Source organism: Anabrus simplex, chromosome 2 (genome assembly GCF_040414725.1).
Source record: "Anabrus simplex isolate iqAnaSimp1 chromosome 2, ASM4041472v1, whole genome shotgun sequence".
NCBI lineage: Eukaryota > Metazoa > Arthropoda > Insecta > Orthoptera > Tettigoniidae > Anabrus > Anabrus simplex.
The window spans coordinates 941,237,557-941,309,645 of record NC_090266.1 but is presented as its reverse complement, the minus strand read 5'-3'; positions in this window follow the sequence as shown (position 1 = coordinate 941,309,645).

Genomic DNA, 72,089 nt, shown 5'->3' with positions numbered 1-72,089 from the left:
TTCCCCTTCTTCTTCTTCTTCTTCCTCCTCTTCTTCTTCTTCTTCTTCTTCTTCTTCTTCTCCTCCTCCTCCTTCTCCTTCTTCTTCTTCTTCTTCTTCTTCCATTCAAATGTCAAGGGAAGCCCTGCCACTAACGAAATCGCCCGTACTCTCGTCCATTTCTGACGGACTGGACCGCGTGACTGGCGGCTGGAGTCGTGTCTAAGAAAACACCCCACGTGCCCGTCGCTTGCGGCTGCTGTCGCCATATACGTTGTTAATGTGGTATCTCGGCCCGAAAAGAAGGAAAGTCAATAGTATATTTGTATCTCACTATGAGGAAGGACGCTATAACAATTTAATTAACAGGCATCTTTTAAGTGATGAGACAAAGTTCAGGAAGTATTTCAGACTGAATATTAGTTTAGTTATACTGTATTCTCAAACTTTTAAAAAGTGAAATTTTGAAAACCCCGTGCAATCGGTACAAGAAGGCTATCAGCCCAGCTGAGAAACTTGCACTCACTCTCAGGTACGGATATTTTAATCTTATTTTAACAGTGTTTAGCTCAGCTGAATAAGTGTTTGTACAGTAAGACATAACGATCAGTAAATCTGTGGTCGTAATAGACTTCAAGATTTTTTTGCTAGTGGCTTTATGTCGCATCGACACAGATAGGTCTTATGGCGACAATGGCATAGGAAAGCCCTAGGAGGAAGTGTTCGTGGCTTTATTAAGGTACAGCCCCAGCATTTGCCTGCTGTAAAAATGGAAAATCACGGAAAACCGTCTTCAGGGATTCGATCCCACTATCTCCGAGATGCAAGCTCACAGCTGCGCGCCCCTAATAGCACAGTCAACTGGGTCAGTAAACTTCAAGTTTAACAAACCCGCAACTTAATTGAGTGACACAACATTAATAGCCATTCCATCGGTGAGTAGTCTAGGGAATGAAGGAATCAATGAAAACGCCTAAAAATGATAATGCAGAGTGGGATTTGCATTTTATTTAAAAGTACATATTGCACTGTATATTCATTCCTATAAATTATGACCCAGTAATCTTTACAAGATATCAAGACTGTTTACATCTGAGCACGGCTCGGCTTTTATCGGCCCTTGATTGACAGAAGAGAATGCTTGCGGAGGAGGTGTTGAGCAATGGTCACTTCCGTCGCAGCGACTGCGGCCGCCAGCACTGCTCACTGCACCAGTGTGGCGGCTCAAGCCGCAATCGCAGCGAGTCGCAGACCAAATTCAAACTGCGCATGCGCGGAGATGGAGACTGTTGCCGCCGTGCGGCTACAATCGCCGTCGCGGCTACAATCGCACCTTGGAAAACGCACCTTTAGCGGGCGACATACGGGTATACCATTGAAGAGTTGGACATACATCGTGTTTATTCTTTTACTTACAAAGTGAGATATCACGGTCGTAAGTGAATCATGCCCGAAAATTAGTGAATGTATAACACGGTTCTCTTTGGCTTGTTTCCCTCATTTCATTCAATATGCATTGCAGTTCGAGTAATGTAACAGTAAAGATTGAGTAGGTATCACACAGTATTTACATAAATAGCCATTTCTTGATTTTCGGCGACACAACTATGGGAAAGGGCTTGGTTTAGGAATTATACGGCCGTGGCCTTTAATTGAGGTATAACCCAAGTATTTGCCTGGTGGATTGTGTGAAACCACGAAAAACCATCTTCAGGGTTGTGAATAATGAGTTTCGAACAAAGCTTATCCCGAATGCATTCTCACTGCTACATTACACAAACCATGCAGCCAACTCGCGCGGTAGGTACTACGTATGTAACACTGCACTAACTCATATAGGTCTCCGGGACGGGAAAGTTCCAGGACAGGGAAAGTAGTGATTGTGGCCACGAAATTCGCCCTGGCACAAAAATGAGAAACCACTGAAATGGGTACGAGCCCATCATCATCGTAATGCAAGCTTACAGCTACACAACCAGTACCGCACAGATACATCGTTCGATAATAGCGATTTCCAGCGGGGAATATGTCCAGTGCATCCTCCGTGCACTTGGCATGTGCTAGCTGGCGCAGTGTGACCCCCATGGTAAGCATAGCCAACTGCTACCCATTACTGTTACTCTGGGCAAGCCCAGTTCTGCAGGCCTGTGATGGATATTATTTCAGATTGTGCAGCTTCCATATAAGCCGTTATGTTGTTGTCTGATTCATCTGTCCATAGACTGGTTTGATGCAGCCTACCATGCCACCCTATCCTGTGCTAACTTTTAAATTTCTACTTAACTATTGACATCCTACATCTGGTCTAATCTTCTTTGCATATTCATACAATGGTCTAAACCTACAGTTCTTACCGCCTACAATTCCTTCAGAAACCAACTGAACAAGTCCTGGGTGTCTTAAGATGTGTCCTATCATTCTACCACTTATTCCCGTCAAATTTAGCCAAATCGATCTCCTCTCACCATTTCGATTCAGTATCTCTTCATTCGCGATTCGATTTCTCCATCTCACCTTCAGCATTCTTCTGTAATACCACATTTCAAAAGCTTCTTTTCTCTTTCTTTCTGGGATACTTATCACCCATGCTTCACTTCCATACAATGCCACGCTCCAAATGAAAGTCTTCAGAAACACCTTTCTAATTCCTATATCAATGTCTGAAGTGAGAAAATTTAATTTCTTACGAAAGCTCGGCCTTGCTTGTGGTAATCTCCATTTTATATCCTCCTTACTTCTCCCATCGTTAGTTATATTAGTACCCAAATAACAATATTCATCTACTTCCTTTAAGACTTCATTTCCTAATCTGATATTACCTGCATCACTTGCCTTCGTTCGACTGCACTCCATTACTTTTGTTTTGGACTTTTTCATCTTGTACTCCTTACCCAAGACCGTCCACACCATTCAGCAACTAGAGATCTTCTGCAGTCTCAGATAAAATAACATCGTCGACAAATCTGAAGGTTTTGATTTCCTCTCCTAGGATTGTGATTCCCTTTCCAAATCCCTATTTGATTTCTTTTACTGCCTGTTCTATGTAAACATCGAAAAGGGGAGGGTACAAACTGCAGCCTTGCCTCACTCCTTTCTGGATGCTGCTTCTCTTTCAGAGCCCTCGATTCTTATCACTGCAGACTGATTTTTATACCGATTGAAAATAATTTTCGTTCTCGGTATCTGATCCCCAATCAACTTCAGAATCTTACATAGCATGGTCCAATCAACATTATCGAATGCCTTTTCTAGATCTACGAACGTCATGTACGCGGGCTGGTCCTTCTTAATTCCATTCTCTAAGATCAGACGTAAAGTCAGGATTGCTTCACGTGTTCCTACATTTCTTCTGAAACCAAGTTGATCTTCTCCCAACTCAGCTTCAACTTGTCTTTCTATTCTTTTGCAAATAATACATGTTAAAATTTTGCAGGCATGAGATACTAAACTAATGGTGCGGTAATTTTCACACTTGTTAGCACCGGCTCCCTTCAGAATAGGTATAAAAACATTCTGCCGAAAATCGAATGGCACTTCTCCTGTCTCATACATCTTACACACTAGATGGAATAAACTTCCCATGCTGGCTTTCCTAAAGCAGTCAGTATTTCAGAGGAAATCTCATGAATTGCAGGTGCCTTGTTCCTATTTAGGTCTCTCACAGCTCTGTCCTACTCTGACCTCAGAGTTGGGTCTCCCATTTCATCAGCATCAACAGCCTTTTCTTGTTCCAGAACCATATCATCTTTGCATTTACATTGATACAACTGTTGGATATGTTCCTACCACCTTCCTGCTTTGCCTTCCTTCCCTACAGGTGGTTTTTCATCTGAGCTCTTAATATTCATACACCTATATTTCCTTTCTCCAAAGGTTTCCTTGATTATCCCACATGCAGCATCTACCTTTCCTAGGATCATACAACCTCCAACATCTTTGCACTTCTAATTCAGCCATTCTTCCTTAGCTATCTTGCACTTTCAATCCACTTCATTCTTTATTCGCCTTAATTATTTTCTGCCCTCTTCATTTCTTGCATTCTTGTATTTTCCTCGTTCATCAATCAGGTCTAGTATCTCCAGAGTTATCCACTGATTCTTAGTTGATTTCTGTCCGCCTCCGTAGCGTAACGGTTAGTGCTATGAGTTGCCATCCTCGGTGGCCCAGGTTCTATGCCCGGTTCGTGGTTGAAATGGTACATGCAGCTCACCTCCATTGGGGATGTGCCTAAGAAGAGCTGCACCACCTCGTATGAGGACACGAAATTTCTTTAGTTTAGTTGATCTTTTCCTCCTTCCTAACATTTCTTCAGCAGATTTACTGACTTCATTTTCCATGACCATCCATTCTTCCTCTAATTTGTTACCTCAGCCTTTTTATGTAGTCCTTGTGAAACATGTTCCTTGAAACAATCCCTCATACTCTTTTCCTTCAACTTGTCTAGATCCCATCTCATTGCATTCCTTCCTTTCTCCAATTTCCTCAACTTCAGATGGCATTTAATGATCAACAAGTCGTGGTCAGAGTCCACGTGTGCTCCTGGGAAAGTTTTGCAATCCTACACCTGGTTTCTGAATCTCTCCCTGAAAGTCTATTTGATACCTTCCAGTGTCTCCAGGTCTCATTCACGTATACAGCCGTCGTTTGTGGTGTTTGAAACAAGTATTTGTAAGGACTAAATTATGGTCAGTGCAGAATTCAACCAGCCGACTTCCTCTTTCATTACTTTGTCCCAATCCGAATTCTCCTACTGTATTACCTTCTCTTCCTTGGCAGGGCTGAGTGGCTCATACGGTTGAGGCGCTGGCTTTCTGACCCCAACTTGGCAGGTTCGACCTTGGCTCAGTCCGGTGGTATTTGAAAGTGCTAAAGTACGTCAGCCTCGTGTTGGTGGATTTACTAGCAAGTAAAAGAACTCCTGCGGGACTAAATTTCGGCACCTCGGCGTCTCTGAAAATCGTAAAAGTAGTTAGTGGGACGTAAAGCAAATAACAGTATTAGGCCCCATTATTATTCTCTTCCTTGGCCTACCACTGCATTTCAGTCTCCCATCACAATTGGATTCTCGTCACCGTTTACATATTGTATCTAATGTTCTATCTCTTCATATATTATTTCGATTTCTTAAACTAGTCGACATATAGACCTGGACTATTGTGGTGGGCATTGGTTCGGTGTCTATCTTGACGACAATAATTATTTCACTATGCTGGTCGTAGCAGTTTACCCGCTGCCCTATCTTCTTTTTCATTCTTAAACCAACTCCTGCATTTCCCCTGTTTGATTGCGTGTTGATAATTCTGTAGTCGCCTGACTAAAAATCCTGTTCTTCCTGCCAATGTACTTCACTTATACCAACTACATCTAACGTTACTCTATCCATCTCTCTTTTCAGATTCTCTAACCTAAAACAACGAATCAAACTTCTAACATTCCACGCTCCGACTCGCAGAATGTCAGTATCCAACTTCCTGATGATCGCCCCGTCGCGTTTGGTCCCCACCCGGAGATCCGAACAGGGGACTATTTTACCTCCGGAATACGCCGGAGGAAGCCATCATCAGTACATCATTCATACAGAGAAAGCTGCATGTCCTCGGGAGTTAGTTACGGTGTAGTTTTCCGTTTCTTTCAGCCGTGCAGCAGTATCAACATGCTAAGCCATAAGCCACGTTGAGTATTATTACAAGGCCATGTCAGTCAATCGTTTAGACTACCGCCCTTGCAACTTCCGAAAGGCTGCTACCCCCCGTTTCGACGAACCATTCGTTAGTCTGGTCACTCAACAGATACCCATCCGAAATGGATGCACCTGCGGCTCGGCTATCTGCTTCATTGGGACACGCAAGCCTCCCCACCGCGGCAAAGTCGCATGGTTCGCAGGGGAGGAAGCCATTATATTATTTAAAAAGTGAAAGGCTTAGAGACTAATTGAGAAAGAAGTAATTGCCCTGGTTTGTGTAGATAGTAGATTTTCAAGTAAGAGATTTTATTTAAGATATGCTTACGATGAGCTACTTAACCAGACAACATAATTCGTAATGAAACAAGGAAACGATGTAAGCCATGGACAACGAAGAGCACGAACATTACGCAACATTTTGACAGTAGAACAGTTTTAAACATATCAAGCCACCGCAAGAGCGAGTCAATAAATGCATGTTAACACCAAAGCCACTTTCACACTAGGGTCTGGGAGCCTAGTCTCTGTGTGACGTCGCGAGTGTAGGGGACTGCAGTTCCGAGTATTCAAACGAGGACCTCCTCAACCCCTTCAGATTAGGCTTCCTGTGTGATTCGATTCACATGGCCCAGAGGCAACATAATGTTACGTGTCAGCCCCGTGGTAGCTCCTTTAGGTATTTCCAGGAAGAGGCTGTTGACTCAGACGACCTGGAATCTCCCAGCCGGCCTGTGGTGTGGGACCGACCTTTCTGTGTATTGTTCTCGGCGGCCGGCTTACCTCTGAGTTTCTTTGAGATTCAACGGGAATGTTCTGCCTCCAGTGACATCGTAATATTTCCCGATCAAATTACGCGAGCTATAAAAAGGGAGACGAGCCTGGGGGAGTCAGTCAGATTTGGACCCCGTGTGGGAGTCAGTGATAGAGTAAGCACCAGTTGGGCTCCCAGGTGGAGCCAGTGTGACACTCAGTGAGTTGGGGTTCGGTGGCCGGGCTGAGGGCGACAGATGTGTTGGCTGTCGCTAGTGTCTCACCGAGGTCTGAACCAGGAGCTGTTTTCGTGGTGTCGGAGTGTCCATTGAGTAGCTGCATGGGAGACGGCGTACGGACAGAAGACTGTGTACTGCCTTAGAGTACTGTGTGTGTACACCTGTGGATTGAAGACCGCCGTGAATCAGCGCTTGAAGCAGTTACTGTGAGTGTGAGAGTAATTGGACGTGGCTTAATATTCGCTGTCGTGAGTATCGTCCTGCTGTTGGATGTTGTTGAGCCGTTACTGATTATTGTTCACTTCATGTGATTGTGTGAAGTACCGGACTGTCATTGGAGTTCGAACCAACGAACAGTTATCGTGTGTTGTGTAGCCAGTGGCACTGTGTTCAAATCCAGCTGTCTACGCACAGTCGCTGTATGAGTTGATTGACTGGACTTGGGGAAGTGTAAGTGAGGCTTAGACGACCGCAGGTAGACGAGCGGGCTGGACCTCCTATTGTGTGTGCAGAAGAAATATTTGTAAATAGACTGTAATTAGTGTGGCCATTCGTAACAGGTTAGAATTGCTTGTGTTTAAATATATATTGAACCCATAATTCTACGATGAAAAATAATTCCAAATATTTATTTCAGCTACAAACAACTTTTTCGAGAGTAGCCATGTTTTATTTCAAGAGTCTTGTTCTCTCATGGGAACAGAGCTCTCCACGACAAGTGATCCAACAGCTCGTGAAATTCCGGGATACTTCGGTTGACCTCGAGTATTGAATAATTTATCAATTTCGAAAAATCCTTCATAACGAGAGACTTTGGCGACATAGTAAATCCAGGAATAAAGGATCTAAATTATTAATTAACCTTACGTGAAGATAGAATCCCCAGGGTAAATATAAATGCAGTTAAGACTTGAGGTAAGTTGGCGTCCCACTCGCGGATTTGCGACACGTGCCGAGGTCATTTTTGTGAAGAAAGACCGCGGAACTACATGTCAGAAATAATTCATCACACCCGCTGCAATATGGGAAAAATATGAAAATAACACCATAAAGAATTATAAGTCTGTCCGAATTTATGGAATAAATTTCAAGAAAATTGGTCCAGTGGATGTGGAATTAGCAGATTGCACAACCGAGCTTCGTGGAGAGGGTGGCGTCCTTCCCAGAGCGTATATAAGAAACCCGTCCACCTACTTTTTACACACTCTGTCTGAGGGCTGGACGGGGAAACCCACGTCGCTCGTCTGCAAGAAAGTGCGGGGTTTAGTTCTCAAAATAACTTGTCATATATATTCGTGTCAATGGTTCAAGTATAATATTAAATGAAAACTGTGAAGGCTTAGATAATATGTTTAAAATACGTAGCTGAGTTTCTCTCCGTATTACAATTGTGTGTGTTTCATTTTGTCAAAGGGAGTATGGAAGCTAGCCGGTGAGGGCTGATTTTTTTGTTATCTATTTGAAACACCTGGACAGCATTAGAGTTACGAAAGCAGAGTCCTGGGAAAACAGTGTCAGTCAGAGGTTGAGAAGCGTGCTCGTCGCATGTTAAACGCGAAGAAGGTGCGGTATTTGCGGTGTTAATCGATACCAAGTGTAAAATCTGTGTAGTATAAGTTATATATATAAGATGATGATATCAATTGTAGCCATGAAAGGCTAAATAAGAGGGCAGCTGGCCAAATGTGGCCAGAATCTCCAGGATGTCTACGATTACAGGTCTGTGACTATATTTTCATTAATGTTGTAGTATAGAATGTGTTTGTCCCAATAAATTTTTCAATGCGTGTGTCGAATTAATATTTAATAATGATCAGGCGAATGTGTTACATTTCTGGTCGTCGTGTGAAACTCTTCAAGGCAGTAAAATTCACGTCGTGAAACTATAAAATGCGAAGTTTAAATAATGTGTTAACATTATTTGAGATAGTATTCAAACTGAGTAAAGTTAGAAAGGCGACAACGATAATGTAGTCGTGGTGAATGCCTTAATTTCTAATATCGTATGAGTTCAGAAAATTTTGTCGGAATAATAATAATAATAATAATAATAATAATAATAATACTTACCGCGGGATAAAATGTTTCTATGTTAAAAGTGTATGTGACAGATATGTTCAGTAAGATTTGCGTTTGTCTCGAAATGCAGTGAAGTCTGATACAGTTCTATTTATTCGTGGGAAGGTATTTTTGTGACATCGTGTATGTCGGTGATATAGGAAACCACGGTGTGTCATTGTATTCTTGAGGTACGAAAGTTGTAGTAAAAGTAAAAATGAAAAGGATTTTTATAAAGTTGTTCGTCACGAGAGTATTGACGTGAAAAGTTGTGAAACAGGAAGAAATAGATTGTGCCGGAATGATATGTTGAGAGAATAGTTGTGTAGATGTTGAAGGTAGAGGAAGCCTGTATTTAATGAGTAATGCCGCCGTGATAGGCGATGACGATGAATTTTTGAGACAGGCTATATTTTTTGATGGCGAAGAATTTTTGAGACAGGCTGTATATTAAATGTGATATTTCTGAGGCAGGCTGTAGTGAAATTCCGCTAACAATCCGGAACAGCTGACCGGGTGAAGGTTGGGTCGAAATGACTACTTTGTGATGCACATTAAGATTTCAAGTCAAGATCTCCCAGTGAAAAAAAATTCTGTAGAATTGGCAATTAGGTCCAATTGACGATTTATGTAAAGACAGCATAATGAATATTATATTATACGACCTCAAGGATAGAAGAGCATTCTGAATACACGGTTGGTGTTATTTGACTGTAATAACAAATTTTCATTCAGTAAATTTCATAAATTATGAGACGATAATTTATCATTAAATCGGAAACATTGTAGGATGAGATATTGGACGTTATTAAAGCGATAGTTTGGTTGTGTAGATTCATTTAATTTCGCTTCACTGGATAGTTATGGATATGGATGTTTGGAACAGTGAGGTGGTAGGCGAAGTTTGGGCCCCACCCTAGAATTACAGTGTGGATTTTTGCGGTGGTGATGATTACTGTTTTGGCGATATTCACGTAATGTTAGACGTGTACTGAAATTTATTATTTTTTCATACTTCACTGCGTATGTAGAGATCGTTTTTGAGTTGTGGATTGTTTGCCACGCGTTATTTATTTTCAATTTCACGTTTTATTGACAAGACAGCGACTTAGTTGCATTTTCCCGACCTGCGTGCATTCAGTGACAAGATTTGTTTCATTGTACGCTATAGTTTCGACAATGTTTCCAGCTAAAATATCAAAGAGTGTGTTTGAAGTTACGATTTCGCCTGACATTCTAGAGGAAGCGTAGACAACCCAGTTTCCGCTCAACAATAGATTTAGGACGTCACACGTCATCATGGGAGTATACGTTGATAAGACGTCCCAGTTTACGCTCGACGATAGGTTTAGGAAGGTGTGTGTACATAGGTGTTAGTGTTAGGGTGTGGAGACATTATGTAGGCTTGACGATAGGTTTAGGGTGTCGTCTGTATATATTCAAGTCTTAGGTTAGGTGTTTTTGCGAAGTGACTTGAGCGATGGTATTGTCTACAGTAGTGTATGCAATGCGAAGAGTGTTAGCTAAGTAATATTGAGGCCATGTTTCGACAGCCCTTACCAGCTGGGAGGTGTTTACCTAAGATTATGGAACCACTGGTGGCATGAACGTGAGGGTTGTCCAATATTGGGTACTGAGCTAACGATGATTGAGTATTTACTGCGGTTTGCCATGCGCGTTTGAGTTCATTGAACTTCAGTATTTTATTTTAGTTACAGACTTAATTGTTTTGTCGTTCAGACGTCTGATTGCTGTGCTAGTGTGTGTGCTGACACTTAGTTTATTTATGTGAGACTTGAGTTACGAATGTGTGTTCGATCGTCAGCCGGGAATATATTTTATTTTCAATTTTTCATTCTTTCATTATATAATAGCTGACTGTGGTCGATCAATAACTTTGTAGTTAGTTTGATGGGACAAAAAATAAGTAGATGGATCTGTAATGGTAGTCATTGTTGTAAAGGAAAGAATTCCTCGAATTTTTTGATTTTATTTAACCATGTGGACTTGTAATTTTATTAAGCTTAACGTTACCGTTTATAACCTGAAAGTTGGTTTTATAAGAATATTTTTCAAGTGATTTACCACTTTTTATTTAACTTCAGGGTTTGGCATTTCTTCTAAATGCATGATAAATAAGTGTTTCCTGAATTTCGCAGTTTTGTTCCTTCAGAACGACGTAAGATCCTCTCGGACCGAATTGTTATTGGTTCCTTCTGAACAGTTTTTTGGGTGATGCACGTTTCACCATCGGGATTATTCTCTAACTTAAGGGTGTCACGATATGACAATACATGGTGTAATTTTTACTTTTAGTTATGCCTGTTGCTATTAACCTGTAGTGAACACCATGCTTCCCAGTAGTATTTCGCAACCTATCCAAAGCAACTGATAGTCAATTTGGTTCGATTGAGGATCCATTCGGCGGGTGTTCCCATATCCGACAGGGTATTTGACTGGTGGATAACCTTAGTTAAAAGTAAATCCGGAATTCTCCTTGTTGAAGGTCAGATTTTCCACGGATCATGTGGAGTAATTCTCAGTTATCGTTTGGATCAATAGGTGCCTGATTTTCAGGTTTCTTTTCATTTTTCTAGTTTTCCCTGTCCATTAATGTGTGATATTTTTACTTTTCTCCGAAGAAAATTCTTCGATACTGTAACTAATAAAACTAACGTCATGCAAAGTGACTGCGTTTGAAACATTAAATAATTAATTTTTTCTTGATTAATGATTTTATATAAATACATTTTTGCATTTAATTGATTCAATAAAAGTTAGTAAGCACATATTTGCTCCTCATTTCAAGTAGTTAGGCTCTCTTCTGAACCTCATCGTTTGGTTAATGACCGGAATATTCCCCCTACGACCCCAAGATTTAAGGGTTCGATATTGCTCTACTGCAGCAGCTGTGGCCGACCGACGATGGAATGGTAAGTTGAAGGGTTCAATATATATATATATATGTGTGTGTATGTGTATGTGTGTGTGTGTGTGTGTGTGTGTGTGCATTTATTAGGTCATCTTGAAATAAATTAGAGTAATGAAACAGATGGAGTTTTATGTTCGTAACAATACCATTCACTGGCTCTCCCCTCTTCGAGACGTTATGGAGTCTCGCAAAGGGAAGCAGCAGCGTTTCGGTGCTCACATCAGTCACTTGTACCCTCGGTACAATGACGAAAGTAATAAGTATTTTGAGGATGTCGTGTAGCTTATTGATTCTGTTCGAAATTACTTTGCTTCGTGTCGTTATTCCACATTTTCTCTTCGCCGAAGTTTGTTTGTGTGTTTTCTTTTATTCGCACAAGTTGCTTTACGTCGTACCTACACATATAGGTCTTATGGCGACGATGGGATAGGGAAGCACTAGGAGTGGGAAGGAACCGGCCGTGGACTTAATTAAGGTACAGCCCTAGCATGTTCCTTGGTTTGAAAGTAGTAAACCACGGAAAACCATCTTCGAGGCTTCCGACAGTGAGGTTCGAACCCACTATTTCCCGAATGCAAGACCACAGCTGCGCGTCCCTAATCGTACGGCCAACTCGCTCCGTCAAAGAAGATTTACGCTAAGCCAAACGATGAAGTGTACATTTGAAAATAATTATCAAACTTTTCCGGGTGTTTGAGCAATTTCGAAAATGTTTGTCTAAAATTTTCTGTTTGGTGATCCCGAGTTTGAGGGTGAATCCTTACTTAACTAATTCTGTTTTTCTTTTTCTCTGCAAGGAACGTAGTAAGCAGCAACATCGCACCAACGAACTCGGATTCCACCATTACATTAAGAGAAAATGTAACGTCCTCTCAACATCCCCTGGTAAACTACTGGCAAAAATGAGTGCAATTGGACTTGACAAAAGAGTGCCTGAATGGGTGGCTCTGTTTCTAGAAAATAGAACTCAGAGAATTAGAGTAGGTGAAGCTTTATCTGTCCCTGTAAAAATTAAGTGGGGAATTCCTCAAGGCAGTATTATTGGACCTTTATGTTTTCTTACATATATCTACTAGCTGATGTACCCGTGCTTCGCTACGGAATTCACAGAAAGACTGACTTTGTTGTTTTATTAACTGAATTCAACATAGGTCATTACAAAAACGTCAGTAGGAATGTAGCGATTGAAAGCAATGTTATCATATAAAATACTCGATCAAATGAAAAACCGCACACTTTCTCACTTTCAACGAACAGTACTACGGTGCCGATCTAAGAGTCCAAAGTTCCAGAACTGAAATAACCAGGTCGCAGACTGCCGTGAACACTCCTCTGTCATTATTCCGTTAAATATGCACATTACTCATTCCAATCAGTGGCTCAGAGCAGGGATTGTATAGCTCGAATACTATGATGAACCAGTGTGTTACGTACCAGATATATCAGAAAATGTATGAACCAGAGGAATGGCATGCTAAAGAAGAAAGTTATCTTACACCCCAGCTACTTCCCACCAATATACTGGATGGCTGTTACAGTCGGTACGACCAGGCGAGTTGGCCGTGTGGTTAGGGCGCGCAGCTGTGAGCTTGCATCCGGGAGATAGTGAATTCGAACCCCACTGCCGGCAACCCTGAAGATGATATTCGGGGGATAGTGCGTTCGAGCCCCACTGTCGGCAGCCCTGACGATGGTTTTCCGTGGTTTCCTATTTTCACACCAGGCAAATGCCGGGACTGTACCTTAATTAAAGCCACGGCCGCTTCCTTCCATTTCCTAGGCCTTTCCTATCCCATCGTTGCCATAAGACATATCTGTGTCGGTGCGACGTTAAGCAAAAAATATGGTATTCCGTGGTTTCCCATTTTCACACCATTCACACCAGGCTGTACCTTAAAGCCAAGGCCGCTTCCTTCACACCACTATTCATTTCCTATCCCATCGTCGGCATAAGGCCTACCTGTGTCGGTGCGACGTCAAGCAAATTAAAAAAAATCCTCATTACACTGCAGTAATCCTATCTATCGGGGATGAGAAGAAACAGAAGACAAAATGCACATCACAACAAACAATGGTCAATGTAATGTTACTGTTGATAAAGTTTATGAGCTTTCTATAATGCAGGCCTTCACATTAGTTTTCTGTCGACTCTGTGATATTAGGGTGTCTTACAAAATTATTTATATCGTAGACTGTGGTTCCTTATTCTCAGATTTTACATACCGATTTTCACTAAATTCTGTTTACCCATTTTCTCGTGACTCGGCGCTGATATGGACTTAGTAACAAAAATCCAAATTCATGAATATCTCCGATTATATGCGGTACGGTAACAATGTATAAGACATAAGTGATCGGAAATTCAATAACTTCCTACATAACTACTACTAACTTACGACATAACTAAAGTTATGTTAGTTATGTAGTATTTATCGATACGACCACTAATAACGTAAATAACTTATTTGAGAATTACATTTCAGACCTTCCCCTAAACTACCATTTCACTTAGCGTGAATAAAATAATTTGCAGCCTAGATTGCAATGGTTCATCACCCGACATTATATACCGATTTTCAATAAATTATCTTCAGCCGTTTTATCGTGATGCGTGTACATACAGACAGACAGACAGACAGACAGACAGACAGACAGACAGACAGACAGACAGACAGACAGACAGACAGAAATTACGGAAAAGTAAAAAATGCATTTCGTTGTTACTGTGGACATGACCGATACAGAAATACCATTCTTTTCAAATTCTCAGTAATGTACAGACAAAACTCTTATTTTATATATATAGATTTATCGATACGACCACTAATAACATAAATAACTTACTTGAGAATTACATTTCAGGCCTTCCCCTAAACTACCATTTCACTCAGCGTGAATAAAATAATTTATATCCAAGCTTGTAGTGGTTAATCACCCGACATTATATACCGATTTTCATTAAATTCTCTTCAGCCGTTTTCTATTGATGCGTGTACAATCATACATACATAAATACATACATACAGACAGACATAAATTACGGGAAAAAAATGCATTTCCTTGTTACTGTGGACATGACAGGTACAGAAATACCATTCATTTCAAATTCTGAGCAATGTACAGGCAAAACACTTATTTTATATACAGATTACATTTCAGGCCTTCCCGTAAACTACCATTTGACTTAGTGTGAATAGCATTATTGATAGCGTAGATTATAGCGACCTATTCCCCGACTTTGCATACCAATTTTCGTGAACATACGACCACTAATAAAATAAATATTTGACAATTAAATTTTAGGCCTTCCCCTAAACTACCATTTTTCTCAGCGTGTATAGCCTATATTGTAGCGACTTATTTCCCATCTTTGTCTAGCGATTTTCATTAAGACACGACCACTAATAACAAATATTTGAGAATTAAATTTCAGGCCTTCCCCTAAACTACCATTTCACTCGGCGTGATTTAAATAATTTATAGCCTAGATTGTAGCGGTTCATCACCCGACTTTACATTCCGATTTTCATTAAATTCTCTTCAGCCGTTTTCTCGTGATGCGTGTACATACATACATACATACATACATACATACATACATACATACATACATACATACATACATACAGACAGACAGACAGACAGACAGACAGATAGACAGATAGACAGACAGACAGACAGACAGAAATTACGGAAAAGTAAAAAATGCATTTTCTTGTTACTGTGGACATAACCGATACAGAAATATCATCCTTTCCAAATTCTGAGCAATGTACAGACAAAACTCTTATTTTATATATATAGATGATATGTGTAAAGAAGTGGAATCAGAGATAAGGCTTTTCGCAGATGATGTTATTCTGTACAGAGTAATAAATAAGTTACAAGATTGTGAGCAACTGAAAAATGACCTCGATAATGTTGTGAGATGGACAGTAGGCAATGGTATGATGATAAATGGGGATAAAAGTCAGGTTGCGAGTTTCACAAGTAGGAAAAGTCCTTTCAGTTTTAATTACTGCGTTGATGGGGTAAAAGTTCCCTTTGGAATCATTGTAAATACCTAGGTATAAATATACGGCAAGATCTTCATTGGGGTAATCACATAAATGTGATTGTAAATAAAGGGTACAGATTTCTGCACATGATTATGAGAGTATTTAGGGGTTGTAGTAAGGATGTAAAGGAGAGAGCATATTGGTCTCTGATGAGACCTCAACTTGAGTATGGTTCCAGTGTATGGGACCCTTACCAGGATTACTTTATTCAGGAACTGGAAAAAATCCAAAGAAAAGCAGCTCGATTTGTTCTGGGCGATTTCCGACAAAAGAGTAGCGTTACAAAAATGTTTCAAGGTTTGGGCTGGGAAGACTTGGTAGGAAGGAGACGAGCTGCTCGACTAAGTGGTATGTTCCGAGCTGTCAGTGGAGAGATGGCGTGGGAGGACATCAGTAGACGAATAAGTGTTTTTTTTTTTTTGCTAGGGGCTTTACGTCGCACCGACACAGATAGGTCTTATGGCGACGATGGGATAGGAAAGGCCTAGGAGTTGGAAGGAAGCGGCCGTGGCCTTAATTAAGGTACAGCCCCAGAATTTGCCTGGTGTGAAAATGGGAAACCACGGAAAACCATCTTCAGGGCTGACGAATAAGTTTGGATGGTGTCTTTGAAAGTAGGAAAGATCACAATATGAAGATAAAGTTGGAATTCAAGAGGACAAATTGGGGCAAATATTCGTTTATAGGAAGGGGAGTTACGGATTGTAATAACTTACCGAAGGAGATGTTCAATAAATTTTCAATTTCTTTGCAATCATTTAAGAAAAGGCTAGGAAAACAACAGATAGGTAATCTGCCACCTGGGCGACTGCCCTAAATGCAGATCAGTAGTGATTGACCTTGACCTTTGATAATAATCAGAGATCAAATTCCATGTTGTACGAACGAAAGAAAAATTACAAAAGATAATCCATGTTTGAAAAATAAGCTGACGTTGTTATATTGTCTCTCTTTTTACACTGAGACGGTCGAGTCACCGAGGCACCTGGGTTCCAATTCACACAGACTCCACACCACCGCCGGATCCTGGCGTAAAACGGACCATTCTGACTAAAGATCCTCTCCACCAACACCCAGGTAATCAGGGCTGGTCCTCTTGGGTCGTGCTAAGCTATAGCGGAAGCTGTGCTCTAGGACTCCTGCCTAAATGGTGGGCTACTACTTGCAGACGTGTATTTGTTTCGTTTCCAGTCTACGGCTAGGTGTGTTCCTGTGATTTTGTCTTTGGCTCTCTGGTGCCACCTGCATTCACGGAGGAGGAAATCTATCAAAAATGACAGAGGTTCATTCAATCCAATGCCTTCCAAATTTACCTAAGCAAAGGCTTGAAAACAATTCTGGATGAAAAGTGCCATGGAATGAAAAGAAACAAGCAGATGTCACTGAATTATTTTTTTCCTTTCATGTTTGTAATACGTTCAGGATATTTTAACATTTGTATTTTAATTCGGGAATTAGTTTTTGTTCATGTCATAACGTAGAATGTTAACTAGTTTCCATCAGAACATATGAAAAATGCCAAAATCTTTTAAAATAATGTTAATAAATAAGTCACATTGTAACCTATTTTTATTAGTGAATATAGTATCAGTATGGTATAATAAAACAATCATAGTACTTATATTATCACATAAGAATAAACTTTTAACGATTACTGAAAATGTTTAATACGAACATATGCACTTTCGAAAATAAGCTCAATTGTTTTACTTTCTTAGTGGTTTAACGTCGCACAAACGCATCGAAAGGTTTTTGTGCCACAAATGAACGGTCGGGATTAGGAAGGTAGCGACCGTGACCGTAAGCACAAGGTGCAACTTCAGTATTTGCCTGGTGGGAAGAAGCGAGAGTACAGCAGCTCCATTATTCCAATGTGTTGTTTGTTCAAGTGCTTCCTAATGACACCCGTCATAATTTACTTCTACTTGCAAGCGTTGGCTTCCCTAGTTTACATTCACGGCGATGCTGGGAGTTACTCGACTGGTATTTTTATAACACTACCCGACCAGAAAGGTGTATTGGACTAATAGTAACAACATATTACGCCGCGAAAATGCGTCAAATATATTTATCTTGAACTCTGTCTCTGCAAACTTCTTTTTCCGGTGGACACATTGTGAGTCTGAGAGGATGCTGACACCGTTCCGGGACCAACACTGAAAATTACAGAAAATCTTCATTGCAGCTACGCAGACTGGAAAGTTCTAAGGGAAAGCACACATTTGGCTCAATTTAGAATTTTTCTCTAATTGAATGTACACTCCATGCTACTGCCATCCACCCTTCATACAGAAAGAAAGAATCACTCGGCAGCCGTACTCGGTTATTTTTGTGTGTGTTTTCCGTTTCTTTTTCTGTCCCAAGCTTGTTAGTCAAATTATATTTTCCTCCAAATCATAACATTTCAAGGATTATAACGTTTCGCATTTCTATCATTAATAAGTTTTCATTTTTTTTTCATTTTACATCTTTGATTTCTAGAGAATGGGGAATCCTCTTTCTTCTAACGTAATGAGATACATGACCTTACCGTTTAGACTCCTAAAACAGAAAGTTAATATTGATTAATCAATGACTGTGTACCTTTCATATTTTTCAATGGCACTTCTCTGACCCACGGATCATCATGATAATCATGATAATCATGATAATCATCATCATCATCATCATCATCATCATCATCATCATCATGTCTCCATTTTCCAGCTCTTTCCTAGTCCGGATGTTAATGACATCTTATCATTTTCCTTTATCCAGCCACTAATGCTGCTCCTCAACTGTGTTCCAATCCATGTTCCTTCTTACAAAGCTATTTGCTTCTTATTAAGCTGTTTCTGATCGAGTCAAAACATCTTAGACGGGGTCTACGCTTTTTATCTCCTTTCTTCAGACATTGTCCATCTCTGCTTCGGTGTCTCTCTTCATCCTCTTAATATGTCCAGACAATCTCAGTTTATTTACTTCCAGCGTGTCGGAAAGCTTTCCCACTTCAATTTCCTCCCTGATATCCACATTTCTTATTATGTACTTTCACTTCGTTCCAACCTTACTTCTTAAAAAGCATCTCACTAGTCTGGAGTTTACCCTCTGTATTTTCATCAATGTCCACGTCTCTGCTGCACAAGCCAGATACAGAGCAATATCATTCAGTTTACCTTTAACCAATACCAGGGGCGGTGCGTGGTATTGTTGCAGGTTTGCACAACTCCCAATGATTTTACGCTTCATTTGTCGTCTTTTCTTCCTATTTTGCAGTTTAATAAACCTAACATGTACTCTAAAATGTGTTAAAACAAAGCACCTTTTGTCGTTCGATGTACTAATACTTCGTAACGAACCATTAAACTCCGCCGTCTTCAAATCAAACTCAGGGGGTTGACTTTCCTACGCCAAACTCCCTAGCGCACAGCGCGCCGCTATTTAGTTTCAGCAGGGTCAAGCCTAAGCCTGTATACGATGTATAGCATCAGGTAGCAAGCCCGCCAGTATCGGTCCTAGGGAGTTGCGTGAGAGCAGCAAGTCCCCCATTAACTCCCCTATCGAAAAACAACTCCAAATGTCCCCGTTAGATTGCACCACTCTGCAAAGATGACTTCATCCCAGCTTTCTCTCCACTCGCAACGGTAATTTCTTTTCCACGCCACTAGGGTAAGGGTAAGCTGCACCGCACCATTCACAATGTTACCAACATTGGTACTTCATGGGCAATCATAACCTTTTATTAAATCCCAAAATTTGTTTTGAGGATATACTTTCGGAGGAAACGTTTTCTCATCAGCATAACTTCATGTTATACATTTGCCAACCGTAAAACGAGCTTTGTGCCAACATTGTCACATGTTGGTAAACGGCTGGACTATTGCGACATGGAGTTGTTGGTGTTAATGTAGACGTTATGTTTACATTTATCACGTGCAGGTCTTGGTGTGTTTTCAGGTGATTGAGTGTTTTGGTTCTAGATCATTTTTCTGTGCGTTATTACTAAAACTGATGGATTCTAAATTGTGAGTAAGAGTTCGTCACAAAGCTGCCGGTGTTTGTGTAGTTTAGTTTTAACAAATAGTGTATACGGTTTTGGACAAACTGAAACTACGCCATGAACTATCGTCCATCTATTTAGCACAAGAAAGCTAAGCAAAGTCACCTACGTACAGGCCATGAAGGCCCTTGTAGAAGTGGAAGGTAAAGTCTTCCACCATTGTTAACCTCGGCACATGATGGGGTAGAGTGGTTAGCTCTACGCCTGGCCACCTTTACCCCTAGAAACTAACCTGGTACTCATTTTTGGTGTAGGCTGAGTGAACCTCAGGGCCATATGCACCTCCGGAAGTGGAAATCTCGTTTCTTAAATTTTACGACTTCCTGACGGGGATTCGAACCCACGTCCTTCCGGGCGAACCGAGCACGCCTTTACCGCCTCGGCCAGGCAGCCCCTATTTAGCACAAGAATTCAGATCATTGTTGGGTCCTGTTAGTTTAGCAGAGTTTATAATAACCAACAACCTAGAGAGGACGTTCACTGAACTGAGTGCTTGAAACTGCTGAAGTTTAATTCTTACAATCCCTATGACGTCTGTCGAAGCAGAAAGATGTTTTTCTACTTTGAATAAAATAAAAACTTCCTTAAGGAACTCTATGACCCAGGAAATTTTGTCGGCCTTGGCGATGCTTTCTATAGAAAGAGATCTGCTGATGGAAATCGCAGACTTCAATCAACGGGTGACTGACAAGTTTGCATCAATGAAAAACAGGAGGGCGAATTTTCAATTCAAGTGAGGTAAGAATAACTGTAGTTATACTCTTATTTCCCGTGTTTTAATTGCTGGATATATTTCAATTTTAATATGAATGCAGTTCATTACATACGGATACTAGGGATTCTTGTTATTTCTATTAGATTCTCATTTAAAATTGCAACATTGAAACTTTTGGTGCAACACCCAGCCTCAGATACGACCAGCCGCCACTGACCAATGCCCATATTTCTTCTTCTTGCTATTTGCTTTACGTCGCACCGACACAGATAGGTCTTATGGCGACGATGGGATAGGATTGGCCTAGGAGTTGGAAGGAAGCGGCCGTGGCCTTAATTAAGATACAGCCCCACCATTTGCCTGGTGTGAAAATGGGAAACCACGGAAAACCATATACCCAGATTTAGGCTACTGTACAGATTACTAGCCAGCATTAAAGGAATTTGTTGTCGGTTACTCCAATGGACCACAGATAATAGAAAAATCTTTAACGACACGGTTAATCAGTGGATTTTAATCCATTTTATAAGCAATCAAGGCTCTGGTCTGCACTCTAAAACCCCAATTAATTATTCAACTTTTATTTTGCAAAACCGCTCGTAATGGATACGGTGCATTAACTGGCGGCTTGATTATCAAACAATTCCCTGTATTATAAAGTGGTTTATACTATATTACGCCTATCAAAAGACAATTAACCAACTGTAATTTCATTTTGTGGAGCATTTTTACACATTTTGTCAGTATCTCTGAATAGAGATACGTTGCAGTATAAACAAAAGTTTAAAGGCAGCCTGAGCTTCACGAGAAGTAGCCAGTTGGGAGGCCACGTATATTTTACCACTAAGATTTTGAGCAAAATTTTCCCAAAATCTTGCCCAAACATTTCAAATTGACAGATAAATATAGTAATGTTTTTGGTTTTACGTCACACTAACAACTTTTAAAGATTATTGGAGACGCCGGGATGCTGGAATTTTGCCTTGCATGAGTTCCTTTATGTGCCGGTAAATCTACTGACACTAGGTTGGCGTAATTCAGCACCTTCAAACACTGCCGCACTGAGTAGGGATTGAGATCACCAAACTGGGATCAGAAGGCCAGCGCTTCTACCATCTCAGCCACTCAGTCGTACACATGGCGTAGCCAAGAGGTGGGGGGCACGGCCCCTCAAAACAAAAATATTTCCTTAAAATAGAGCGAGGATCAGCCGTTGTTTCACATACGGTACGAACAACTTATAAATTTAAATTAACGTAGCGACAAAGAATGTACTAGCAAGGCTCAGTAGGGCCATACATAATTCTCCATATTTCTGCTGCTTGAATGAGAGGAAAACACTTAGGATTGTGATGAGGAAAAGAGCAATTAGCAAGGGATTACTCAGTAGGGGGCCTGAACGTGACCACCGAGATAACGGGCCACTACAACATCGTGTCAGCTTTTGCACATCGGTTGCAGGAAACAACAATAACCTAGGGATCCTGGGGTTGTACCATGGGTGAGAGGTGTGCTGTGTTCAAGTTGCTGCGTTGGGAAGACTGTGACAGGAGCTGCACGTTAGTTCTTCATTTTGTTCCATATAAGTAACTTTTTTGAAGATGGACCGTTTTGTCATAAAGAAGCCAAAATTATGTGCATCTTCGGTAAGTTATGAAAAAAAGTTTTATTTATTCTAACAGTAGCAAAACAGATCGCGGATGCGTGGCTAAATTCTATAGGTAGGCCTATATATATTGTGAAATGCCCGGGGACTCATTGGAACCACAAATGGCACTATCAAAAGTGCGGGTAAATATTTTGTAATTAGCGGTCGTGATGACTCAGTTCCAATGGTTCTACCATCTCATCAAGACGGCCGAGGCTTGAATCGCTGTCGATGCATGAAACATTTTTAAATTGGGAAGTACCGGGCTCGCCCGGTGGATATGGTAAGAAAGCCGGTCGTACCGAGTGCGGTGACGGATCTTCAGTAGATATTGATGGTTTTGATTGTTACCAGGTACAATCATAGCTTCTGTACTCTTAACATAAACCGTCTGCATTACTAAAACTGTTCGTAAAATTGATAATATCGCTCTTCGTTTGTGAGGAAGTAGAATCTTCATTTAATTTGTCTTCTTAAAGAAAGGAACCAGTTTGGTACTACGCCCCGTGAAGGTGACTACCTTCCTGATCGTAGCTATTTCGATTACGGGAGACTCAAGTCCAACTCTATTGCATCCACAAACAAGGATGTATCTTCCCAATCCCATGCGTTTCTTAATTCTGTCAGTGCCGAGAATCGAATGCAGGATGCCTTAAGTCAAATTCTAAAATAAGGAGACCTAATAGTGAACAGCCGGCCCCGCGGTGTAAGGGTAGCGTGCCTGCCATTTTTCGGAGGCCCCGGATTCGATTCCTGGCCAGGTCAGGGATTTTTACCTGGATCTGAGGGATGGTTTGAGGTACTCTCAACCCATTCGCTTATAATTGAGGAACTATCTGACGGTGAGATGGCGGTCCTGGCCTAGAAAGCCAAGAATAACGGCGAAGAGGATTCGTTGTGCTGACCACACGACACCTCGTAATCTGCAGGCCTTCGGGCTGAACAGCGGTTGCTTGGTAGGCGATGGCCCTTCGGAGCTGTTACGCCATGGAGTTTGAGCGTCACAAAACTGTAACTTTATACGACTGTACTCTGTATCCTAGGCTTTCTTGGGAAACTAATAGGACAAGGTATACCCTACTTAGCATATGTTGTGACGTGTATTTCTCCTTACCAACTAACAAAATATCTATACCCATACCCCTCACATTCTATGTGTATATGTTCTGTGTGTATATTATATATATTTCTTTGCCGTATTATTTGTATAAAATGTCACTTCTCTACAGCTTATCATATGACCATTATTATAATAAAATTACCGTATTTATTTAAAACCAGAATATAGCATCTTTACTCAAACTATATATTCTTGCATTCATTTCACTTGTACTTGAAATGTATGAAATACTGCAGTTATGTTGGGATGGGAATAACAGAGGTTGGCGGGGCGGGGTTGTCGTTCAAGGAGTCCATACACGACCAGGAGTTTTGACGAATGTACTTTTATTAAGCATTTTATATATAATGTATATTATTATTAGGTTCCGGAATCCCCACGAATCCACCACTCTTACTTGGATCCAAGGACACTCATTTCCTTTTTAGGTATTCTATACCACGTGAAGTCTGGAAGTTTGGACACCTATCAAAATAAAATTCTGGAGGAAGAACTACCTTAGTGCCCAAACTGAAATCTTGGCTACGCTACTGGTCCTGCAAAACTAACAAGAACTGTGTACTGTATTATAGGCGCACTGTCGTCGTTAACGACACGCAGACCTTTCGTAACAAGGAATGACAATGTCAGTGGAGTAGCAGAACGCGTTTCAACTCACCGCACCTTTAAGCCCATTCTCCAATAGCAATGATCCAGCAGAATTTTTCTGCCTACTCCACGTGGTGTAATATTCCAGGATCACTGAGGATCTGATAGCAGAGCTCGCAACAGCTGTTGCTTGCAGTCCATTGTACGTATTTAGAATTTTGTTTAACAGCCCCAAGTGACAACAGTGCATTCTTCAGAACTCGGTAGGTGACGCGGACTCGGATTTATATAGCTTGAAGTACCGCTCGTTAACGGGGATAGTGTGGGAGTAATACGCGCGTATGATAATCTCACCTTCTTTGACCTGCTGTGCCTAACTCCTTGACTGAATGGTCAGCGTAGTGGCGTTCGATTCAGAGAGTCCCGGGGTTGATTCCCGGCTGTGACAGGAATTTTAACCGCGTCTGGTTAAATCCTCTGACTCGGCGATTCGGTGTTCGTATTTGTCCCAATACACACATCTGCAAACAAACATAACACACCACCCTACTCTACCAACTGCCATAGAAATACGCAATAGTGAATACATCCCTCCACAAAGTGTTGGCGTCAGGAAGGTCATTTAGCTGCAAAGCAGGACCAAGTCCACATGTGCTACACGTTTCGCACCCACAAACTGATCAAGGTTTAGGAGAAAGCTGTGGAAAAATAAGATAATAGCTTGTATTTATTGATGGCAATGAAGCTGAAAATAACATGTGGTGTGGATGAAGTGTAAATTTTGGAATGATCGGAGAATACATATTTAGTTCTCATAATCGTCTTGTTTGATTTTTAAAACAGCTTTTCTTAAAAATGATGTATTTTTAATCTCCTGGTGGTGTCCTCTCCCCTCGCCGTTTTTCTAAGCGCATCGTTGTGCAGCTAATCACTTCACTCACGCCAATTTAACCACACGCAAATTTACTTGTGATATTCTAGTAAAGGGAAGTGAACAATAATTTTCGAATCACGGAGCATACATTATAATGATAGTCATACCTTCCCAAGCAATGAAGAAATAATTTTTATACCAATATCACAGTGTCACAGGAACTCAACTATTGGTAGTGTCTAAAATTTAATCGGAGATTTAATCTTGGTGTATCAATATACAGACAAGTTAGAAAGTATGCCTGTAATTTTACGCAACTCTTGATGTGCATGTAATCCAAGTCACATGCGCCTGAGGTTTCATTCCAATAATCTAAGATTCATTAGCTGGATTTCGTATAATAAAGTTATTATGAACCACGGTTGCCTTGGTGAGAAACCAATGACCATTCACAAAACTATAATCCCTCCAATATGGGAAAGAATTAAGTAAGATGCAATCGACGTTCTTACGAATACACTATTTTTATTTGTTTACGATATGCTTTACGTCTCACCGGCACAGACAGACCAGATCTATGGTGACGATGGGATATGAAAGAGCTAGAAGTTTGAAGAAAGCGGCCGTGGCCTTAATTAAAGTACAGCCTCAGCATTTTCCTTGTGTGAAAATAGGAAACAACGGAAAACCACCTTTAGGTATACCGACAGTGGGATTCGAACCAACTATCTCAGTTGCGAGACCCCAACCGCACGGCCAACTCGCTCGGGCTTATGTGTTTAATGGACTCCCATAACTACTGTAGAAAAAAATTCAGTAGATATTAATTCTGGCCCACAGAAATGAAATCATTTTAAAGAGCATATTAACAAATGGCCCTTATCATCCAATAATGAAAATAGCTAATAATCGTTTCGTACGAAATACACTTCGCAATCAGAAATTATAATGGCGTATGGCCTTCGAAGAGGCCTGGTGCGGGTCTTTTCCTCGTAGACGGTCTATTGGACGACCTGCATGTCTGTGAAGATGAGGGCCCCATCTACGATGATTTCTAATGCTGAATATGCCACAAACACCCAGCTCCCGAGTCACTGGAATTAACCAATTAAGGTTAAAATCACCGACCCGGCCTGGAATCGAACCCGGGACCCTCTGAACCGAAGACCAGTACGCTGACCATTCAGCCAACGAGTCAGACAATCAGAAATTAACCCAGTGACAAAATACCGTGTTCTGGATAACGGAAAATAGAAAGCGACTGACGTGAAATATCCACTGATTTTGTGTGGTGGTGGTGGTGGTGGTGTTTTCGTATTTAAGAGTGCATTAGCAGACATGTCAATCGAATAAATTAATTAACTTGCGGGAATTTATTCGTAAATTTATAAATATGACCGAATATGCATTATAGATGTTAAAATGCAATGGGTTAACTGTGTACAGTGATTTGTCAGAAATAGTGAACATCAAAATTGCAGAGTTCAGAATACATGAGTTTGTTACGTTTTGGATTGAGATGAGATGCAACGTACAACATAAGCACTTAACACTTCGAAAACGTAAGCTTCTTACATACAAGTAAACTATCTCTGTACCGACCATGAAGGCCCTTGGAGGAGTGTAAGATAAAAGATCTCACTACTCATACCGTGACGCTAAGTGACGCAGAATTGGATAGCCCTATTCCCGGGCATCATGCCAACAAATAATCATTTTGATGCAGGCTGAATGAACTTCAGGGCCATGTGCCCCACTGGAAGCAAATTTTCGAATTTCTAACGGGGATTAAAGTACACATCCCTCCGCAGCCTTTACGTTATCTCCATAAACTATTCAATATAATCCCCTCTTGCATGAATTATTTTTCGTTTGCGTTTGGTGACGAAAGACACTCGTACGTGATGTGGTTTGTCACAATGGACTATATAAAAAAATTAGTGAATACTAAGAAAACCTGATGAAGACCCACTTTGGAAGTGGATGGGAATGTGTGGAAGAACTGCAGTATTATGCAGATGTACTGAAGAACTTACAAGATGATGGTGCTAATGGTGAGAGTGATGGTAACGAGAATACGGACACGTCCATGCATGCGCGAACGTGAGAACTGTGGTGATGTGGTAGGGCCTTAACTCGCGCAATCGGAGTGATGATAATAATAATAATAATAATAATAATAATAATAATAATAATAATAATAATAATAATAAATGTTATTGGTTTTTACGTCCCGCAAACTACTTTTACACTTTTGAAGATGCCGAGGTACCGGAATATTTGTCCCGCAGCTGTCCTTTTAAGTTTCAGTAAAACTACCGACACGAGGCTGACGTATTTGAGCACCTTCAAACACCACCGGACAGAGCCAGAATCGAACCTGCCAAGTTGTCCTCAGAAGGCCTAAGATACACCGTCTGCCGTCGGAGTGAAGTGATGTAAGAATCGTACTTAGTGTTGCACGGTCACACAGTGTCACAGCAAAACCAGCCTACTCCGTCATTGTTACAGAAAAACTGGCCAACTCCAAACAGTTTTATTAATTACCTTCGGATCTACGTCACTGTGATTTTCGTCATTAATCGTTGGGACTACTATATATACATATCGGTAACGAAAAAGAAATTGTTTTGATATTTGTTTTACGTCGCACCGACACAGATAGGTCTTATGGCGACGACGTGATAGGAAAGGCCTAGGAATGGGAAGGAAGCGGCCGTGGCCTTAATTAAGGTACAGCCCCAGCATTTGCCTGGTGTGAAAATGGGGAACCACGGAAAACCATCTTCAGGGCTGCCGACAGTGGGATTCGAAGCCACTATCTACCGGATGCAAGCTCACAGCTGCGCGCTCCTAAACAAATCTATATAAATAAAATTGTAGGGGGTCCGCTGTCTGTAATTTATTTTGTTTTGCCAATTTTTCAGATATTTATCCGTTTTAGGTCAACTCAAGACCGAATCTGTGGTTTTTACGTTTCGTGTCTGTTTGTCTGTTCCACCATCACGTGGAAACGGCTAGATAGATCTCAACCAAACTTCATATTTAGAGTATACTCATCCCGGGGAAGGTTTCGATATGCATATCATTTTAAAATCTTTGAATACACGGGGGGTATATAGGAAAACCAAAATGGTTTTTCCACCATCACGTCGAAACGGCTGGATAGATCTCAACCAAACTTCATATTTAGAGTATACTCATCCCGAGGAAGGTTTCGATATGCATATCATTTTAAAATCTTTGAACACACGGGGGTTTATAGGAAAACCAGAATGGTTTTTCCACCATCACGTCGAAACGGCTGGATAGATGTCAACCAAACTTCATATTCAGGGTATACTCATCCCGGGGAAGGTTTCAATATGCATATTATTTTAAAATCTTTGAATAGACGGGAGTTTATAGGATTTCCTCCATTTTCTCTTATACTATTGATTTTCTGTAAACTTAGTTTACCGTACGTGAAACATCTCTTCATTATAAACAACTTTCGTTATGTTCATAATTTACCTTACTCTTCACATGACGGAGAAATTTACAATTTTCCGCTGGTATCACGCTCTGCATTGAGTGACCGACAGACCGACATCGAACCTACAGGTTACCATGGCAACGTCTCTGACTGTATGCCAGCAGGGAAGTAACGTATTGCCATTTTCCTCATCACGCTTTAAAATTTGTGGTTGTTCCTTAGGTAGAAGGCAAGAGAGGCGTCAATCGGCCTATCTGCGGGATATTGGCGAAATATCGTTGGATGTTATAACCGCCCTCGAATAGATTAAGTAATAACACCATTAGTCATCTTCTTCTTATTTGTTTACCTAGGAATCACTGGACCTAAATTTCTCCTCTGTTACCGCTTTATTATATCCATAACTCACACTAGCATAATTTATTGAGGGACATTTGATTTTCCAATACATTCACTTGGCATTTACATATTTGTCGTTATCCGACTGTCCTCAGTTATAATCCATTTTCTATTACTTTCAACTTTCTTAACTGTATTATTTTCTTCCTTAATTACGCCGTATGTACGCAATTCTACAAACTACTGGATGTATTTCCACCAAGACTCATATTTAGAATACACCTGTCCTTGATAGGTATTAGGGCAAATATTGTTTCTAAATCCCTGAACTGACTGGGGGTTTATACGAAACCGAAACAGTGATTTTGCACTTCCACAAAATATACACATCCAAAGTTAATTTCAATCTACCTGCCTTGGTAGAAATTAATTTCTAAACGTTTTTTCTCATGTGCATCATTTCGATACGAGGATTAATAAGGGAGATATCATTAACGGACCGTTTTTCTGTACAAGTCCCATCGGACTTAACTCACGAGCGGGTGCGTGTAAAGCGTATTCCTTACAACTTGAAAACTACTGAAGACATTCGAACCAAAATTTATATTTAGCATCCACCTGTCCAAAGGTAGGTTTTAAACGTAAATAACATTTCATGTTCCGGAATGGCCTGGCGGTTTATAGGGAACCGAAATGGTGATTTTACTCTTCCACAATATATACAGAACAAGACCAACCTGACTGGAAATCGACCAAACGTGATGGAATTCCACCTCTAAACCTTCTTTTCATGTGCATTTTTTCGTCAGGAGCATTAATAAGGGAGATATCATGAATGGTCACTTTTGCAGGTTAAGTCCGCGGACATAGCCCAAAAGGTGTTTTGCATGGAGCAGATTCCTTATCTATATAAATCAAATCGTAACCACTGTGGGCCTCTACACTGACTATTTTGGCGAAATTTTCGTACAGCTTTCCGTTTAAGGGGTAATAATGACCACCTGCATAATTTTTGGGTTTATTTTCCGGAAAGTCCTAATTTTTAACCGCCTCGCCCAAAATCCAGATTGCGGCATAATCTGCCAGAAGGAAAAGAAGATAATTGAAATTTGACAAAATTATACGTTTTAGCCTGTAACGAACGGAAAACATCCAAGATCATTAAATTTTTCACTTTTGAATATCGAAATATGCAGGCAATTTTAATTATGGTGCAGACCTTCGGAAATTCCTATCACATAACGGATTGCACAATCTCCGTTCAATTTGAAATGATCTACAACCTTGGTCTTATGACTTTTTGCCGTATCTGTATTCATTTTACGCTTGATTTTTCTCTATTAATCGATGTTAAGTCAATTTGGAATTTTCACATTTATAATTCATACTTTCAAGTACTTATATGAAATACAGAATCATCAAACTCTTCACGAAAATTGGCCCACCCAGTAGCCATATGTGAGCCAAATGCTATGTATGTAGCTGTCACATAATTATCCGAAAAGTAATGTAACGTGAGATAATCTTACAAAAACGTTACCCTGTTTCACGTTTCTAACTCAATCTGACCCAGGAATACATGGCATATCATAGGACCTGCCATTTAGGCCACTAAATCCGGCGTGTCTTATGGTATAATCCTTTGTCGATATGACGTACGTTTAGTAGCAGTTAATCTGTAAATGAAGGTCTTCAATATTGTAAACACGCATATACTTTCGTATGTCGATCTATATATATTCACTGATGTCGATTTTTAGCGATCGAGAAAGGTTGGGTCTGCTATTGTAATCAGTACTCCCCACACCGACTTTGACTGGCAGTAGGAAAGGGTTCCTTCTCCAACTCCTGTGTAACTGTCATAAAGAAGGAAGGCCTACAATTGTAATGAATACTTCACTTCTCGATTTGACTTGCAGAAGGCAAGTGAGCATGCAGTTTTGTTTAAAACTCCCCTACCCGATTGTGTTTGGCAGTAGGCAAGGGCGCCCGCCATTATAAAGAAATGTCCTCATCTAAAATATGACTGGCATTAGGCATAGTGGCCTGCTATTTTGATGGAAACTCACCAACTTGGTGTGACTGGCAGTAAGCTGGCTGGCAGTAGGAAAATGGGCCTGGCATTATAATGATAACTGCACAACTCAATTTCGAGTGATAGTAGGGTAATTGCCTGCCATTATAATAGAAACTCCTCAACTGTAATCTGTCTGGAAGTAGGAAAGTGGGGCTGCCATTTTAACGAAAACTCACCAAATTGTTTCTGTGCGCGTAGTAGGCAATGGGGCCTGCAATTATAATGTAAACTTCCCAACTCGATTGTGAATGCCAGTAGGCAAGTGAGCCTGCCGTTATATAACAAATCCGTAACAAACACTTTACATTGGAAACAACGTACGGGGAGCTCCCCATACACTTTCTCGGATAACGCTAAGAGACATGCAATTTTAAAACAATCTTATTTACTGCATGTACACTATTTACTTCGATACTCGAATACAATGTAGAATACCGTAGCGAAGCACGGGTACATTCGCTAGTTAAAACATAAAGTGATATAATTAATATAGGTTTCTTGCTTTTTTCTGGTTCTTTGATGGTGGAATTGGCCGGTTATGCTGTGCCACTACTGTAACTACAAATCTTAAGAATGAGGAAGAACAAAACATAACAATTATTGTCATGTGTCATCGACATTGACCCTACAGAATCCATTCGAATCTGGTTTCTCATGAAATCACGCTTAAACAGGTAAACCAAGTGGGCTGGTAGATTTTCTGGCGAGCCTCTAAATAATTTTTGCCTATTTACACCTCTGATTTAATGTATTTAATGTACTCACTCACATAAATTCATAAGGGAGAACTATCCCAAACGAAGAAACAAGTTGTCGAAGAAGGTCCATTATTTTGATGCAGGATGTAAAAATATGCAAATATATACAAATACGCACTTGAGCTCAAGAAGAAGAGCCATTAGGAACGGAAGAAGGTTACGATATTAAATGTGTTTCCTTCATGTCTGGATATTTACAACTGCATCCAGAACAGTTTCAAAGATCTACGGAATATTGTTTCGATCCTGGAGTGTCCGCAGATTGTCAAGTGTATCAGTGCATTAATTCTACTTTTTCAAATGCAATCATTGTGAACAGTGTCCCTGTATTCATCACTGTTTGATCAACAATTCCATCATCATTCTGATTTATAAACATCATGAGAAATATATTTATTCTTCTGAATAGTCAGTTCTTGTGAACTACAGAAAGTCACTGCAGTATCCAAAGTTTCCGAACTTCCCATAGCTGTCATAGGTACTATTCTTACAGTCACAAAGTCATGTTTTAAATATTGGCATAATTTTACACCTTTATCAGATAATACAAAGTAAACCACCACCTTCGGAATGCAAGCTTACCGCTACACAGCACGAAGCCTCGCACCCAACTCGTTCGGTGAGACGCAAAATGGGGTAGCGTAGAGGATTGCGTGTTAGTAGCCACCGCGTTAGTTGCCAGCCACCTTACCAAAGACGAGGGTTGACAGGCAACCTTTCCAAGTCAACAACCTTTCACGTGTTCACAAAAGAGTTACAGAAGTCCCAATGAAAAACGAAATGGCGTGTGGCTTTTAGTGCCGGGTGTGTCCGAGGACAAGCTTGGCTCACCAGATGCAGGTCTTTTGATTAGACATCTGTAGGCGACCTGCGCGTCGTGATGAGGATGAAATGATGATGGAGAAAACATACACGTGCCAGCGAAATTAACCAATTATAGTTAAAATTCCCGACCCTGCCGAGAATCGAACTCGGGACCCCTGTCACAAAAGACCAGCACGCTAACCATTTAGTCATGGAGCCGGACACAGAAATCCCAATGCATTGTACCAGTGGTGACTCATCGGGTTCAAAGTCTTCAAATGACAAGACACCAACCTTCACCTCAATCTGTCTTCGACCGTGCTTGTGAGTGTTGGTTTGTCTCGTGGCGATGGAAGAAATCCCGACGTGTAAGGGCCAGCCTTCACTTATCCGCCATGGATATACGAGATATCGCTTAGCGGGGCTGAGTGGTTCAGACGGTTGAGGTGCTGGCCTTCTGTCCCCAACTTGGCAGGTTTGATACAGGCTCAGTTCGCTGGTGTTTGAAGGTGCTCAAATACGTCAGCCTCGTGTCGGTAGATTTACTGGCACGTAAAAGAACTCCTGCGGGACTAAATTCCGACACCTCGGCATCTCCGAAAACCGTAGAAATGTAGTTGGTGGGACGTAAAGCCATTAACATTATTATCAGATATCGCTTACACCGAACTACAAAGGAGAACATTCGGCATTGGAGATGCACTAAACAAAGGTCAGAGAGGTAAAAATGTATTTTCTTTATAATGAAGTGTAAAATAATTTACAAGATTTTTTTATTATTTCGTATAAACTGACACTGTTGAGATTTTCTAACTGGTCGAAGTTAAAACTTTGTGTTGTAAAAATATGTAATATACTTCCTGTATTATACTTTGCTTAGTTAGGTTAAATTTTACAAATGCTCGGGTCGACCGAAAACTTCATGTTTTGGAATTGTCCCTTCATCAGTGTAAACCAAACGATGCTGAAGTTGAAGTTGAAGACGAAGTTCATTTGTACGAATAGGGTCAGAGAAGATACTACAGCTACTGTTAGTCAAATTTATAAACAAGAATTTAGTAAAATACTTAACCAACGATTTGAAATTGTAGAAGAAGTCAAAACCTACACCAGCATGAAAGGTTCTCTGTGTAAAATGAGAAGAGAGGTCTTAGGCACAGCACAAAATCCCAAAACCAGCAGTGAAATTGAGCTCATTGCAGATCTCTTGATTAAGTCTAATAAATCTAGTTTTCTTTTATTCGATGAGACTCGTGGTGAGAAAAGTGCTCTCAGCTTTTGTAGCGCAGAAGGAAAGAATATTTTAAAATCAAATGAAGAATACTTCTTGGACGGCACCTTTAAAAGCAGTTTAAGCAGGTTTTCACAATTCATGCTGACATCGGGACCTCCGACGAGGTAACAAATGTACTACTAGCATACCTACTTCTAGAAGATAAGCAAAATCAACATACCTCAAAGTGTTTTCCACCGTGAAAAGTGTGGGTTGACCTCCAGAAAGTATAAGCATACATTTTGAAGGAGCATTACCAGAAGCAGTGGGTGACGTTTTGCCCGAAGCTGACCTGTCAGGATGCATATTAACCAATGTTTGTGAAGGACGATCCAAAGCCTGGGTATGGCAGCAGAATACGAGGACGATGAACAAATCAGAAATGTAAGTAGACGGTGTGCAGCTCTGGCGTACCTCCCAGTTGAAAAGGTTGACGACGCATGTTTCATTATAATGGAAAACTCTCTTGTGAATGAAAAATTGCGTTCCTGCATTACATTACCGATCAATGGATGCATAACGCATCTGTACTAAAAAGTACTTGGAACATATTCCACTAAAGACATGGAACAAATAACTCGGTGAAAGGCTGGAAATCAAAATTAAATAAGTCTGTCCCCAGTCTGAAATGACATCAAAACTGATGGCTGTGGATATCGGTCTTCCAGTAGAAAGAAGGAAGGAAAAGTATGTTGACTTGGACAAAATATCAAACAGTGTATAGAGAAATATTTATAACAAGACGTTTTCAAATGCCTTCGTCTGCTAGCCTATATAGCGAAATTTGAAAAAAAGAGAAGAAGTTTACATACAGGCTTCTAATGTATATATTATGAATATTAAAACATGACAATGTCAGCCAAAGGCTGCAGATGTAATGTATATAGTATACACATTAAAAAGGCTGCAAAACGTAAATAGTACACATATTGACGACCCTTACAAGATAGATGACAACGAGATTGACGAGGCCGAAAGGCCGCTTATTTATGCGAGAATTGGTTCGTAATAATTTATGCCAAATCGGTTTAGTGACATATAAGCGGCTGAATCAAAACAACAACATTTACGACATTTACAGATTCTCTCGTCTATATCATAAAAGAGTTTGCAGTCTTTTTTTTTTCTTGATGAAATTTGTTTACGTTGTGAATGTCATACGTTGCAGGCTCTTCCCTGCCACCACACGGTGGCTACTAACACGGTTTCTGCAGGGTGTCAACTAACACGGTGGCTACTAACACGTCACCGAGTAGAGAATGGACTAAGATTGTTCGTCAGGAAAACGGTGGAAAACATCATCGTTTTTGTTTGGCACATATATCGACGAGTTACCTGGAATAGTCTGGCGATTGCGGGAGGGTTGTCTTCGCGTATTCAACATTTGAAGAGACAGACGAAAGTAGTTTTATGAAGAGTTAGTGATGTATTCATTTGGATGAAAGGAAAATAATATGTAAGCCAATCAGTGGTTTCAATATAAGATTTATTTATTTATTTATTTATTTATTTATAAGGTACCATGCTTAATTAATCATAACGCGTCCAGCTATGGTGGTAGACCAGTTTCCCTGTCATCCATCCTAGACACACTTTTTGTGATGTATGAGTAAATACCATTTAAATTCTTCATCCCCGCCTTCTATTCATCCTTCAACTTCTTTTCACACATCCTGGTGGGTTAGCGGTTGCGAATTGTGTCGCATATATGAATTTGGACCTGCTTCATTGCTAGGTGCCCTTTCTGACGCCAACTCAATATATGGAGGAACACATTCACTTCTGCATATACCTGTGGGTGTTGTGTTGTGTTGTGTTGTGTTGTGTTGTGTTGTGTTGTGTTGTGTTGTGTTGTGTTGTGTTGTGTTGTGTTGTGTTGTGTTGTGTTGTGTTGTGTTGTGTTGTGTTGTGTTGTGTTGTGTTGTGTTGTGTTGTGTTGTGTTGTGTTGTGTTGTGTTGTGTTGTGTTGTGTTGTGTTGTGTTGTGTTGTGTTGTGTTGTGTTGTGTTGTGTTGTGTTGTGTTGTGTTGTGTTGTGTTGTGTTGTGTTGTGTTGTGTTGTGTTGTGTTGTGTTGTGTTGTGTTGTGTTGTGTTGTGTTGTGTTGTGTTGTGTTGTGTTGTGTTGTGTTGTGTTGTGTTGTGTTGTGTTGTGTTGTGTTGTGTTGTGTTGTGTTGTGTTGTGTTGTGTTGTGTTGTGTTGTGTTGTGTTGTGTTGTGTTGTGTTGTGTTGTGTTGTGTTGTGTTGTGTTGTGTTGTGTTGTGTTGTGTTGTGTTGTGTTGTGTTGTGTTGTGTTGTGTTGTGTTGTGTTGTGTTGTGTTGTGTTGTGTTGTGTTGTGTTGTGTTGTGTTGTGTTGTGTTGTGTTGTGTTGTGTTGTGTTGTGTTGTGTTGTGTTGTGTTGTGTTGTGTTGTGTTGTGTTGTGTTGTGTTGTGTTGTGTTGTGTTGTGTTGTGTTGTGTTGTGTTGTGTTGTGTTGTGTTGTGTTGTGTTGTGTTGTGTTGTGTTGTGTTGTGTTGTGTTGTGTTGTGTTGTGTTGTGTTGTGTTGTGTTGTGTTGTGTTGTGTTGTGTTGTGTTGTGTTGTGTTGTGTTGTGTTGTGTTGTGTTGTGTTGTGTTGTGTTGTGTTGTGTTGTGTTGTGTTGTGTTGTGTTGTGTTGTGTTGTGTTGTGTTGTGTTGTGTTGTGTTGTGTTGTGTTGTGTTGTGTTGTGTTGTGTTGTGTTGTGTTGTGTTGTGTTGTGTTGTGTTGTGTTGTGAATGTATGATGTTGGTGATGATGCTTGTTGTTCAAAAGAGCCCAACATCTAGATCATCCGCCACTTGTGAGTGAATGAAGAGATGTTTATTGAGGCAAACGTAATCTCTAAGTCCTCGAGTTAGTGCAATCGACTAGAGGCTGTTAAAATCCTAGACCCTGTCGAGTATCGAACCGGGGTCCTCTGAAGCGAAGGCCACTAGTCGGCCAAGGAGGTAGACAGAGACTATATTTTCAATGTGGAAAAATCTTTTTTAGGTACAATGTTCAGATTTTGCAGAAGAGTGCTCATTGTCGTGCCAAACACACGCTAAAATTTAGAAGGCACTTCTCGCCGCTTTGTAGAAGCACGAAAATTAGTCGTCTCCTTTAACGTAACGAATGAAGGGCCCAGATACATTCCGAGGGAAAGTTACAAATACCATTAAGTGAGATCCAGTCACTTACATAGGTGATACTATTACCACGAATACACTTGCTAATCCGTCTCGCGGGACTTGGCAGCACATCTCTCCTCACAGTCTGATATCACATGATTTACTCTGAATTCAAGGTGTACATCGATAGGATTGTTAGCCCAGCTCCTTTACCCACTGGTCAGTGCAATGGCTTTCGGTCCGGACGTTTAAATGAGACAATTCCGTATCCTTAGTTTCCGGATATTTACATAACTTCTTTGAGGCAATATTTTGAAACTTCAGTCTCTCTCAACCCTACAACAGAACCCTCGGCGTGATATACTACCCTCAGGAAGTATTACACTATATATTCATGACTTATTAATCAGAAAGCTGTACATTCATCACAGTCGTTTGGTAGTTAATTATGTTATACAAGGAACATTGCTAGTTTAAATAAATCAAAGTGCACTCCAAACTCGTGAATATAATATCATGAATAGTATCAATTTACACTTACAGTTCATTTGTATGTGCTAAACCTGTTCGGTTACTTCATAGGCCAATCATTAAGTCATAGCCAAATACTGTAATTCCACTTTTTATCCAAACCCAGAAATGTGTCACATTTTTCGGTGCAAATGTCACGGACATCAAGAAATTATCCGGTATTTCCTAAGACCGAAATACTAAAGGTTCCCACGTGTTGCAGTTTTCGAATCTGTGAGTAATATGTTCCCGTGGCTAGTAATTACTAATAAAGGCACATGTCATCCACAGATGCTTCGTGCAGGTCATTCGACATGACACCCACGAGCGATCTGAGAGTCTGTGAGAATGGGCCCTTACAGTGTATAGTAAAATATATAATTGGGATTTCTGTAACATCCATTTTAATCTCATACTGCCATTCATTACTCATTGTTACAATTATGTCACAGGATTGAAAGGACTGAAACGATTAAAAATCATAAGGGAGATATTATGGTGTGAGCTGAGGATACAGGAAGCAGTTTGAATGGAAATCAAACTACGAGTTTGGGGCACAAGTCATGGTAGGTATTTCCGTCCCACACACACACACACGCGCGCGCGAATTCAGAATCTACAAGACAAATGGTAACATACAGATGGAGTGGGGTAAGCAGGGTGCTGTGGAATGTATGAATAATTCCGAGTAGGTTTCCTAGGTGTGGGATATAAAGCGAAGAAACATTCAGCCACATGCTACATAATACGCTTTCTCCACTTTGGGAATAAAGTCAAAATCGAAAGAGGACGTGTCCGATGAGTACGGCGGCTGTTCAAGTACTTTACACCGCCCAGTGCTGGCGTTGTCATGAAGAAGGACTGCACTGTTGAGAAGATCCACGCGTTCGTCCCTAATGGCACGAAGGAAGGTTCTGTAGTACGTTGCTGTCACCGTTATGTCATATGGAACGAAATCACGCCTCAGACGTTGTAAGCCACATTGATCATCAGCTTTAGAGGGAAGGGTTTTGCCGGAACTTCTGTTTTCGTGGTGATTCTGCAGACTGGCGTTTGAGCTCTGGTTCATACGCCATGGCCCAAAATTCATCCACGGTCACTACTCCCTCCAGCATTTGCTCACCTTCCTACCGCTAGTCCACTTTTGCACGTCAGTGAGCGCTCTTGACACACACCGTAATGCAATTTCATCGCAGATGAAGATCATTCCGTAAGATTCAGCGTATAAATCAAGTAGTGTCCATCTTCTGTCCATGTTCATACACTCGATAATTATTGCACGTAACACATCAGTCTGGACAACAGCAGCCTTCCGGACCATTGCACGTCGCTGCTTGTTTCACGTCTATGCTGAAATGCTACTGCCCATCTCTCAACGGTTTGGTACGGAAGGGCATTATTCCCCACAGCTTCGACAAGCTCTCTATAGCATTCTTTAGCATTGCGACCTCGGCAAACAACCAGTTTGATGTACGCTGTCCTTGCCTCGTCACATCCATTCTGCTTTGAGCCTGACTCAGTACTGCATTCCCATCGCCCTGTGCGTGGTATATTTCCAACACAATGCCATTTCGTGCCGTGCCCAAGTACTATGAGTATCATGCTTCCAGATGTAAGGTAAGACAAGGTAACTCCGTGATTTCTAAAAATGTTGTGATAGTTTGTATTTCCTTTACTTCCAAACTCCACCACCAGAAGGCAGAAGAATGCAGGACACCTAAACCGTACCTAGCACCTTCTGTGGGTGCCTGTATGTCAGTTTACAAAGTCCTTTGTGATTGTTTGAAGTGTCAATATACCTTTTCTTTGTAGTGAAAGCAGTTTTGTTCATTTTAATACATTATTAAGAGCAGTTTTAAAGTGAATGTTCCATTTTGACAAGAGTTACATGTGAGATACTAATAATTTAGATTTAAAAACTGGAAACAGGTCGTACTACATGGTAGAGGTCAATGAGCTTAGCAATACGTTTTGCATGTAGTGATGGCGCCCAAGAAGAATAAAGCGGCTCGCTCTTACATGTCTGAAAACATGAAAGCAGCGTTGCGTTTTGTTAAGGACGAAAGCTAGACATATAAAGCTAGTAAACAATTTGGAATCCCATGGAGCATGCTCAAGGACTATTGTGTTAAATTCTTAGCTGATCCTCAGTGTGACACCATTACTAAATGGAAAGCCCTTTGTCATACCGCCTGAACTATAAATTAAAATAGTAAATTATGTTACAACATTGCTACCTTTGGGTTGCAGACTTACAGGTAACGAGACTAACCAAGCCAGAACAGGCCATCAACGCCAGGAATGAAATCCACAACTGGGCCCAAGCCGAAATCGACGCCTCGAAAAAATTTTAAAAACAATTGTGGGGCATGTGGAAATTTTTATGCTGATGACGTCAGGAAGAAGAATGGGGCCAACTGGATTGAATGACAGTTTTGTCATGTTTGGTACCAGAAAAAGTGTCAAAAAGTGATAGACAAAGTGTATTTTATGTGCGACGGATGCGATATTTCTGACGACAGGGACTAAAACTTACAACTGTATTGTCCTTTTTGTTTTGAAGTATTTAAGGCCCTAAGCTGTAGTAAATAATAACTGCAACACAGGAAACTGAAGGATACTTAAATGGATATGTAAACTTATTTTATATTACAAACAAGTTTCTATTATGAAATAGCACGGTTCTTTATGAACATTTTGTTATCATGGAGTTACTTGAACCCTATCACGGACTTACTAGAATATCATGTAAAATTAATGGCCCGAACACAAAATGAATGGAGGCGTATACTTGCACTACTAGATAATGAAGAATGAAAGCCCAACGGGGCTCTCAGCCCGATGATACAGCGGCTAATTCCAAGCTACTGAGGTGACTCGAATGAAAGTTAATTTAATGCATTATCGGAAATAAAAAAACAGCTACAAAATCGTAGTCACCTCAAACCAAGATGAAGGGGAACTCGAGAGGGTAACTCACTCTCTATCCCCGATTTACAGTTTTAAGAATTAATGAAATTTTACATTAGCCGAAAGAAGGTCTACATTTTGGAAAACAGGAGGTTACATAATTAGAAAGCTGAACCTTCCCCTCGTGTATGTCTGCGGAGGTAGCTACAGAAAAATAAGCCCGGTGGACATTACCTCGGCTGCTGGACTGTCTGGCGAAGAATGAGGCGCCCCGCCTCCTATCTGAACACACACACTCTCTCAGAAATACGGCATCAAGAGACAAGGTAGCCGGAAAGGCCACAGCTTATATACGCGAGGGGACGGTTCTAGATGGTTCTGGACTAATCCGGATACACCCTCTCGATTTCATTGGCAAATTCAAGAGATACGCCCAAAAAAGCAACAATATGCCTGTGATAGGCTGAAAATTATCTACAGAAAATTCCTATTGGCTAGATTCAAAACTGGCGGAATGAGAAAGAACTGTTGTAAACCTTCAAATATATAAAAAAATGAACAATAATTTAGTTGGGAAACATAAGAACACAAAACTTCTTTAAATCACTAATTCTTCCGCTTTGCACCAGAGCGCATGATCACAGTTTTTTGTAGAGACATCTATGGAGAAAGGTTCATACATCTTGATGTACACCAAAACGAAACAAAATAAATCCAATAAGTTTAGAAAACTTAGAAATGACAAACTTCTCAATTATTCATTAGTGATATCTTTGATTAATGTCCTAACTTAATGCAGGGGCAGTTTCACGTTTGCTTGCTAGACAGAGTTCATTAACGCGCTTCTTTTGAATGAGCGGAGTTGAGGTGTACCTCCCGGTACAATTATTGTCATTACTATTATTATTATTATTATTATTATTATTATTATTATTATTATTATTATTATTATTATTATTATTATTATTATTATTATTATTATTATTATTATTATTATTATTATATAATTCGTTGGGGCCATCAAGGACCACGTTAAGTCTTGTTGCATTTGACACTGAAGTTGGCCTTCTTTAGAGCCCAAATTTCCCTCATTCTTTGTGAGTGGGCCTGCTTACGCTCCTCTGTCCAAGGGGCACCGTGTCTTCTCTTCGGTTGCTCGTCTCGGTTTAGCCCGTTCGTCAATATTTTCTTGCGGAAGAGATCTCTGTTAAGGGCATCTTCAGCTGAGATATGTAGCATTTGCAGGTCTTCTTTGGTATTTCTAAACCAGGGAATTGTGGTTCTGGGGTTTGAAACAAAACAGTGAAAGATACCTTTAGTTAAATTTCTTCCGTCCATTCTTTTCAGATGACCGTAAAATCGTGCCCGTCTTTTTCTGATTGTGTCGGTAATTTTCTCTATTTTGCTGTAGACTTCCTTGTTGGATCTCTTTTGATGGATTCCATTCCTGTACTTTGATCCCAAGATTCCTCTCACAGTTTTGCGTTCTCTTTTATCCAGTTCTTCAAGGAGTCCTTTGCTAGCATTTAGAGACAGGGTTTCGGCTGCATATAGAACTACTGGCTTCAGAACTGTTTCATAGTGACGTATCTTGGTGTTTTGGGAAAGGCATTTTTTGTTGGAGATTGTTCGGGATGTTTGGTAGGCTATTTCCAGTTTGCGTACTCGCTCCTGAAGTGCTTCTTTGTCCAGTCCATTTTTCATGATGATCTCACCCAGGTATTTGAATTTGTCTACTCGGGTGATGTCCCCGTATTTTGTATGGAGTTTTGGTGGAGCCTCTTTGATGTTAGTCATTACTTCTGTTTTCTCAAACGATATCTGCAAACCAGTTTGTTCGGCAATTTCCTTTAAAATTTCAACTTGAGCTCTAGCGGTTTCTATGTCGTTTGAGAGAACAGCAATGTCATCGGCAAATGCTAAGCAGTCTGTTGCGATCCCCTTGGATTTGGTTCCTATTCTCAATGGACTGTAGTTGGTTTCCTGTAATCTCACCCGCCAGGTTCTGATGATCTTTTCAAGAACACAGTTGAAGAGTATCGGGGATAGCCCATCACCTTGTCGGACTCCTGTTTTGATGTCAAAGGAATGCGAGAGACATCCGTGGAACTTCACCTTGGATTTTGTATTGGTCAGGGTGGCTCTAATTAATGCCAGCAGTTTCAAATCAACTCCAAATTCATTTAAGATGTTTAGCAGGACTTCCCGGTCAATGGAGTCGTACTGCTTGGACCTTAGTGTACAATATCTGATGATCGTTTTGAGATTTTGGATCTGTTCAGCTGTTGAGCGACCTTTTCTGAACCCTCCTTGGTATTCACCTATTTGATGTTCGACTTGTGCTTCCAAACGCTCCAGGATGGCAAGTGATAGAATTTTGTAAGTCACCGGTAGCAAAGATATTCCTCTGTAGTTGTTGATGTTCATCATGCTGCCTTTTTTGTGTAATTGATGGATCAAAGCTATTTTCCAATCTTCGGGTAGGGTCTCCTTGTTCCAAATTTCTTCTATTTGCTTTTGCAAGATATCAAGTGATTCCTCTGGGGCATATTTCCATAGTTCTGCTACTACTGTGCCTTCCCCCGGTGCTTTGTTATTTTTGAGACGGGCAATGTGGCGCTTGATTTCATCTCTGTCGGGTGGTCTGGAATCTGGGTACCTGAGTAAGGGTTCCTTAGTCTCAATGGGGCTTTGCGGTTTAGAGCAATTAGGTAAATTCTTGAAGTAATCCGCCAGAATGCTGCAATTTTCTTCATTTGACGTCGCCAGTGTGCCGTCCCTTCGCTCAAAGCATAGAGATGGTGGTTTATAGCCAGTGAGTTTGCGTTTGAAGGCTCTGTAGTACTCTCTACTTTCATTCTTCCTAAAGTTTTGTTCTATCTTTTCAATGAGAGATTTTTCGTACTTACGTTTCTCAGTTCTGAACACCCTAGCTGCTTGGACACGTTGGGTTTTGTAGGTTTCCCTATAATTTTCTGATTTCGTAGAGTAGTACTGTTTCCACGCATTGAGTCTTTCTTGGAGGACTGATTCGCAGGTACTATTCCACCAGGCATGATTTTTGCTTCTCTTGATTTCTGCAACGTCTTTGGCGGCCTCAACAAGGAGACTTTTGGCGTTGTTAAAGTCACAGTCATTTGGTATAGCCTTCTCCTGGAACTCCTCGACCCTTTGCCGAAGTTTATCATTGTCGAAGCGTGTGATCTGTTTGGTTGTCTTCCTTGTGTTTGTGGGAATTGGTTTGAATTTGATGAGAGACATATAATGATCTGAGGCCACATTGATGCCTTTCTTTACCTTGACATTCATAATCTCAGGGCTGTTTCTCCTGGAGATTGCAACATGATCAATTTGGAACTCTCCGAGAGCTTGGACGGGAGAACGCTAAGTCATTTGCTTTCTGGGTAGATGGCGAAAGTGGGTCGACATGACCTGCAGGTTGTGATTTTCGCAAATGGACACCAGTATTTTGCCGTTGGGATTGGTTCTTTTGTGAGCAGGGTAATTTCCTATAACTTTCTTGTACTTCTGTTAACGACCTAGTTGGGCATTGACGTCACCCAAAAGAAGCTTGACATGGTGTTTGGGGATTTTGTTTAATTTTTCATCCAGTAGGTCCCAGAAATTATCAGCTTCGTCTGGATCAGACTTGTTCTTATCGTTTGTAGGAGCATGTGCGTTAACTAGGGCGTAGGTTTTGTTCGCGCATTTAATTGTGAGTATAGACAATCTGTCATTCACAGGTTCGAAATTTGCAACCGTTTTAAGGATCTTGGTTCTAACAGCAAACGCGGTTCCAAGCATCACAGCTCCATTGAGTATTCCTCTTTGCGCTTTGCTCTTGAAAAATCGGTAGCCTTCTGATTCAAAAATCTCTTCATCTGGGTACCTTGTTTCCTGTAGGGCCATTATGGATATCTGATTTTCGTGAAGAGCTTTGGTGAGGGTTTTCAGCTTGCCAGTTTGTGTAAGTGAATTTATGCTGAAAGTTGCTAGAAAGGTTTTAGATTTTGGCCTGAGTTTTTGACTCTTCGGGGTTCACCGAGACGCTCCGATTCGTCTCTTGCATGATGTCGAGTCTCCCCCAGAATCCGAACGAGACTCGTGCGCCGTGGCGTTCACGACGAGGGATTTATCCGAAGATTTACCCCCTGGCGTATGTTTCCTGAAATGTTGTGCCATCATGCTTTTTTACTTGACTTTGCTTTGGACGGGTACCAATCCTTTTACAGCTAGGGTTGTTAGCCCTAGTGGTTGCCTCAATATGTTTTCTGGTTTCTAGTCATTTACCAGTCTTCGCCGTAACCCTGGCAAGGGACCAGTTTTTTTCACGGTGGTATTTTATTTCCCTACTACCCTCTGACTCTGTTGGCGGCAGAGCCAGCGAGCTTCCCCAATTCCAATGGGACGCGCCCAATGGAGGTAACCGGTAAATCCCCACGCGGGTATTATTATTATTATTATTATTATTATTATTATTATATTATTATTATTATTATTATTATTATTATTATTATTATTATTATTTAATGGTGTTAATGTTTGCTATTTTACCTTGCAGGAATTCTAGTGTATTTCTTTAGTAACTACATAAAAATAACAGTAATTGCAATTTTGTCCAATAAAGTTTAAGGAAGTGCGGGGGTGGGGAATACAAAATTATTTGGGCCCAAAGGCGTTACAGTAATGAAATTCGACCCTGACTACGACAACCATATACACTTCATCATATATTCCTACAGGCTTATACAACCGTTCCTCCTCATCTTAATATCTCAAACTTGGCCAAACGTCCTTGTTTGTGTTTAAACCACAAACTATAATTGTTCACATCCCCACGACAAACACAACGGCTTTACTTTCTGAGAAGCAGCGTGATGGAAGAAAGTAATGCCGGTCTCTATGACACCCATACTCTTATATGTAGACTATCATACAGGTGGCAAATATCAACCTGCTATACGTTATTCCATGCCGCTTGCACCTGTTGATTCAATTCAACAGGAGATGTCGGCCCACCATGTTCAACAAGTGCTCATTAGACGAAAATTTTTAAAACTGGATCGCGCAGAAGAGGATTCAAACTTTTTAAGGCCATGGTTAGAAATATATCCCATATAACTATGCAGATACATTATTTTACAGGAATAGGAAGTCTCCTAACCGTGAAGGTATGACAGCAAAATGAGTTGGATGAAGTTCATACCATCTAGTGCTGTTCAATATTTCCTGCATAAATAACAAAGTTTACGTAGAATTATTACTATTATAATTACTATTGTTTTTATTCTGGATCGCAGTACTACGGTTACGTTTCAAAGCATATTTTCCGATATTACTTTGCTAGACTTCTAAACAACATTGCCTGGTAATGTACGTCATAGACTGAGCACCATTAAGAGCGAAATGAGTTCACACAGGAAAATTCTACTTTAAGCACTACAAAATTCATCATAAGGGTATTCTTGGTGACATCTAGAGACCAAGTCTCAGGCAAAATGCCTATGCTTTATATATACAAATACAGAACGACCCATATAAACCTGAACTACTTTAATGAGTCATAACATTGAATCAATAAAAGGACACATGTGGAACTTTGGGGGATGATAATACACAATTGGGAGAACACATACATACATTCATATATACATACATACATACATACATAAGATAAAGTCCGGTAATCCGGAAGCGGGGGGGGGGGACTATTTTAGATTATTCGGTCAGCAAAGAAACGGGTTACAATGCCTTGTTGGGAGATTCCTCACAGAAAATATTTGAAGTGCCCTCCACCAGCATCCATACACAACTGTACTCGTTTCACCATGTTCTGCGACGATCTGTGAAGTCTATCTTCGCCAGTGCTGCTTATTTGGTGTTTACGTTGGGAGTCAGGAACGCATTTCTACCAGGACTTTAAGGAGGCAACAGGACCGCATAGGCTTCACCAGCCGACGACAAACTCTTGTCCCTTAGGATACCTCGACACAGAGCTCAACGACGTGCATGGACCCGCGAACATTGGCAACTGACCATGGAACAGCGGCAGCGTGTGGTATGGTCCGATGAATCCCGGTTCCAGTTGTATCGAGCAGATGGGCGCGCGGGAGTATGGCGTAGGCCCTATGCCCCATGAAGCTATGGATCCTGCGTGTAAACGAAGTTGTGTCCAGGTGGGAGGTGGCTCAGTTCTTGTCAGGACGACTTTCTCATTGTCGCAATTAGGCTCCATTTTCCGGCTGTAGGGGACGCTGACAGGTGCACGTTATGTGGACATTATTTCAGGCCATTTGCATTCCTTTCTGGCCAGGAGTACCCTGATGGACATGCCATGTTTCAACAGGACAGTGCTCCATGTCACCGCTCTGCGGCGGCACGCAGGTGGTTGGAGGAGCACTCCGTTGAAGTTACGACCATGGATTGGCCCTCCAGATCTCCAATCTTAAAACAATCGAGCATTTATTGGTTGCTGTCGATGCTGGTGTATGTTCCACAAAACCCACACCAAACACACAAGACCAGTGGTGGGTAGCAGTGCAAGATACGTGGGTTCAGATCCCTCCAGAACGATTCTAATACCTTGTAGAATCAATGCCTCGCCGTATCGCTGCCGTTTTGAGGGTTCGCGCAGCAACAACTCGTTATTGACATCACATTCAGTGCCTTCCCATGACTTTAGGACACTCAGTGTAGTATGCTCTCAGACGTAAATTGCAATTCAACGGTGCGTCAATGTCGTCATTAGCCTATGTTCTCCATATCTGATCACATCACTATGGACGATGCAAGAGTCAGCGATCCAAGTAGTGAAAATTAAAATACTGAGAATAGGGGTTGGTGTACCGACATGAAGTGTGTGGCCAACATGAAATTTTCCAGTCTCCCTTCGAAAAGTATTTTAATTTTTTACTCAAGATTTAACGTCGCACTAACACATTAAGGGTTTTCGGCGACGGAAGAATGGGAAAGGGCTAGGACTGGGAAGGTAGCATCCGTGGCCTTAATCAAGGTACAGCCCCAGCATTCGCCTGGTGTGAAAATGGGAAAGCACAGAAAACGATCCTCAGGGCTGCCGACATTGGGGTTCGAACACACTATCTCCCAGATACAAGCTCGTGCGGCAAGAACATATAAATAGGCACCATGTGTTCATGCCTTTCTTGAGCGACTATACATTAAGAGTAAGATGTGACGATAAAATCAAAAAGCACAGTCTATTCTTAAGTGAGTACATGGACAATATCTATGATCTACAGGAAACGAAGTCTGGACACCAAAACACTGGGACCGGGCGAGTTGGCCGTGCGGTTAGGGTATAGGCAGCTAGGAATACTGATCGTTTACATTATCAAAGTACCTTCAGATACTTATTCAATATGAAACAGGTTTATATTTGATCATTTTCGAATGTACCAGTATAATGGAACATTGTTTTAAATTCGCTTTAGGTTGCACCAACAAAGATAGGTTTTATGGTGACGATAAGACAGGAAACGGTTAGGAGTGGGAAGGGAGCGGTCGTGCCTTTAATTAAGGTACAGCCCCGGCATTTGTCTGCTGTGAAAACAGGAACAAGTATGAAGGATGAATTCTCCACCCAATCAATACTTTATTTTACATAGTGTCAATAATTTACATAAAAACAGTACCGGTTTCGAACCGTAAATAGGTCATCTTCAGCTATTAGAGAACTTACTTAACAGCGACTGTACAGAATAAACAATACTAAAATTAAAACTAAACAAGAATGTCATTAAATAAACATGATACCACTATTCTAAAATTACTTAATTTTTTTTTTTTTGCTAGGGGCTTTACGTCGCACCGACACAGATAGGTCTTATGGCGACGATGGGATAGGGAAGGCCTAGGAGTTTTGAAGGAAGCGGCCGTGGCCTTAATTAAGGTACAGCCCCAGCATTTGCCTGGTGTGAAAATGGGAAACCACGGAAAACCATCTTCAGGGCTGCCGATAGTGGGATTCGAACCTACTATCTCCCGGATGCAAGCTCACAGCCGCGCGCCTCTACGCGCACGGCCAACTCGCCCGGTCACTTAATATTAGAATATATACAGTACATATGGTAAGTTTTGGGGTTAAGGGTGTTATTTTCAAATAATACATTTATATTGAGGCTGGAATCGGATACAGTTCTTGGAGTTGATCAAGAATCACTGGTATTCAGATGTCAGGTTATCTGTGTTAAAGCCACTATTATGTCCAACGGTTTATGAGATATTTGAAGAGCATTGTTGTGCCGAAAATGTTCGGGGGTGTCGTGTTCCTTAGAATAAGAGGTTCAGGGACTAGTTCATGGACACATAGCATATACCCAGTCTATATCACTGCTGAAAAATACGTTAGTGAGTGCCACTATTCTAAAATATACTTCAAAGATATACATATGGTACAGTTATGGGGTTGAAGGGTTACACACTGGCCCCATGATTACCACATATTACAAAAGTTCCGTTTGCTGAGGTTGAAATTGGATACAATTCTTAGGGTTTATGGAGAATCATTGACATACTGGTGTCAGGCTCAGATATCCAATGTTAAATGCCAGTACCAGGTCCAACAGTTATTCAAGGTGCATTGTTGTGTCGCAAATATGCGGGGACGTCGTATTCATTAGAATGAAAGGTTGAAAAACCTGTTTACAGGTACATAGCTCTTCCTCAGTCTATATCAATGATAAAAAACAAGCTAGTTTATATTAGACTTCCTTATTGAGGTTTACGTTGCTGTGCGTGACATATTGAAATCAGTGATAGCTAGTTGTGGGTGCTCCTCTCTTCATACTTGCGTTCCCTCATGTAATTTTAGAAAATCTGAGAAAGAAGAAAAGGAAGGTAGGTATTAGAATAACTGACAGAGTGTGCCTGTTAAATAGGTTGTATATACGGTATGTGTGCGTGTGTTACTTACGTGTGAGCTGGATATGTCCTTGAGCATGGTTAGGAGCGTGTTGCACATTGTTGCGTGTACGTCGTGTGGCTATCATAGCGTTGAGAAAGAGAGCGGGGGGAGGGGGCGGCATGTGGAGGGGGTGGTGTGAAGTGAGGTGTCTATTATGGGGCGTGTATGGGCCCTTGTTTGCTGATTCTTTTTAAATATGTGTCTTTTAGAAAGGGTATGGCCGTGTTGAAAAGGATATTTGTTTTATCTGCGATTTCATTTAAGTTGTAGTTGTTATTAGCGTGTTGGTCCATATTGATTTATAAATCTTCCATTATATTGAGCAATGGGCCTGAGGGGTTTTTATTTAAAATTTCCATGTCATTCTCGATGTTGGTGAATTTATGCTTGTGTTCCTCAACATGTTGCCCTATGGATGAAAAGTGATTATATTTAGTAGCGTTGCTGTGTTCATTGTATCGGATAGAAAAACATCTGCCTGTGCGCCCAATGTAGCTAGCTTCGCAGTCGTTGCATTTTATGCGGTATACTCCTGAGTGGCTGTATTTGTTTTTTTCATTGACCGATTTAGTGTTGTGTAGGATAGAAGCATTGTTACGTGAGGTTCTGTAAGCTATTCTTAGATTGTGATTTTTGAAAATGTTGGTTATGGGGTGGATGTGGGTGTTGTTAAATGTAAATAGGGCATAGTCTTTCTTAGTTTCACTGTTTCTGCTTAATTTAGATTTCGGCTGATGTTTTATTTTGTGAATGATTTTGATTATCATGTTTCTGTTGTATCCATTATGCTCAGCTATTTCGTGAATTATGTTCAGTTCTTTTTTCAATTCTTCTTGAGAGAGAGGTATGTTGAAAGCTCTGTAAATCATGCTGTAGTATGCCGCTTTTTTGTGTGCGTTTGGGTGAGTGGAATCAATTTTTATTGTGTTGTATGTTAAGTGGTCTTCAGTTTTAGTGACAGATAAGTCAAGATAGTTCAAAGTGTGATCTTTCTCAGTTTCCATAGTAAATTTTATATGTGGATCTATTTTGTTTAGCTGTTCAAGTATGTTGTTCTCGTTTGTGGACCTGCGGTCTATAACGACGAAGATGTCGTCTACAAATCTGCACCAGAATGATATATTGTTAATTTTGCTAATTTCAGAGTGTTCTAAGTGGTCTATGTAGATCTCAGCTAGTATTCCTGAGGCTAGTGAACCCATGGGAAGGCCTTGCTGTTTGTAGATAGTGTCGTTGAATCTAAAGTAATTATTGTTTAGGGCAAATTCTAGTAAGTTAATGAATTCTTCTATTTCGAGGATGCTTAGATTACTGTGTTTTTTAAAATTTGATTCTATTAGTCTTATCGTCTTCTGTGTGTGTATGTTGGGTTACATATTAATGATGTCATATGATACTAGGATGTGGTGGTGTTTGATTTTCAGCTCTTTATTGATGTTACAGAATTCTATTGAGTTTCGTACTGATTTGTTGGTTAAGAATGTGTAGTGTTTTTTGAGAAATGTTTGTATGAAGTATGATAATTTATATGTCGGGCTTGATCTATAATTTATGATCGGCCTCATGGGTACATTGTCTTTGTGGATCTTAGGGTAGGCTTTCGCCGTCGGCAGTTGTGGATTCAATTCATTATAGTTAGATTCGTAGTTTCCTGCTCGTTAAGGAGAAAGTGGGTGTTTTTCAGTAATGTTTTTAGATTTCTTTGGATACTGACAGTTGGATCTTTTCTTTTGGTTTGAAAGGTGTCGTCTAGGAAACATTGTTTAGTTTTAGAGATGTATTCGTTTCTGTCGATGATGACTGTCGTATTACCTTTGTCTGCCTTTGTTATTAATAGATTGTTCTGCTTAATTTTGTCTTTGAGTTTCCTGAGCTGAGCGTTATCGGTTTTGCTTTTTGGGTTGTTGTTGTTGTTGTTGTTGTTCATCTTGTTAATGTCTCGTGGTAATTTCTTCTTAACTTCGTGTCTGATCTCATCGCGTAAATCATGGGGGACCTCATTTAGGGCATTTTCAGTTTCAGCGGTGATGGTTGTGAGGTTATGGAAGGTTGATGTGTTTGCCCAATTATGGTTACGTCCTTTGCTCAATATATTAGTTTCTGTTTCATCAAAGTGTGTGTCTGTTAAATTCATGATGGGTGGGTCAAAAGTGTGTTCATTCTTTTTGTTGCGTTTGGAGGTTTGTTATTGACTTGTTTGTTTTGGGTTTGTGACTGCATTAAGCTTTCTATTCAATGTGTCCTGTTTCCGGATTGCTATGTTAGTTATTTTGTCCTGGGTTATCAGTTGGAAGTTGTCCCAAAAGGTGTGTGGTAAAACATGGGAAGCTTCTAGGTGTGTTTCTTAAAGTTTGGTATTGAGGTATTGTTTTTTCCTATAGAGGAATTTAATTTCTTCTGTTAACCATATTTTGTTGGTCTTTTTCTGTGTGTTCCGTGTTTGGATGGTGTTCCTGTGTTTATTATTGTATCTCTTAAGGAAATTTGGTACTAAGTTGTTAGACAGGCATTCTCTTAAAAAGGTTATATTCTTGATCACAATGGCTATTTTAATTTTCAGGTTCTGATATCTAAACGCGATGTTTCTTGCCTGGTTGGCTGGGATACTATAATCTATTAGTTTCATGGTCCGTATTGATAGTTCAAGTACAAGTACGAAGGATGAGTTCTCCACCCAATCAATACTTTATTTTACATAGTGTCAATAATTTACATAAAAACAGTACCAGTTTCGACCCGTAAATAGGTCATCTTCACCTTTTGGGACAACTTCTAGCTAAATAATAATAATCGTATGGCCTCAGGTACCGTGTGCAGACATTTGGCCATCTGGCTGTCTGCTCGTAAATTTCGACGTTCCCTTTTACTCTAGGTCCGTTAGATGGCAGACAGAGTAAACGGGATCTCTCTTGGGCGTCTATGGCTGAGATTTAATTACTTTTGTCGGGTAAATACCAAATGAATCACCAGAGATCTTGTACATGGCGACATCGTACGACATGGAGTGTCGAATGGACGTTTTTCCCGCCCTTTAAAAATCCGACTACCTCTGCCGGGTTTGAACCCGCTATTTTGGGATCCGGAGGCCGACACTCTACCACGGATCCACAGAGGCAGCTAACTTCCAACTGATAACCCAGGACAAAATAACTAACACAGCAATCCGGAAACAGAACACATTGAATAGAAAGCTTAATGCACTAAAACAGTCACAAACCCAAAACAAACAAGTCAATAACAAACCCTCCAGACGCAACAAAGAGAATGAACACACTTTTCACCCACCCATCATGAATTTAACAGACACGCACTTTGATGAAACAGAAACTAATATATTGAGCAAAGGACCTAACCATAATTGGGCAAACACATCAACCTTCCATAACCTCACAACCATCATCGCTGAAACTGAAAATGCCCTAAATAAGGTCCCCCATGATTTACGCGATGAGATCACACACGAGGTTTAGAAGAAATTACCACGAGACATAAACAAGTTTAACAACAACAACAACAACAACCCAAAAAGCAAAACCGATAACGCTCAGCTCAGGAAACTCAAAGACAAAATTAAGCAGAACAATCTATTAATAACAAAGGCAGACAAAGGTAATACGACAGTCATCATCGACAGAAACGAATACATCTCTAAAACTAAACAATGTTTCCTAGACGACACCTTTCAAACCAAAAGAAAAGATCCAACTGTCAGTATCCAAAGAAATCTAAAAACATTACTGAAAAACACCCACTTTCTCCTTAACAAGCAGGAAACTACGAATCTAACTATAATGAATCCACAACTGCCGACGGCGAAAGCCTACCCTAAGATCCACAAAGATAATGTACCCATGAGGCCGATCATAAATTATAGATCAAGCCCGACATATAAATTATCATACTTCATACAAACATTTCTCAAAAAACACTACACATTCTTAACCAACAAATCAGTACGAAACTCAATAGAATTCTGTAACATCAATAAAGAGCTGAAAATCAAACAACACCACATCCTAGTATCATATGACATCATTAACATGTAACCCAACATACACACACAGAAGACGATAAGACTAATAGAATCAAATTTAAAAAACACAGTAATCTAAGCATCCTCGAAATAGAAGAATTCATTAACTTACTAGAATTTGCCCTAAACAATAATTACTTTAGATTCAACGACACTATCTACAAACAGCAAGGCCTTCCCATGGGTTCACCAGCCTCAGGAATACTAGCTGAGATCTACATAGACCACTTAGAACACTCTGAAATTAGCAAAATTAACAATATATCATACTGGTGCAGATTTGTAGACGACATCTTCGTCGTTATAGACCGCAGGTCCACAAACGAGAACAACATACTTGAACAGCTAAACAAAATAGATCCACATATAAAATTTACTATGGAAACTGAGAAAGATCACACTTTGAACTATCTTGACTTATCTGTCACTAAAACTGAAGACCACTTAACATACAACACAATAAAAATCGATTCCACTCACCCAAACGCACACAAAAAAGCGGCATACTACAGCATGATTTACAGAGCTTTCAACATACCTCTCTCTCAAGAAGAATTGAAAAAAGAACTGAACATAATTCACGAAATAGCTGAGCATAATGGATACAACAGAAACATGATAATCAAAATCATTCACAAAATAAAACATCAGCCGAAATCTAAATTAAGCAGAAACAGTGAAACTAAGAAAGACTATGCCCTATTTACATTTAACAACACCCACATCCACCCCATAACCAACATTTTCAAAAATCACAATCTAAGAATAGCTTACAGAACCTCACGTAACAATACTTCTATCCTACACAACACTAAATCGGTCAATGAAAAAAAACAAATACAGCCACTCAGGAGTATACCGCATAAAATGCAACGACTGCGAAGCTAGCTACATTGGGCGCACAGGCAGATGTTTTTCTATCCGATACAATGAACACAGCAACGCTACTAAATATAATCACTTTTCATCCATAGGGCAACATGTTGAGGAACACAAGCATAAATTCACCAACATCGAGAATGACATGGAAATTTTAAATAAAAACCCCTCAGGCCCATTGCTCAATATAATGGAAGATTTATAAATCAACATGGACCAACACGCTAATAACAACTACAACTTAAATGAAATCGCAGATAAAACAAATATCCTTTTCAACACGGCCATACCCTTTCTAAAAGACACATATTTAAAAAGAATCAGCACACAAGGGCCCATACACGCCCCATAATAGACACCTCACTTCACACCACAACCTCCGCATGCCGCCCCCTCCCCCCGCTCTCTTTCTCAACGCTATGATAGCCACACGACGTACACGCAACAATGTGCAACACGTTCCTAACCCATGCTCAAGGACATATCCAGCTCACACGTAAGTAACACACGCACACATACCGTATATACAACCTATTTAACAGGCACACTCTGTCAGTTATTCTAATACCTACCTTCCTTTTCTTCTTTCTCAGATTTTCTAAAATTACATGAGGGAACGCAAGTATGAAGAGAGGAGCACCCACAACTAGCTATCACTGATTTCAATATGTCACGCACAGCAACGTAAACCTCAATAAGGAAGTCTAATATAAACTAGCTTGTTTTTTATCATTGATATAGACTGAGGAAGAGCTATGTACCTGTAAACAGGTTTTTCAACCTTTCATTCTAATGAATACGACGTCCCCGCATATTTGCGACACAACAATGCACCTTGAATAACTGTTGGACCTGGTACTGGCATTTAACATTGGATATCTGAGCCTGACACCAGTATGTCAATGATTCTCCATAAACCCTAAGAATTGTATCCAATTTCAACCTCAGCAAACGGAACTTTTGTAATATGTGGTAATCATGGGGCCAGTGTGTAACCCTTCAGCCCCATAACTGTACCATATGTATATCTTTGAAGTATATTTTAGAATAGTGGCACTCACTAACGTATTTTTCAGCAGTGATATAGACTGGGTATATGCTATGTGTCCATGAACTAGTCCCTGAACCTCTTATTCTAAGGAACACGACACCCCCGAACATTTTCGGCACAACAATGCTCTTCAAATATCTCATAAACCGTTGGACATAATAGTGGCTTTAACACAGATAACCTGACATCTGAATACCAGTGATTCTTGATCAACTCCAAGAACTGTATCCGATTCCAGCCTCAATATAAATGTAATATTTGAAAATAACACCCTTAACCCCCAAACTTACCATATGTACTGTATATATTCTAATATTAAGTAATTTTAGAATAGTGGTATCATGTTTATTTAATGACATTCTTGTTAAATTTTAATTTTACTGTTGTTTATTCTGTACAGTCGCTATTAAGTAAGTTCTCTAACAGCTGAAGATGACCTATTTACGGGTCGAAACCGGTACTGTTTTTATGCAAATTATTGACACTATGTAAAATAAAGTATTGATTAGGTGGAGAACCCATCCTTCATACTTGTACTTGAACTATCAATACGGACCATGAAACTAATAGATTACAGTGAAAACAGGAAACCAAAGGCAGCCATGGAAAACCAATTTCAGGGCTCCCGACACTGGTGTTCGGATCCACTACCTTCCGAATGCAAGCTGACATCTACATGACGCAAACCGCGCAGCCATTCACTCGGTATCGACATCAGTGTCACTGATAGTACACCAGTCGCTGGCATCAAGATTAGCGTCACTGATAGTACGCCAGTCACCTGTAACGAGATTAGTATCACTGTTAGTACACCAGTCACCGGTAACTAGATTAGCGTCACTGGTAGTACACCAGTCACCGGTAACGAGATTAGTATCACTGTTAGTACACCAGTCACCGGTAACGAGATTAGCGTCACTGGTAGTACACCAGTCACCGGTAACGAGATTAGTATCACTGATAGTACACCAGTCACCGGTAACGAGATTAGTATCACTGATAGTACACCAGTCACCGGTAACGAGATTAGTTTCGCTAAGAGAACACCAGTCACCGGTAACGAGATTAGTGTCACTGGTAGTACACCAGTCACCGGTAACTAGATTAGCGTCACTGGTAGTACACCAGTCACCGGTAACGAGATTAGTATCACTGTTAGTACACCAGTCACCGGTAACGAGATTAGTATCACTGGTAGTACAAAAGTCACCGGTAACGAGATTAGTATCACTGATAGTACACCAGTCACCGGTAACGAGATTAGTGTCACTGGTAGTACAAAAGTCACCGGTAACGAGATTAGCGTCACTGGTAGTACACCAGTCACCGGTAACGAGATTAGTTTCGCTAAGAGAACACCAGTCACCGGTAACGAGATTTGTGTCACTGATAGTACACAATTTACATGTAACGAGATTAGTGTCGCTGATAGTACACAATTTACATGTAACGAGATTAGTGTCACTGGTAGTACAAAAGTCACCGGTAACGAGATTTGTGTCACTGATAGTACACAATTTTCATGTAACGAGATTTGTGTCACTGATAGTACACCATTTACATGTAACGAGATTAGTGTCGCTGATAGTACACCAGTTACGGGTAACGAGATTCGTGTCGCTGATAGAACACCAGTCACCGTTACCGAGATTAGCATCACTGGTAATACACCAGTCACCGGTAACGAGATTAGCGTCACTGGTAGTACACCAGTTACGGGTAACGAGATTAGTTTCCCTAAGAGAACACCAGTTATCGGTAGCGAGATTTGTGTCACAGATATTATACCAGTTTTCGGTAGCGAGATTTGAGTCACTGATATTACACCAGTCACCGGTAACGAGATTAGTGTCGCTGATAGTTCGCCACTTATCGGTAACGAGATTTGTGTCACTGATATTACACCAGTTACTGGTAACGAGATTTGTGTCACTGATAGTACACCAGTTACTGGTAACGAGATTTGTGTCACTGATAGTACACCAGTTTTCGGTAGCGAGGATTGTGTCATTGATATTACACCAGTTATCGGTAACGAGATTAGTGTCACTGATAGTACACTAGTTTCTGGTAACGGCATTTCTGTCGCTGATAGTACACCAGTTATCGGTAACAAAATTAGTGTCGCTGATCGTACACCAGTTATCGGTAGCGAGATTTGTGTCACTGATAGTAAACCAGTTATCGGTAGCGACATTTGTGTCACTGATAGTACACCAGTTACTGGTAACGAAATGTAGTGTCGCTGGTAGCACACCAGTTATCGGTAGCGAGATTTGTGTCACTGATAGTACACCAGTTATCGGTAGCGAGATTTGTGTCACTGATAGTACTCCAGTAACTGGTAACGAGATTTGTGTCACTGATAGTACTCCAGTTATCGGTAGTGAGATTTGTGTCACTGATAGTACACCAGTTACTGGTAACAAGATTTGTGTCATTGATAGTACACCAGTTACTTGTAACGAGATTTGTGTCGCTGATAGTACACCAGTTATCGGTAGCGAGATTTATGTAACTGATAGTACACCAGTTACAGGTAACGAGATTTGTGTCACTGATAGTTCACCAGTTACTTGTAACGAGATTTGTGTCGCTGATAGTACACCAGTTATCGGCAGCGAGATTTATGTAACTGATAGTACACCAGTTACTGGTAACGAGATTTGTGTCACTGATAGTTCAGCAGTTACTGGTAACGAGATTTGTGCCATTGATAGTACACCAGTTACTGGTAACGAGATTTGTGTCACTGATAGTACAGCAGTTACTGGTAACGATTTTTGTGTCGCTGATAGTACAGCAGTTACTGGTAACGAGATTTGTGTCACTGATAGTACAGCAATTACTGGTAACGATTTTTGTGTCGCTGATAGTACAGCAGTTACTGGTAACGAGATTTGTGTCACGATAGTACTCCAGTTATCGGTAGCGATATTTGTGTCACTGATATTACACCAGTTACTGGTAACGAGATTTGTGTCACTGATAGTACACCAGTTATCGGTAGCGAGATTTGTGTCACTGATAGTACTCCAGTTATCGGTAGCGAGATTTGTGTCACTGATAGTACTCCAGTTATCGACAGCGAGAATTGTGCCATTGATATTACACCAGTTACTGGTAACGAGATTAGTGTCGCTGATATTACACCAGTTACTGGTAACGAGATTAGTGTCACTGATATTACACCAGTTACTGGTAACGAGATTTCTGTCACTGATAGTTCACCAGTTACTGGTAACGAGATTTGTGTCACTGATAGTTCACCAGTTACTTGTAACGAGATTTGTGTCACTGATAGTACACCAGTTACTTGTAACTAGATTTGTGTCGCTGATAGTACACCAGTGACCGGTAACGAGATCTGTGTCACTGATAATACACCAGTTATTGGTAACGAGATTTGTGTCACTGATAGTACACCAGTTAGTGGTAACGAGATTTGTGTCGCTGATAGTACACCAGTTACTGGTAACGAGATTTGTGTCACTGATATTATAACAGTTATTGGTAACGAGATTTGTGTCACTGATATTACACCAGTTATTGGTAAGGAGATTTGTGTCACTGATATTACACCAGTTATTGGTAAGGAGATTTATGTCACTGATATTACACCAGTTATTGGTAACGAGATTTGTGTCACTGATAGTACTCCAGTTACTGGTAACGAGATTTGTGTCACTGATAGTACTCCAGTTATCGGTAGTGAGATTTGTGTCACTGATAGTACACCAGTTACTGGTAACGAGATTTGTGTCACTGATAGTACACCAGTTATCGGTAGTGAGATTTGTGTCACTTATAGCAATCCAGTTACGGGTAACGAGATTTGTGTCGCTGTTAGTACACCAGTGACCGGTAACGAGATTAGTGTCACTGATAGTAAACCAGTTACTGGTAACGAGATTTGTGTCACTGATAGTAAACCAGTTACTGGTAACGAGATTTGTGTCACTGATAGTAAACCAGTTACTGGTAACGAGATTTGTGTCACTGAGAGTACAGCAGTTTTTGGTAACGAGATTTGTGTCACTGATAGTACACCAGTTATCGGTAGCGAGAATTGTGTCATTGATATTACACCAGTTACTGGTAACGAGATTTGTGTCACTGATAGTACACCAGTTACTGGTAACGAGATTTGTGTCACTGATAATACACCAGTTACTGGTAACGAGATTATTGTCACTGATAATAATTACATCAGTCAGTTTTATTTAGAATATATCCCATTTTCAACAAAGAAGAAAATGAGGTTATTCACTTTCATTAATGTGTGCTAAACTCTATGTATTTAAGACATTTATCTCTATTGTGAGCGTAATCAGGCCTCAGCTGACTGAATATGGGTTAGTGTGCTACTGGGTTTCGTTTGTCGGTGAGGCGCGTGTGGCCTTGGCCGGGTGGTAGAGAACCAGTTTCTGACTTGAAGGGGTAGCGGGATGACTGACAAAAAACGATAAAAATAAAAGCGTGCGAGAGATAAAAAGTAGCCAGTGTGTATTCACCTGCAATTACATCGATTAGTGATAAATGAAATATTTATAATATTTTTGGTGGCGTGATATGCATAATTAAGGAAGTACTCTGGAATCATATTTTACTGAACTGTGCTTATAATATCATGTGTAAATTATAAAAATTAAAAACTGAATTTTTATTTTATTCCAACGGTACTTCTGTTAGAATGATGGTAAATTTTTTAAATCAAACGCCAGAAGAATTCAGTACTTGAGTTGATTTCACTTCCGACCACGAGTGCCACGCACGATATTTAAGGCTAGTCGTATGAGTACCAGCTCTCACATGTTGACATGTTCCCGGTCTACGATCTGCAGTTACTTCGGATACGTCGCTAGCGGTATTCAACGCAGAACATCAGTGAATACTATCATCAGGGATAGTGGACTCATTCCTGTTTTCGACCCTTCCTATAATTATGTTAATCTACGATTTGAGTTAGTGCAGTAAACGGACGTCGAAAGAGCAGATAAAATTTATAAAGTACGTGTTATTTTCATCTTAAATTACGTGTGTGTCCAGGATTTGCTTTAACACATTTGTACAAATTTCAGCAACCTCACGAGTGAACGTGGAAGAGGACCTCTACGTTATCATCGCCAGAAGAAGATGGAATTTCGTGCCATGATTTCCAAATATTTCATCTTGAAGTTTTAAGCCATCGACCATCGTTAGCAGCGCCGAAATGCAGAGACTTTCACCTTAGAACGGCTGATTGACAACCCGGACTTCCAGATGTGAAGACATCTAAATAAGTTAAGTCGACTACGTCTTATTTATATCTGTTCTATGTAGCTCTTTATTTCTACTCTTCATCTTTCCTAAGATTTGTTCTATAATATCTGGTTGGTTTATTTTCACGACATTTCACCGGTATTTCTTAGATGTGAGATAGGACATGTGGCCTAATTTGCATACTTGCTTGATTTATGACCACGTTTTGACGAGTTTGACGATGTTGGTTCAGTTGAAGTTATCCATGTGTTATTGAAACCATCCTTTCTTATTGTACGAATTTCATTACGATAGTGAGCTGATCTGTTTCTGACGAATTTATTGAGGTGATATTTTTCTAATATTTTCAACATTTTCATGGAAATAAGACTTTTACTTGTACCTTACATTTGTGATAGCGTGTCATCAGGATATTAATTCCGAATCGTGTGTATGAATTTATTTAGAGTACACGCATGGTGGTATGTGATAATTAATGGATTAGTTAATCATCGAGACAAATTTATGGAGGATATTACGTGTTTTAGGACGATGGTAGGTCCTTCTGATTTTCATGACTACACATGAGTAATAATGGGTTACGATGAGTTAGGGTCGTCGTGATGATGTACTGTACGTGTAATTTATGAGGAATTTGTACGTACGATATGAGTCTTCGTGAAACGGTTTTTCACATGCTAATGTAGTAATATTGTTGTACATGATGTTGATCATGATATAATGGAAGTATGGAATCTTCGAGATTTTATGAGGTGTAGTTAAGATGATATTGCCTTCTGATGATAAGGACAAGTCCATGTTAAACGAGGTACTGCATAATTCGAGATAATATTCTAACAGTTTTCGTGGGAGTCAATAATTCTGAGTTTATGGTATGTGAAAATGTACTGGAAGACCTTAGGTATTGAGAACAGATCCTCAATCAAATATTCTAATTATGATATAGTTCGCAACCTGGCATGCTCACTTTTCGAGGTATTTTTTTTACTCACGTGGTGACTATCTTTTGAACATAATGGAACGTGTTAATAGGAGAGTGGCGAGATTGATTGACACCTGATGATGATGTGTAAATATTGTAGATATTTTCTTCTTTGATATTTTCAGTAGGTAGTAGTAGATGTGGGGTAGCGTGCCTGCCTCTTACCCGGAGGCCCCCGGTTCGATTCCCGGCCAGGTCAGGGATTTTTACCTGGACCTGAGAGCTGGTTCGAGGTCCACTCAGCCTACGTGATTAGAATTGAGGAGCTATCTGACGGTGGGATAGCGGCTCCGGTCTAGAAAGCCAAGAATAACGGCCGAGAGGATTCGTCGTGCTGACCACACGACACCTCGTAATCTGCAGGCCTTCGGGCTGAGCAGCGGTCGCTTGGGAGGCCAAGGCCCTTCAAGGGCTGTAGTGCCATGGGGTTTGGTTTTGGTTTGGTTAGTAGTAGATGTAGAGATTTCCTCCAAGACATTTATTTTCTATGCTTGTGGTGCGCTGTTGTGTGACGCTTTGATAGTGTTAATTGATTGTGGACGGGATTTCCACGTTTAGGATATACTTTCCTCCATTTATTAATTTTCCGCAGGTCATAATGCTATTTTTGTTCAGTTAATGACCATGGGATTATACGTTTATTATTAGTTCTCACGAGGAGATAAGTGGGAAGACGTGAACAGATATATTCGACGTCTCGAATTAACTTGTAGAAAATAAAGGCAAATTCAAATTTTCATTTTTAAAGTTAACAAAAAATTTTGATAAACAGAATTTCACTCTTATTTTGTCATGGTAGTAAAAAAAATCTTGGATATTTTTACTGTACACTTTATTAAAACCAATGCATTTTTCCAGATTGTTCGAGGAATGATACGCAAGACCTCATTTTCTTTAAAAAAATAATTCTACTTTAAATTATTAAATGAATATTTTTTAAACGAAGAAAACAATGTTATGTTCAAAGACTCTGTTAGAATGATAGGGAAAATAAGTTACAGGTACCATCCCATTTGTTTGTTTTTGTCACATCAAGAGCCACAGTAATTAACGTAAAGTAGCGATCATTTTCATTATCATAGATGTCAGGATGGCTAATATTTTAATTTTATTGAATAAAGTGTGTGTATGTTTTCTACATTTAGAACATCCTAATTTTCTGAACCTTATGTCAATCCTGCCACTTTCATATTTTTTCTATGTCTGCGGCTGTAGAACTGAGCACCCCTGGGGTGTCTCTTGTTCTCTGGCAGACCTAGTCGGGGACACTATCGACCAATGTTTTGATTTAACAAGAGCGGTGCTCTGCCCCAACTCCCTGTACAGTCCTCAGCTGATGTATACAACACGATTTGTATATCATGCTCGGTAGTGAACGTCATACTTTCGGTGTCCAAACTTCCATCCATAATGACCTGTAAGAAAACACTTATTAAAACATATCGAAGGAGAAGGGTTGATGAACGAAGCTGTGTATCGCCGTTGCGCCTGCGCCTCGATATACCGGTACGTGACAATATTGAGGGGAGAAATACTGACCCGCATCACATGTATCATTTAGAATGAAAATTCGTTGAAATAGTTCATGCAATACTAAACCTTAGATGATAGAACCTTTCTGGTCAGAGTGCTAAATTGAAATATTATCACATAATGGTTCATCTCGGTGGAACGAATATATACCGTGGTCTAAATGAAGAATGTCATGTGATGTTTAAAATGCAGAGGATACTTTTCATTTTTTTTATCACAGTATAGTAGAAAGCTGTTCATCATTAAAGGCATAGAGTTCATAAACTGCCAGTATTTTAACTGAAAGAATAGTTCTACAAATATGTGTAATAAGTCCATTGTTAACATAACAGTCTCAGTACATTCAGTTCAAGCAGTACAGTAGGCCTATATTCCTCTGTACTGAGACGACATTTAGCATTCTATTTGAGTTACACTGTACGTTTCCTACATTCTCCGTGGTACGCCACAATCCGCATACTTGTAACTAATAGAGAATATCCGATGGCGTCATATTACTGACAGAATGTTCAATGAATTCCCTGTCAGCATCAATCACAAAGAGATCGTGTTTATAAATTCCTTTCATTTACGCTAATCTTATTCATGGATGAGGATTTTAACAGCCAGCAAAGCAGAAAGATGTTCGTCATTAAAGGCAAAGACCGAAAGGCTATACTTACAAAAGCGTATCCAAGGGCGGGGGAGGGACAAGATTCGGTAGGTAACAGCCGTGGTCTTAAATAAGGTACAGCTTGGTGTGAATATGGGAAACCACGTAAAATTATCATCAGGGCTGTCGGTTGTGGTATTCGAACCTACCATCTCCCAAATACAAATTCACAGCTACGTAACCCGAACTGCGCGACCGACTCACTCAGACTGCACAAAGTATGTATGTTACAAACCATTGAGTTAGGTTATCTATTCGTTTGCTTCCAACAAGGAACACTTCTAGGAATCGATGTGGAACGAAATCAGTCACTTCAACATGCTTTATTTATTTATTTATTTATTTATTTATTTATTTATTTATTTATTTATTTATTTATTTATTTATTTATTTATTTATTGTTCGGCTTAGTTAAGGCTGTGAATCTCTCTCTTACACTAAATCAAAGTCAATATTAACGCAAAACTGATACTATTAGAGTTACTGGGAAATAATAACTGACACAATTAATAGCCTAATGATGTAACAATATTAGTACTTATGATATTATAAAATATGAAACAACTGTATTATTGTAGTTGATTTCAATAAAGTAGAACAGTTTAAGTCCCTTGGTTCTTTGGTAAACACTGAGCGTGACATTATTTTAGACGCCCGTGCACGAGTAAATGCGGCCTGGCTGAAGTGGCGGCAAACTACGGGTGTTTTTTACGATCGTCGGATACCAATCCTCCTGAAATCCAAGTTTTACAGGACTGTTGTTCGCCCAGTCGCTCTGTATGGCTCTGAATGCTGGCCTGCAGCAGTCAAGCTCGAGCAAGCACTTCATGACATGGAGATGTTCATGCTTTGCTGGTCACTTGGACAGACCCGGCTAGATATTGTCACAAACCTAGAAATTCGGAAAATCATGCGAGTAGACAAGAAGCGTGAGACCCGACTTCGGTGGTATGGTCACGTAATGCGTAGGGAAGTTTTACGAATATCTATTGTACAGACTGCACTTCGCATCACGCCATCTGAAAATAGGCCGCACGGTCGGCCCAAGAAACGCTGGCTTGATCACCTTCAATAAGACATGCGCTATGTTCATCTTGTTCCAAATGATGCGCTTAATAGAAGGAAGTGGAGATTGGCTTGCAAAACAGCGGACCCTGCTCTATTGCGGGACGAACGCTAAGATGATGATGATGATGATGATGATGATGACTGCAGTTCTATCATCAATAGAACGTAAATACTTCTTAACATTTCTTTTAAAAGTGGCTTTACGTCACATCGACACAGATAGGTGTTATGGCGACCATGGGATAGGAAAGGGCTAGGAGTAGGATGGAAGCGGCCGTGGCCTTATTTAAAGTACAGCCCCAGCATGTGCCTGGTATGAAAAGGGGAAATCACAGAAAAGCATATTCAGGGCTGCCGACAGTGGGGTTCGAACCCACAATCTCCCGAATACAAGCCCACAGCTGCGCGCCCCTAACCGCACGGCCAACTCGCTCGGTAACTTGGTTTTTAAAACACGTTACGTATAATACCGTACAGCCTAATAGGTGACATTTCTATAGAAGGCATCCTCGATCAACTGCAAGTTATCTATAAAATTTAGAACAAGAAGGGTTACCGTCCTAAATAAGTTAATCCATGATGTATAAGTTACTTCTCACTTAAACCTTCGGCCAATATCGAAAAAAGTGTAAGACATATCCCACTCGCGGTCATTTACAGTCTTAGTAGTTGCATAGGGTCAGAGACTTCAACACCACCAGAGCCCAGCCTTCTTATTAATCCTTGGTGGCGAAAAGACTCAGACCAACACGATGGCCCTCAGTATCTTTAATGATTATCTGAAAAGCCGATGAGCACATTTTATCCTCTCACAACAAACAAGCAGAAGTTTCATGGATTTTTTTTTAACATTCTAATTACTTTCGTTGCTTGAGTTACCATTCCATAGGTTGGTTTGATTCAGCGCTCTATGCCATCTTATTCTGTGAGAACTTCATCGTCACTAAATTATTGCATCTTATATCTACTCAAATCCTTTTGTCATATTTATACCTTGGCCTCTCCTACCATCCATATTGCCTTAATTTCACTTCAAAACCTACTGAACAACTCCTGGGTGTTTGCTAACAATCTATCTCCTCTTCTGATCAGTTTCACCACACTGTTCTCTTCTCACAACGTTAACTTAGTATTTCTTCATTTGTGGTCCGACCTACCCATCCCATTTTTAACCACGCGTCAAATGCTTTTATACCACGTCTTTCTATACTCGTTGTTGTCCATAATTCACTCCCGTGCTTGTCCGTCTTTGTAGCGTAACGGTTAGCGCTATTAGCTGCTGTCCTCGGCGGCCTGGGTTCGATTGCCGGTACGGTCAGAGAGTTTAGAATGGCAGGAGGGCTGGTATGTGGGTACAATAGTACATGCACCTCACCTCTATTAGGAGTGTTGCTGGAAAGTGCTTTAGCACCTCAAGAGGATAAGAATTTACTTTACTTCCATGCTTCACACAAACATCTTCAGAACTACATCTTATTACTAATATGTATATCTATGTTTGAGGTTGGCAATTCCTCCTTCTTAAGACAGGATTTCCTTACCTGGGCTAGTCTACATGTTACGTCTCCACTTACTTCAGCTATGATTGGTTATTCTACTACAGAAATAACGATATTCGTGTACTTCCTTTAAGATTTCCTAACTCAGTGGGCGTGATAGCCGAGTGGCATGGTTACTGGCTTCTCATAATGGTAACCACAGTTTGAAACCCGGACAATGCGCATGTAGGATTTTGAAATGAAAAGTCACGCAAAAGTTGTTCGAATTTTACGTAAAACTACAACCTTAGTTTGTTCCACTAATATTTACTGTATCGCCCGACTTCATTAGACTGCATTCCGTGATATTTATTTGAAACATAATTTCATCTCGTCCTCCTCCAGGACCGTGTCTGTATCATAAGGTAAGAACTCTACATCTTCTGCAGACTCATACAACTCCCTCAACATCAGAGCCATAAAAAACTTAAATTCCATTCCGTCTTGCCGTGAGCATCTCCTCGATGTGTGTCGCCAAGTTGAATGAATCTTGTGGAGTGAATGTACGATTACTGTGCTTATGTTTTTCGTGTCATGTTACTTCTGGTTAGTAACCATTGTTTTTAAGTTAAGATTAAGTACATTTTCTGTGCTTAGTTGTGTTATTTTGTGTCATGCTACTTATAGTTTTTAATAGTAGTTTCTAACATAAGACTAAGAATATTTATAGTGCTTATGCTATTTTATGTCATGTTACTTCTAGTTCGTAAGATACACATGTACACTGTTAAAGAAGCGTGATTAAGTGTAAGTGTTAAAGAAGCGTGATTAAGTGTAAGAGAGAACTGAAAAATGAAAATGAAAACCTACAACCTGTTTTCCAGTCACTGACCGGGTCAGGGATGTAATGAATGAAGCAGATATAGGCTGTTAGTACGATGGGGTCGCCACTCCCAAAGTGATTCATTAATGAATGATAGATGCTATGAAATGAGAATGGAGAGTGCTGCTGGAATGAAAGATGGCAGGGAAAACCGGAGTACCCGGAGAAAAACCTGTCCCACCTCCGCTTTGTTCAGCACAAATCTCACATGGAGTGATTGGGATTTGAACCACGGTATCCAGCGGTGAGAGGCCGACGCCCTGCCATCTGAGCCACGGAGGCTCTACTAAGAGAGAACTATGAGTCCTAATTTCGCCTCTACGAGTAAGGCAAATATAAATATAATCTGCACAATCTATGCTTTAGACAGTCTGTTTAAATTACCAGTCCTTTTCAGTGTTAGTATCTGTTATTTCATAAGGTCTCATTTTTCATTGGTCAAAACTACATCCCGCAATTTTTCTGAACGGATATCGATATCCTCCTAAGAGTTCTGTGAAGTGAGAGTGTCAGAGTAAGGCACGAAGGCTATTTTTTCCAAAATATGAAATACGTTTGGCAGGTTTACATCATTATTTAACAAATATGACTTTATGTATATTACCCCGCCGACCCACCCCATGGCACAACAGCCCCGAAGAGTCATGGCCCACTAAGCGACAGATGCTGAGCGAGAAGACCTGCAGATTATGAGGTGTCGTGTGGTCGGCATGGCGAATCCTTTCGGCCGTAGTTCGTGGCTTTCTAGACCGGGGCCGCTACCTCATTGTCAGATATATCTTCAATTGTAATCACGCAGGATGAGTAGACCTCGAACTTGCCCTCAGATCCAGGTAAATGTCCCCGACCTGGCCGAGAATCGAACCCGAGGCCACTGCGTAAGAGGCAGGCATGCAACCCCTACACCGCTGGGCCGTATTATGTATCAAGATATGTCTATATTTAATAATACAATAACAAAATAAACACATTGTTCTTCTTCCTGGACTTAATCAACATTTATTGGGTTCGGTAGTGTGTGTATGTGTGTGTGTGTGTGTGTGTGTGTGTGTGTATTTTGCATAGTTTTACGAACCGATGCCCTTCCTGACTCCAACCCTATGTGTAGGGATGCATTCGACACTGCGTGTTTCTCTGGAGGTTAGTAGTGTAGTGCGCTCTGTATATATGAAGAGAAATAGATTGAAACGAACAAAAATACCGAGTCCTCGAACCAGAGTAATTATCCGCATACAGTTAAAATCCTCGTCATTGTCAGCAATCGAACTCGTGACCCTCTGAACCGAAGACAAAAACACTGGCCAGTCAGCAAAGGAGCCTGTGACCCAAATGAAACAGAATAAATCATAATTATCTTATAGTCTTTCAGCATCATGAAACCCTTACATTGAAAGACGGAAGTAGATCGCTGCTTACTTCAGCTGGACTTAACACTTTTTACAATAAGCTACAGGTAGTTTTTTATTCTTTTCTGTCAAAAGGCTGCCTCTTCTGCCAGATAGTATGGTTTTGCCCGATGGAAAAGATTGCACATCTTCTCTCGTAATTCTTCTGGAACACTCCTAGGTGGATCATCTGACAGGAAAACTGATTGTGTCTTCTCTCGTAATCCTGGAACACTCCTAGCTGGATCATATGACAGGAAAACTGATTGTATCTTCTCTCGTAATTCTGGAACACTCCTAGCTGGATCATCTGACAGGAAAACTGATTGTATCTTCTCTCGTAATTCTGGAACACTCCTAGCTGGATCATCTGACAGGAAAACTGATTGTATCTTCTCTCGTAATTCCGGAACACTCCTAGCTGAATCATCTGACAGGAAAACTGATTCAAATGAATGAATGAATACACTTCTCTCCCAGTCACGGATGGCTACCAACCGGGGCAGAGAACATCCGTCCGTCGCAATCATCACAATCCTATGCAACATAATTTTTGACATAGGAAAACTGATCCTTTCAGTATGCCTCAAGTTACGAGAGAAGATACAGTCATTTTTGTGTACTTGTGGCAACCTCTGTTCATCAACACTTTCCGCAATCTACAGGACTGCCATGAACAATGCGTAAGACATGAGGGTGCACAGTTTTGAACACATGCTGTACCGACGCAGTTAGATACATGTTACCGTCACCACCTTGTATGTTATACTGGCGTATCTTGATGTTCAGAGCATGTTTGTAATTTCGGTACTGTTTGCTTTACCGTATATTATATTCGCGGAGGGGAAAAAATAATCGTGCAAACCATGCAAAAATGAAATTTCCACTCTTTTAAAGCAAGAAATTGTAAATCTTAAAAAAATATAAAGGAGGGAGGCTCAGCTAATTCCACAGTATAGTTAATTCCTCAGTAACTGAAATATAACTTCGCTGTGGCTAAACACCAGAGTGAGGAGAAGGTCCGATTGGTTTATCACGCCCTCCAAACGTCTTATACTCTGATGGCGAAAATGGAGATCCTCAGCCTTTTTCCAGTCATTTGACGGGGTCAGGAATGTATGAATGAAGCCGCCGTCTAGCGGTAAGGATAGGAATTGTGCCGGCTGCCGAAGCCAGTCGCACTCCTCGCGAGCAATGATAAATGACTGACAGATGAAATGAAATGATATTAGAGAGTATCACTGGAACGAAAGATGACAGAGAAACCCTGAGAAAAACCTGTCACGCCTCCGCTTTGTTCAGCAAAAGTCTCATATGGAGTTGCTGGGATTTGAACCACAGAACCAAGCGCCTGTACTCTGATAGTACGGATCGTAATTTGTGAAGATAATCCCTTCGGTGTTAGAATCAAGAAACTTCAGTACTTATCCTGTTTGCAGTGTTTGGAAGAGAGGCTACTTTAACCTGAGAACTTCTACAATATGTATTACTTCATCCAAGTAGTGGTGTTCACGGACTACTGCGGAATTAGCCATCCCATACTGCGAAACTACCCCAAAATGCTCCGGATTTAGTCTAAGTATTACACTTACGTGAATTAATTGAATCAATAAGTTCTAAGTAACATTCCTTTTGAAGTAGTATAATAACTAAACATAACATAATTAACAGTTTTTGCAGGGCTCTGTGCCTCAGACGGTTAATGCGCTGATTTTCTGAGCCCAAGTTGCCAGGTTCGTTTCTGGCTCGGTCCGGTGGTATTACAAGTAATAAATATTAATGCTATTGACTTTACGTCACACTAACCACTTTTTCGTTTTTCGGAGACGCCGAGGTGCCGGAATTCTGCCCCGCAGGAGTACCCTTACATGGCAGTAAATCTACCGACACGAGGCTGACGTATATGAGCACCTCCAAATACCACCGGACTGAGCCAGGATGGAACCTGCTAAGTTGGGGTCAGAAGGCCAGCGCCTCAACTGTTTGAGCCACTCAGCCCGGTAGTACTTCAAGGTGCTCAAATACGTCAGCCCCGTGTCGGTAGGTTTACCGGCAAGTAAAACAACTCCCGCGGGACAAAATGCCGGCACCTTGGCGTTTCCGAAATCCGTAAACATAGTTAGTGGGGTATAATGCAAAATATTATTATTATTATTATTATTATTATTATTATTATTATTATTATTATTATTATTATTATATTCATAATTATCGCGAACATCGCCGTTATTATCATTACTACTCTTCAGCTTCTTTCCTGGGTGAGATTCAGCAATGAGGTAAAATATTCAAACCTATTACTTTGGATATTCTAAACGATGAACTGTTTCGAATGTCACGTATGGTTGGATAATAAAATAATAATTAATTCAGGAGATGGTGGGTTGACCCCACTCTCAGCAGCAATGAAGATGGCTTTCCAGCAAATACTGGAACTGTATCTTATTCAAGATCAGTATCGTTTCTACTATCGCCGCCAAAAGCCAGTATGCGTTAGTTCGACATAAAATCCCTAAGGAAGAAGACAAACTTGCATCCACAACGTATTCATAACATTGATGCAAGCGAGAGTATGAAGGACGATTTCTTCAAACGCAAATATAGTCTTATCATAAGTAGTAAAACGGGGACACCACTCAGTCAACCAGTGTTAATTGCAGTGGTCCACAGCCCATCCCCGCAGTACTGTCCTCGAAGGCAAGGGTTCAATTTCCGGTACTGCTAGAAATTTATCACTGTCAGGAGGCTAGTACATGGTGAAAAAGGTACATGCAGCTCACCTCCACAGGGGATCCACCTGAAAAAGAAGCTGCACCACCTCGGGACGAGGACGCGAATTTACAGTGGTCTACAAGTAGGAGTAATGCAGGGGAACCGACCGTGATGGTAACTTAATATTTTTCGAATGTCTTTATTCAGAACAGTAATTGTTTCCCTGGATTCACAATACATTGTTACTGTTACTGCCATTCTGTGTTAATGCGTATTTAAATATTCTTAATTAAGATTTTTCCTATTTGTTGTATGTACTTTTTGTAATTGTATGCCATGAGCTTTAAATTATTAATGCCATTTTAATTAAGCAAATACAATGCTGATGCGAACTAATAATGAATTAATAAGTGATTACATGTCTGAGTTTAATCACGTAGTTCATCACCAGAATATAAGAAATTTTTGAAATATTAAAACTTTTTCTACTATCGCCGCCAAAAGCCAGTATGCGTTAGTTCGACATAAAATCCCTAAGGAAGAAGACAAACTTGCATCCACAACGTATTCATAACATTGATGCAAGCGAGAGTATGAAGGACGATTTCTTCAAACGCAAATATAGTCTTATTATAAGTAGTAAAACGGGGACACCACTCAATCAACCAGTGTTAATTGCAGTGGTCCACAGCCCATCCCCGCAGTACTGTCCTCGAAGGCAAGGGTTCAACAATATACCATCATTTTACAGAAAATTTGTTGAAGTTCGGTAGTCCTGAAGGAGGTTTTCATTTCTGGTGTAAACGAGCAGGTGGCTGTGCGGTTTTGTCAAGCTATTTTCGGCTTGCATTCGGAAGATGGTGGGTTCGAACTCCACTGTCGGCAGCCCTGAAGATGGTTTGGCGCCGTTTCCCATTTTCACAAAACGCAAATGGTGGAGCTGTACCTTATTTAAGGCCATGGACGCTACCTCCCAAGTACAAGCCCTTTCCTATCCCATCGTCACCATAAGACCTATATGTGTAAATGCGACGTAAAGCAAACTGAAAAACGTTTTGATGTAAGTATAGGTACTAGTGTATGTGTTGAAGTTGCACTTTTATTTGTGGAGTGCATTTTTTATCTTATAGTGATCAGGCATGCATATTCACTCGTTAAATTATTATTATTATTATTATTATTATTATTATTATTATTATTATTATTATTATTATAATATAAGGAATACAATCTATACAGATCAGTTTTGTTCTAAGTACATTTCGTGTTATAGGTGGAAGAGTAAGACGAAG